Below are 72,089 nucleotides of genomic sequence, written 5' to 3' on the forward strand. Positions count from 1 at the left end.
TACTTCTTTCCCCCTGGATTGTTGGGGCTATGGGACTTCCAAGATCACTGGAACCCTTTCAGATTCGGCTTTTTTATGGAGTAAATGTTAAATATAAAGTAATAGCTCTGGATGTTAAAGGTGAATTTACCTCAAGACGAACAATATTAATACTGTGGATCATTGATTTTGGAAATTTTCTATGCATGTGGGATTTCGTCACATGGCATTTCACTTCCATTTGCCATAAAGAATTGAATTTGCCTTGAAGAAGTTCCTGTGTGGAACGAAACGCGTTGGCTGAGTCTTTTAAAGAAAATAAAAGGGAATACTAAAGATACCTGTTTGGATTTGGACTTCTTTTGACTGGTGCACCTTCCTCTTTTGTTCTCTCCTTCTTCATCTGACCCTCAGTGGAGTTGTCCTACGGCGCACTCCGGAAGAATTGTGCACAGGAATTGAATATTAACCATGAGACTTTGGGATTTTAAATGCTAAACTAGTAGTCAGTCGTAGTCCTTTTTTTTTGCGCAGTCAGCACTCTAGACTCGGAGCTATGGGCGGGGTGTGAGAGGTGTTGGAGAGGGACTTTGTGCCCAGACGAGATAGGGAGGAACGAGAAGGATCCAGACACAGTTTGGTGATTAGATTTCTGTTTTCTGGTTTATAGCTCAGGGCAGGGGGTCGGGGTAGTTTTTAGGGCTGGAGGCACATTTTAGGGCTCAGGGTGGGGGGCGATGTCAGGGTAGTATTTCAGGGCTGGGGACCAGGTTTTAGGGCTCAGTGCAGGGGGCTGGGGTGTAACCTTTACCACGCATGTGCCTTTGCCAATCAAGCCTTTACAACAAAATTAGTTCTAAAGGCATGTCTGGTAAAGCCACGGTCATGGTCAAGACCGCTTTGTGAAGGCATGCTTTTGTTTCAGGCCCCTTGAGTATGGCTGCCTTATTATAAACTGCTCCGATACAAAAAATGGGGCTTGCAGCAAACAGAGAATTGCCAACTACCCATGGTTACCACTGGGGAATTCCAACTGATCAGCCTTTATACAGCAATATAAACTGTGTGATATTTCAAAGGACCATAACTGTTAAAGACTCTCCATTGGTTAGTATTTTAACTTTGGTCTTCTGAGTAGTGTTAGTCAGGGCCGGACTGGGAACCAAAACCTGACCTGGCAAACTGCTTGGCCGCCGATATTTCCGACCCCCGGTAACAAAAACGGCACCCCGGGAGCCCAAAACCTGCCCCCACCAGAGCAGCCTACCGGGGAAACGCCCGGTGCCGGCTACGGCCAGTCTGGCCCTGGTGTTAGTAACTAATTGCAATTATGCCTTGGGGCTCCTAGAAAGTTACCTCCTTGTTGATTTCATAGCAGAAACTCGAATAATTTGCAGCAATTAATGGGAGGCTACTAGGCAATCGCAGATATTTTAATTTGGGTCAACATGAGGTAATGATTTGGATCTGCAAGAACCATTACCTATTCTCCCAATTTTGATACTCAGTCTGAGACATGACCTGCACAGTACTTTTAGCAATCAATTGGCATTCAAATATGTATTGCATTTGGCATTTTAAAATTCTTAGAACTTTAGCTCGTACCTCTGAGTATACTTGTATGTCAACTATGTAGCTGTATCAATGGCAATGCTAGGCCATTCATTTTTACTCAAAAAGATCTAAATCTCTGTAAATTGTCACCAAGATAAATATTGTAAACAGATTAGACCATTTTAGGACATACAAATTCCATGAGTCCGTCAAACTCTCTGATGCATATATCCATGCATTTAAGGCGTAAAGCCTGTTACTAGATTTTGTTGCAATCGAAATGCTTACAGTCCAAGGCACTAGCTTGTTGAAACGTAATATTATGTTCTGAGCTCACTTTATCTGATGCCTTAGACACATCAACTGCTCTGCACAACGTGTTGTTGTTTATTAACGCAAATTTCCCATAAACATTTTTTTTTATCCTTGTACATTCCTTTGTATTTTCCACTTGGCACTTTAATGGACTTGAATGTGGTATTTTAAAAGTCAAAAGCAAGGCATTCAAAGTAAATGCATGCGCGGTGCCGTCATACAAGAAATAAGGAACTTCTCATTCCTCCTGTTTCTCGTGGATGGAACCTGATCCATGGACTCACAGGAGATCTTGTAACCCCGATTTGACCTGTAGCTCCCTTTACCAGCTGGATGGGGATTGATGGGGACTTTGTAACGAGGTCCTGTATGTCTTTAGCCAGGTAGGAAATGTTCACTGCTCTATATTTAGAGAGTAATAGGGTACAGTCCCTCATTAAATAAAGAGGTTTAACATGTATTTAGTTACAAATGTTGTATTTAGACAAAAGGGGTATAACTGCATCAAGAGACGCAGTAACATCATTTCTTGGCAAAGAAAAGTAATGGCCACTAGCACTATGAAACAGCTGGTACTGACGCCATAATGCTTAATGATGAGAATCCAGCAGAAATCTCGTATGTTTGCGGTACTGTCAGGATTTCTGGTTTCAGTGACGCAATTACTATATTTGTCGTATTCTTGTGATTTGCTCGCCATGCTCTGCATGAGGGTCACAGTGTGCACGTGACCCATTCCATTTTAGTCTGCGCTGAGTCTGTCCGACCTCTGAAGCAGAGAGAGGAAGGGTAGAAATCAGGGTGTCTGTCTATGTTTGAGTGATGAACACAGCGCCTTGTAGCAATCCCAGAGAGCGACTTTGTCAGTCTTTCAATAACTGAAGTACAAATATGCACCCCTTAGTATCCGAATGTGCCCACCTAACTGCTCTGAAACACATTTTAATGCAACTTTTTGTTTTCTATTTTGTGAGGGTAAGTAAGGTTACATTTAGATGCCAAGGAACAAGTGCTTGGGAGATGGCCAAATCATTGCAGGTACGGAACACAGCGGCCAGACCCATCCTTGACCTCTCCAAAATGTCACACATCTCCACCCATCTGAAGGACCTCCACTGTCTCCCCATGCAGAAGAGATGCCAGTTCAAACTCCTCACCCATGCTTAAAAGGCACTACACAACATCGGACCAGACTACTTAAACCAATGTCTGACTTTCCACCAGCACACAAGAAACCTCTACACTGCACACCTCGTCCTTGCAGAAACACACCACTAATCTGTCGCACCCAAACCAGAGGACGCTGCTTCTCCTATCTCCTCGCCAGATCCTGGAACTACCTCCTCTTTACCTACATACCGGCCTGTCACTGACCACCTTCAGAAAGGAGCTCAAGACCTAGCTCTTCGATTGACATGGCAGAACCAGCGCCTGGATACCCTCCCACCCACCCGGGGTGATTAGCAGCACTTTAAACGTCCTGATTGATTTGTGAGCAGTGCAAAGGAGGAACTTGAAAATTAAAAACGGAAGAGAGAGAGAAAGAAGCATGAGGAGTTAGTTAAGGAAGGAAAAATCTCATAGATAAAATAACAATTTTAAACAAAGAAGCTGCCCTGTAACCTGCAAAAACAAGCTGTGCCCCCACCACATATTTTTACTCGAGGCCCACAAATGTCTGTCACATCCTGGTTGGGGTTCAAAGCCACATTGATAGGTGTTATACTTACATATCCATTGCATTGCTTTTAATGTATGATACTGTAGCATTTGTATAGCACTTACTACCCCTTTATGCGCCATTGAAGCACTTTCCCATGCGGGTGATAAGCTACATTGAATTGGAGTTTGTGGTTGGAAGCATGTTGTTGCCATTTTGAGCCTATGTTGGACATGTTTTCATCAGGGGCGGCTCCTCCATGTGGGCGGATGAGCATCGCCCAACTGCTTTCTAGCAGTGCGAGAAGCAGAAACATAAAATGGTATAAATACCATTTTATGTTTCTGCTTCTCGCACTGCAAGAAAGCACAAGAAGGGTTTGGTTGGGGGTGGGGAGGAGTGGCTAGCCCTGTGCTGTGGGCGCTGACCCCCCCCCCCCCCCCCAGGCCCAAACCAGTCATGCACACTCTCCCGTTTTCTCAGAGTAGGCTGTATGCAGCCTGCATGGAGAAAATGGCCTCCCCATAGATGCCTGTGCGGTCGGTGTCCCAGCCAATCACAAGACTGCCATTGCAGCATTGTGATTGGCTTAGGGGAGGGAGGCTGCCTGCAACTGCTTCCTACGAGGGCGACGTGGGACTGGAATGCCGAAGGTCAGTTTTCTTTTTTCTTTTTATTTAAAATTAACACCCCCCATGTGACCACCTTCCCCGCGCGACCCCTGCCTCCCCCCCGCTCTTCCCCGAGTCATACCGGCCGTGACTGGTTTTCATGTAGTGAGTGATAACCACAGAGGTGCGGTTATTGTGTTAGGGACACAGGGACTGGCAGCGTTATGGGTAAAGTATGTGAGAAACATGCCCACATTATAATTGTGATAAGGACTAAAACATATCTGCAGCTACACAGCTCCAGCCTAAACAAAGGACAGCAGGATTCTGGTGTGTGTGTGCATACGTGTGTGTTCGTGTGTGTGTGTGTGAGTGTGTGTGCACATATACACAAAAATGGGGGGACCGAGGAGGCCTAATAATGCACATAATATCCTGCGCCAGGCAGAGACTGAGATAAATGAATAAATGAATGCCAATAGGGTGAAAATTGGAATTAATGACATGAGCAGTAACTAACCATGACCTTTGACATTTGAACTTACAGCAAAAGATGTTGGATATGCATGGAGGAATTCTTCTGGAACTATGGGAAGAATGTGTACACTGGAGAAGGAAGAAAGAGATGAAGTATTTGCTCTTTATGAAATTACGGCCAAATGTGAATTTTCAACTTAGTTTACTAAATGAGCTTAAATTATGTTAGTTCAGATATGGAGTGATAAAATATTTGAATGAAATTTGAAATGGGCATTTTGACCATTTGTATTTTATGTTTATTTTTTGCATATTGTGCTAATACTGAGTACAAGGAGTGGGTGAGTCTAAATAAAATACTGCTAGTAGTACTTATTATTATGTGCTAAATAGGCGAAAGAGATGGTCACAAAAACAACCTCATAAAAACAAAATACTGGAAACTGGATTCGTACTGCTGTTTGCTATTTATGCGAGAAAAGATTAACTATGCTAATTGTGACTTAAACACAGTCCACCCCCTTTTTTAATAATTTTAACGTCAACATAGTTTGCTCGGGAAAGAAAATAGATTTGCCTTGTTTTTTGAACTGTGCAAAGTTTCCGGAAGAGGGTCTGCAATCACATTCTGGTTGGTGCTTGGTTTAGAGTCTAGACTTGGAAACCTAACTACAATCGTTCTCCAGTACTGGTGCCTCAAAGTGGTACCAACTTCAGGGCTTCATTTGTCAGGCATCTTTGATAGGGTTACTACCCACGCAAATATTCTTTTTAATCATATGATTAATAATAATCCACATTTGTAAAGCGCGAACAATCACCCGTAAGCCCTGAAGGCCGTCAGGAAGATTAAGCAAACTGTTGCCCAGAGTCACATGGTGCTGGGCTAATCTGCCACCGGTGCCGGGGATCGAACCGTGCTCCCCAGATTCTAGAGTCAGTGCCCTACACCTCCTATGGTTACACTGACCGATTATTGGAAAATCGAAACTTCAAACAAAAATGTGTTGATTAAATTATTTTAGGAAGAATGCACGTGTTTAATTTGTATTCTGTGGCGTGAAGAAGAAATGACACGTTTAATTACTCAGACTTGTACTATAAAATAATATTGTTTTGTACCAGCAGCATTTAACTTTGGTTTCTCTCGTGCCATATTATTTATGGCCAGCAGATGGCGAAATCGTCTATTGTCGGATTTTATTGTGGCTCCCTGATTAATGCATCAAAACCTGAGCGATTGAGTGAAGCTTCTGTTTAGCGGTTTAAGAGATCCACTATACTATGGCCTACGACTAAGTGCACCCGATTAATAAAAAACAGTCAGATATACTGGAAACACATGTATACAAATAATGCGTATCATCAGATGTTCATTTTAGCCTGCTTCAATTATGTATGAATTACAATTCTGTGTTCTCAATATTCGCTTTTTGAAAAACAAGACAAGCACTTTTTTTGCTGAACATTATAAGATTTGCTAAAAAAAACTTTGTACGCTATCCTATGGATGTGTTAGTATAATGCAATCACATTTTACTGTAAAATAATTCATATTGACACATTTATTTGAATAATATTTTACTTTAAAAAAGAGTTCACCAATATTCCTAATGTAGTACAGTACACATCACCCGTTCAATCACTTTGTTAAAACCTCCAGGGCCTGGTTAACAAAGATAAACTTACACTTTTGTGTAAATGTACTTTTTTTGTATTTACAAACTACGAGTTAATAGTAAGTTTACGATTCCAGAGTCTCCGGTCTCCGCAGCTGTAAACTTACTATTAACTCGTAGTTTGGGAATACCAAAAAAGTACATTTACTCAAAAGTGTAAGTTTACCTTTGTGAATCAGGTTCATAGAATATATGTAAAGTTATTTCGAAATGTCCTCTCAGTACGAAAGTTTAAAACAAACACTTGCGCATTCTTGAAGAGTCACTGCAAGGGACCTTTCTTGCAAGTTGCAACAATGTTCTACAACCACATTTGGATAAACTTCACAGGTTCGTCAAATGTCCCTTAACTCTCCTTTTTTTTTCGAGTTAGTTGTTTACACACACTCCTTCATTGTGATCATTGTTTCAACTCTCTGAGTAACCAACAAGAAATTGATCAGCCTGCGTGCACCTAAGCAGTTAATGCGTACCCTAGCAAGCAGTGCGTGAAGGCAGTTGATGCCCGTCCATACGGGCGGTGGGTCCATGCCCAGTTACCTTTTTCTAGACAAAAAGAGTGTCTGTCAGGCTGAGCAAAGGTCGGCCTGATAGACTCTCTTCTTGTTCAGTTCAAGCGTCCAGGTGCTAGACATATACTACACGCGTAGGCGCCTGGCTATCTCAGCAGAACTTTGCCAGGCTTGCGATTTCACCGCCCTGAGGGCGTGACCTCCTCAGCCTGGCACAAGTGTCTTGAGACCCTCCCCCTCGTAACGAGAGGAAGAGTTACTGATTGCCTTGGACCGGGGCACTTCAGTTTTATGCCCTGTAGTGCCCAGGTGGAGTGTCAGTCAGTGTCACGAAGTGGGGTGGGATGGGGTCAGCAGTCTCATTGACCTTACACCACTCTGTGACGAGTGATGGACTGCTGCCTCTTCTCTTTGGCTGACTCTAGGTCAGCCAATGAGAAGAGGCAGCATTCCCAACCCTCCTGGGACCTCAGAGACTTCCCTCGCGTGAAGCAGCAGCGCAGGTAAGTTTTATGTTTTTGAATGTTTGGTGCGTGCGTACATGTATCAGTTAGGGGTTTGCATAGCGCAGCTACTCACCCGTGAGGGTCTCAAGGTGCTGAGTGGCCGCTGATCCGTCTGGGCGCTGGGGTTCAGTCAAAGAGCCAGGTCTTGAGATCCTTCCTGAATTGGGTCAGTGACAGGGATTGCCTGAGATGGAGAGGCAGGGTGTTCCAGCTCTTGGAGGTGAGGTAGGAGAAGGAGCTTCCTCCTGTTCGGGACTTGCAGATCTGTGGAATGGTGGCCAGGGCCAGTTGGGTGGAGCGGAGGTGTCTGGTGGGTATGTGGAGTGAGAGGCGGTGGTTCAGATATGCTGGTCCTTCGTCTTAGAGTGTTTTGAAGGGGTGTGTGAGGAGCTTGAAAGGGATTCTTTTGTTGACTGGAAGCCAGTGGAGTTCTCTAAGGAGTTCCGTGATGTGGCTGCGGCAGGGGGTGTTGAGGACAGTCTGAATGCAGCATTTTGAATGTTCAGTTGTTTCCCGAGGGGCTTCTGGGGGACACCGGTGTAGAGTGCGATGCCGTAGTCGAGTTTGCTGCTGATGAGTACGTGGGTGATTGTCTTTCTGGATTTGGGGGGAGCTATCTGAATGTCTTTTGAAGCAGGGGATGTGTGTGGAAGCATGATGAGGATAATGCTTTGATCTGGCGGTTCATTGTGAGTGAGGAGTTCAGTATGATGCCAAGGTTTCGTGCGTGGTCTGTTGGGGTGGGGGAGTTCCGAGTGCGGTGGGCCACCAGGAGTCATCCCAAGCTGAGGGGGTGGGTCCCAGGATGATGACTTCTGTCTTGTCCGAGTTGAATTTGAGGCAACTGTCTTTCATCCAGGTGGCGACGGCCTTCATCCTGCTGTGGAATTTGTTTCTGGCAGCGGTGAGTTCGTTGGTGAGGAAGAGGATCAGCTGGGTGTCTTCGGCATAGGAGACGATGTTGAGTCTGTGGTGCCTGATGATGGCTACGAGTGGGGCCATGTAGATGTTGAAGAGGGTGGCATTCAGGAAGGAGCCCTGGGGCACTCCGCAGCTCATCTCTGTGGGTTCTGAGAGGATCAGAGGTAGTCTGATTTGCTGTGTTCAACCGATGAGGAAGGAGAGGATCCAGTCCAAGGCCTTGTCGTGGATTCCGGCTTCATGGAGTCTCGTGATTAGGGAGAGGTGGGAGACGGTGTTGAAGGCTACCACGAGGTCCAGAAGGATGAGGGCTGCTGTTTCACCCCGGTCGAGGAGGGAGCGGATGTTGTTGGTGGCGGCGAGGAGTGCAGTCTTGGTGCTGTGGTTGCTTCGGAAGCTAGATTGGGAGATGTCCAGGATGTGGTTCGCTTCAATGAACTCGGAGAGTTAGGCGTTGATGTCCTTCTCGATGACCTTGACTGGGAAGGGGAGCAGGGAGATGGGTGTGAAGTTCTTGAAGTCTGTCGGGTTGGCGAATGACTTCTTAAGCAGGGGGTTGATCTCAGCATGTTTCCAGTTGTCGGGGAAGCTGGCGGTCTCGATGGAGCAGTTGATGGTGCGGCGTAGCTCTGGGGTGATGGAGGTGGCTGCTCTATGGAAAATGTGGTGCGGGCATGGGTGCGAGGGGGCTCCCGAGTGGATGCTCTTCATGTTCCTGAATGGGTTGTCTGTGGTGAGCGGGGTCTAGTTGAGTAGGATCTGTTGGGGTGCAGTGTGGTTGGGTGTGGTGGTGGCGGGCATGGTAGGAGGGTCTTGGGTGTTGAAGCTGTCATAGATCTCCCTGATCTTTTGGTGGAAGTAGGTGGCAAGTTTGTTGCAGAGGTCTTGGGAGGGTGGGACACCTGTGGTCTCGCTGTTGGGCCTGGCCAAACTCCTTGATGATGCTGAAGAGTTCTTTGCTGTTGTGTACGTTGGCATTGATTCTGTCTTGGAGGGCTGTTTTTATTGTGGTTTTGAGGAGGAGATGGTGTGCAGTGACAGCGGCTTTGAAGGTTGCGTGGGCTACCTGGTTTTGTTGTTTCTCTATCTCTTCTCAAATCATCTACTGGTGTGTCTGGACTCATGGAGGGCGGGAGTGAACTAGCTGGCTTCCTTTGAGTGCTGCTTGCAAGGTGCCTTCTTGAGGGGTGCCAGAGTGTCGGAGCAGTTGGAGATCCATCGGTGGAGATTTCCTGCTGAGGTATTAGCGTCAGCGTTGGTCAGCAGTGTGGTAGTGCTGAGGGAGGCAGTGAGATGTTCTTCAGTGACCTTGTCCCAACTATGGTGAGGTGGGCGGTGAGAGCAGTGGTATACTGTGGGTTTGGTGACGGCAAAGGGCCCGCAGTGGTGGTCGGTTCAGAGGAGTTCGGAGGGGTGGCTGTAGGTGATGTTTTTGCTGGTGGATGGGTTTGAGTGTGTGTCCTGCTGTGTGGGTTGGAGAGGTGACTAGCTGCTTGAGTCCTATGTTGACGAGGTTCTTTGGAAGGAATGTGGTGTTCTAGTCATTGGGGTTGTCAAGGTGAAAGTTGAGGTTGCCGAGTAGGATATCATCGGTGGATGTGAGAGCCTAGGGTACGATGAAGTCGGTGATGGCATCAGTGAAGGGCGGGTGGGGGCCAGGATGTCTGTAGACGAGGGCACCACAGAGGGTGGTGTTGGGGTTGGTCAGGATCTGGAAGTGGAGGTGTTCCATGGTTGTTGTTGGGTTGTCCGAGTGGGTGGTCAGGCAGAGGGTGTTTTTGTGTACAATGGCAATGCCTCCTCCTGTTCGGTTGGTTCGGTCTTTGTAGGTGATTTTGTAGCTGTTGGGGATGGCAGTGGCGATGTCTAAGTCAGAGCTGTGATTTGTCTAGGTTTCTGTGAGGAAGGCGATGTAGGCAGAAACAGAGTCGAGGAGGTCCCAGATTTCTGTGACATGTTTGTGGCGGGAGCGCGTGTTGATGAGGATAGAGCTGAGCCGGTCCGGTGCGCTGTTGGTCGGTTTGGCGGTGGGAGGCGCTGTAGTGTGGAAGTGGCATCTGGTGGTAAGGGCGAGGAGGGTGCTGGCGTGGTATCATTGGAAGGTACAAGGACTAGGGACCATGGTGCTGAGCGCAGACGGGCGCATCCGGGTGTGCCTTTGACGCACCCTCACCGAGTAGCAGCTGCCATTAAGTAGGGTGGGGGGGCTGGACAGCTGGGAGGTGGGAAACACGGGGAACGGAAATGTGGCACTGGAGGGGGGTGGGGCCACGGGGGATCACAGGGGCAAAAAGCGGCAAAAGGTGCAAAAGGAGAAAAAAATGAAAGCGTGCAAAAAGGGTGAACGGTGCAGAAAAGAATCAGAGAAAAGGGCAGAAAAAGAGAGACAGAGGACCGCCCTGCAGCAGAGACACTCTACCACTAGTCCACCAGGGATGAGGTGTAGGCAGTGGACAGCTGGAAGGTGGGAAATGCGGGGAGCGGGAAAGTGGCACTGGAGGGGGCTGGACAATGGGGGATCGCAGGGGCAAAAAGCGGCAAAAGATGCAAAAGGAGAAAAAAATTAAAAAGTGCATACAGGGTGAAAAGTACAGAAAATAATCAGAGAAAAATGCAGAAGAAGAGAGACAGAGGGCAGCCCAGTACCAGAGCAGAGACGCTCTACCACTAGACCACCAGGGAAGGTGGTAGGGAACCCTGAGCTAATGGCTCGCCACTACGGGTAACACCATACCTTACCTCACCCCTTGGGCCCTCTTACACTTGCTCTTACCCCCGAGAAGGCACAGAGCACTCCTGCAAGCATCTTCCCCTCCACCACCGCCCTGCTATGGCTGATACAGCTAGACCTCCAGGCTACACCGTCCCTGGAATGTGCCATTGGCTGCACACAGGGGGAATGCCGAGAACTGCAGGCCCCTACACCCCCACCAGCACACTGGGTACCTCTATCCTCTTTCTGCCCTGGCCCCCCTGGTGTGACCTACCTCGGCATGCTGGTGCCGCAAGCCTAGACACACGGCCTACAGACTCCAGCCCTTGAGGCCTGAACTTGGCTTAGTGCGGGCAAGTTAACTACTCCTCGCACTAGTTCTGAAGCGCCCACCCACTCCCCTCCTCTTTTCTGCGCATTTAGCAACCCGCTCTGGGACTTGTTTGAGGGGCCTGTGTGCCTGACTGCTGCCTCACCCTTTCTTGCACCCTCTCACTCCTCTTCCCCTCCCCCCTCCTCTTCTCATTCTTTTCTCCTACCCCTCTCTCTCTACCTCCCCCCAGGACCCCCGCTAGGTCACACCCCACCTTCTTGGCCCCACCTCTTGGACCTTTGACATGCAAGCCGCCGCCTGACCCGCACCCTGCTACTATGGCTGCATCCACACCTGCCACCGGCCCCCCTGCACGTCATCTTCTGGAACATCAACGGGCTAACAGACTATATAAAGCACAAGAAGGTGTTGCCATATCTACAAACAAAATGGGCGGATGTAGCCCTGTTATAGGAGACACACCTTGCCAGTCTAGAGTCCGAAAAGCTGAGCCTGGATTGGGTGGGGAGAGTGGTACACAGCAGTTGCCCGGCGCTGGTGGAGATGGGGAATGGACCACCCAGGATATGCATAGTTGTGACTCTCCTCTGTAGGTTGCTACCCATCACTGTTATTAAGTCCTTATCTTACCCGAATGGCCAGTATATTTTCACCAATCTGAAGCTTGGGGAAAGGACACTAATGCTGGGCTCGGAGTATGCCCCTAGGTGGGCTAAGCACCTTAACTGCTCCAACTCAATCGCCTCCTTACCAAGATTAGGGCCTCCCATTACCTAATAGGGCGCAATTGGAACCTAGCGCAGGATGTGGTGGTGGACTGAAAAGGCCCGCTGGAAGGTGGCAACAATGCAGACAGGGCTCTCCTTGGGAACATGCTGTCTGACCACGGTCTGTTGGAACACTGGTGTCTCTCCCACCCAGCGGACTGGGAGTATAACTCCCTCTCGCTGGTACACGGCACCCAATCCAGATTAGACTACTTCCTGGTCTCCCATCGGGTTGTAGATATCACATGGAAATCTTGGATTCTGGAAGCAGTGCTCTCCGATCTTGCTATCACTGGACCTAGGCCTGGCCTCTCTGGGTCGAAAGCCATGGCGATTGAATATACAGTGCGACTGCACCCTTCGGGGTAAAGCCCAAATGCCTGTGCACATCTCCACATACTTAGAGGACAACAGGGACTTAGTATCCTCCCACAGGATCCAGAGGGCAGCTGCAAAGATGACCATCCGCGGCCACCTCATGAGAGATGCAGATTTGGCAAACATGCATGGAGCAACTCGCCAGAGAGAAATGGAGGGCGAGATTACAAACCTCACAAGCTGTTACACCGCATACCCCTCACATCCCACGTGCCAGTGGCTAGAGAAGGCTCGCATGGACCTAAACGCGTTATGCACATCCAAAGCCGAATAGTTTTTAGAGTGGCTTAACGGCTGCCACTATGAACAAGGAGAAAAGGCAGGTACGCTCTTGGCTGCTCAACTGCACCAACTAGAGGCTGCTTTGGCCATACCCGCCATTCGCTCTGTGGGTAATGAGGTCCTCACCCACCCACAAGACATAGGTAATGAGTTTGCAACCTTCTACCAGACTCTGTACACTCCAGAGACGATGACCTGTGCTGATAGAATATAGGCCTTCTTCGAGGGTGTGTATCTTCCCAGTCTAACAAAGGAGGGTTGGGCCCTACTGCATGGGGCAACCAGTAAGATTGAGCTAGCACAAGCCATCTCTGAGCTTCCCAAGCATAAGGCTCCTGGGGCGGACTACATTCCTGAGGAGGTTTACAAATGGGAGGGAGGGGATGCCATTGATGCACTCCATTCCACCTGCCAGGAGGTTCTCTGGGCCCAACCTCAAATAAGGCAGTGATAGCAGTCCTCCCCAAACCGGGTAAAGATTTCCTCCTGTGCGGCAGCTATAGGCCCACCTCCTTACTCAATGGCGATATAAAAATTCTTGCAAGCTGTTCGCCTTTGAAAAGTGATCCTGCCCCTGATACATCATACACAAGTAGGGTTTGTCCCAATCTGTTCTTCCAGGAACCACCTTAGCACCCTTGTGCATGCCCTATGGGAGGCCAAAGACCTATCGGCCTAAAGTAACCTTTTTAGAGCTACTTGCTTCTAAGCGCTTCTTCAAAAAATCAATACATGCTGGATGTTTGTTGTTTTGATCTTATTTTACTCTAATTCTATGAACTGTTGTGGAGTCTTTTTGTGGTTGAGTTACTGTGATGTTGTATGAGCTATTGCACAAATATTTTACACATTACCTTCTATGTTAAGCCTGCCTGCTCTGTGCCAAGCTACTAGATGGTGAAAACAGGAAAATATAGGATAGTATTGTGATTTACCCTGACTAGGATTGGTGTCCCTGCTTGGACACAGTTCATACCTCTGCCAACTAGAGACCAATAGAACATGGACTTCTATTGGAATTCTCAAGGGCATATTATCAAACCCATTATCGCTGCTTTAGCGGCAGTTTTCTGCCGCTAAACCAGCGATCATTTTTAATGCCATCCTTGGTAATATGCCCCCACATTTCTAACACTCAGATATAGCAAGTTCATTTATTTTATTGGAGACATTTATAAATAGGGCTCCTAGTTTGGTGATATATGTTATTTGACATTTCAGTATGAATATATCCATCGTTATGTTTTGCTCTTCTTATCTTTATTTATCTTTATTTATTTCATGTTAATGTAAAAATAAAGCCATAACGAATATATTTCCACTTTTGTGTAACAAATGAATGTACACTCATACTTAAATTTAGGTCTATAAACAGCACTATATAATTCAGTACACTCATATGAAAAACATTAACTTAAATATCTGCACGATTGCAGCTATTTCAATGTCATTGATATTACTGAATATCATTTAAAAGAATATGTTGGAATGAAAATGCTTTAGCTAAGCTGTTTATGTACTGTGCCTCTTTAAGTTAGCATTCGTGGCACCATTTTATGTTTGAGTTGAGTCATGATTGAAACTAGATTCTCTCTCTGCCCCTGCTGTAAGCAGCTGTGATAGTTTTCGTTTCTCCAAGGTTGAGTCTTGCTGCACTAATGAATACACTGTTCTTATTAGCGCATACCTTTCCCACTAGATAAGCCTCCTCCCACCTTTAGAGTGGCGGGCACAGATAGAACAACCTTGTCATTAAGATAGCGTGTGCCCAGTCCCAGGACGAAACTCATCCTTCTGTACCTCATTTGTTCAAACTGCCTCCAACTGGAAATTTCCAGCCGGGGCGTGTCTACATTGGTTCTGAATTGTAAATAATGTATTGTCATGCTTACTGAAGTCAGTCTCTCTGCAGCAATCCTAGGAGGTTGGTCCGACAGGACTCAGCTCGAGTGTACCTGAATAAACATATACTTGGTTTGTATTCTCTACTGTCTAATCGACTCTACATTTGTGTGGAAGCCTGTGAGGTGGTCGCGAGTGACCCAGGAGGACCTAATAGGGTCACTTCTTTCAGTTGGTGCCCGAATAGGGACCCCATCGGGTGACCCATCCTCGCCCACTGACAGGTGTGGAGCCATCGTCGGGTCAGGCAGGCAGACCAGGGATCTCTGTATGAGAGAATCCTGAACTCACAGCTGCCTCGCCCAGCGGTCATCCTGAGTGGGGTCCTGAACAGCGAAACCCTTGGATCTGACTGTTTGGCCAAAAGAGTCGGCAGTGGAGAATAAATTCATTTGACCTGTGTGCACCAGGTGAGTTTGTTTTGGTTTTTTGTGGATATGGTACCATTTTTGTTTGTATTTAGTACGGTCTGAGGATCAATTTGGATACAAAGTGTCTGCGAACACTTTGCCAGGCAGCGTAACAAATTTGACTTACTTTTGAAAATGCCTGGGATGAGCCGGCTTTTGGTTTCTTGTTGTTGTTGTTGCTCTGCTGCTCGACTGGAAGAGAGTCAGCCAGCACCTCCGGAAGGCACTCCGAACTTTGATATGTATGTGAAGCATAGCCTTGGCCCTCTTATGTTTAGTACATTATGGCACAAATATACGAGGGAAAAAGACGAGTTGCAGTGGCCTTTGATGGGCACCTTTGATGAACAAAAAATTGCTTTCTTACAGGAGAAGTTGTTTGCAAGAAGAAGTAGGCAGTCTATGTTTGATTCCCTCAGAAAATCGCAAAAGGAGGTTAAGCAGAAGCAAATGAAGGCAGAGAAAGGGGCACGGAAAGGGAGAATGCAAACACTGACTCAGAAAGCTGTAGCACATGATAGGGAGAAGCAAGAGATAGGGATTGAAAGTGAAGATAGGAGATTCCGGTTGCAGATTGATAAAACGTATGTAGCCTAAGAAAAAAATGATACGTTTGTGGAACAGCTGTTAGATACTCGACCCCCACCCCATAATGCCCCACAGAGGGTATATCCCGTTCTTCTCTCTCAGGCCCAGCTGCCTGATCCTTCTGCATCCACTGTTTCCAGCTCTATTATTTTTGACCAGACTGCTGTGGCCATGGAACCTCCCGTCCTTTATTTGCCCTCGCCGTCTGTGGCAACTGTGACTGTTAGTACTCCTGCAATGCCTGTTGCTTCAGTTTCTCTCTCTCTCTAGCTCTTACTTCCAGGACGCAGCCGACAATGACGTTAATGCCCGCTCCCTCTGTTGTTACCCCCACGGTATTCCTCCATTCCCTGATGTTACTGAGTAGTGGGACACCGGTTCGAGGCCTTGAGGATAGAGACTGGATGAAATATAAGGAGCGTATGGTCCGATCTGATATGGGAGATGCAGAGAAACAGGTTGTGGCTAATCAGGCTGCGCAGTGGCCTCGTAACTCCATTTACTGTGTGGCAGATGTGTGGAGTGTGAGCCTTTTGTACAGCAACATACCTTTCAGCATATGTCAGCTACTTTCATCGGTCTTTGGTAACAGTATTTCAGGAGTTCAACACCACAGACTATATACGATGTTAGAGATCATGTGTATGTTACTGATATGGAGCCTGCTCGTGTTTTTGTCAATGTTGCGGCATTGGTTGCTTATCGGGAAAGGCTGCTGAGAACAGCCCCACCCCGATAACTTAGTTTCCGATGCGAGAGGTTCATCACATCTACTATCCTGAGATACCGGAGCTAAGGGATCAGCATGATTGTGTCACTAGACCAAGGGTAGAGGCCCGTTTCCAAGAACAATGGGTCTATACTCCGTGGAAAAGGAGTGAAGTTTTGTCTCTTAAGACTCAGTTACCTGACCCTAGGAAAAATCCAACCGCTTATTATAAGGAGCTGACTGAGGCTGCCTCCTCGACGGTGATGACGCTTGCTGTTATTGAAATGTTCTTCGGTTTATTAGTTCCAGTAGATATTTGGAGACAGGCACACAGACAGGATCATGTTGAAGAATTGGGTGGTACCTGGCATCAAATTAAAGCATGGGATCAGGAATGGAATTTCATATATGCATTCTCTTATCCCTCCGAGAAAGGTTGATTGGGACAAATTATCAGCTTGTCGTCAGAAGAAAGATGAAAGTGTGTCAGATTTTGAAGGTGTGTTTCTGGATTACAGTGGACAGGACTTGTTGATCAAAGGTGGTGTGCGACTATTTGTTAATAGGTTTGTCTCCAATTTACTTGCGACCCGATTGCAGGCTTCCGAAAGCACATGGTCGACCTCTTCCCGATCCGTTATTCTGAATATGGTGCAGTATTATGAGCATAGGGAAAATGAGGATAAGGACAGGTCAGAAAAGAAGCATAAGGAGTTGAAGACAAAGGTGTTGTTATAGCAGGCTTCTAAAGGGAAATGGTAGAGGACGTGGTGGCTCGGCCCGACAGCTTCCACGCACTAGCAGTCCCGCGAGCACCACACCTTTAGGGCCAAATCAGTGCGTGTAAAGAGGAGAGACACCGGTGTAGTGAGTGTCCGGTGCTGTTGCAGAAGGTCGCGGCTCCTGGAGGTCAAGGTTCTTGTGGATGGAGTCATGGACAGGGACGGACTGGGAACCGAAACTGACCCTGGCAAACTGCTCGGCCAGCGCCCCTTGGGGTGAGGGGGTGCAGCCGAGCAGTTTGCGAGGGCTGGTTTCGGACGATTTTGTTACAGGTAGGCCATATTGCCGACCCCTGGTAACAAAAACGGCCTCCCAGGGGCCCAACACCGGCCCCCACCCTAGCGGCCTACTGGGGAAACGCCCGGTGCCCGCTACGGCCAGTCCAGCCCTGGTCGTGGAGCTAAAGGTCAGGACAGGGTTCAGAATATTGAGGCCTCGCGGGGTCGCTCCGACCAAAATTTGTCAGGTCCCCACAACGCTTACCGTTTGTTTGTGGCGCAATCCCGCAGAGGCGACATGGACAACCCCCTCCAGCTCCCTCCGTCTCCCAGATAGGGCTGATACTACCTAGGCTGAAAAGGGGACCGGGGGAGGCAACCAAAGAAGGGTGTAAACAGCGTGGAAGAATGCTGGGAGTGATCTGCCCTCGGATCCGCTTGGGGTCTTGTGGTGGACACTACCTAAGGGATGGAACAGATGGGTAGCGTACACACCAGATACAGGCAACAAAGATAAGTGTAAAAAAACAGAAGAAGAAAATGTAGTCACCTGAGACGCAGCGCTCCTAGAGTGGAGAAGACCAGCAGCAGTGTTCTGATCCCAAAGGAAGCAAATGTCACGAACAGAAACCAGGGAAAGCGCTCCTGCGCTGGTTGCCAAAGAAAACTGTGCATTTATAAGGAACACAAAAGCACCTCTGCTCTTTCTGGCGCTGTTGTGCAAGGAATATCTCCTTGCCTTGCACGAGTCGAGGAAAAGCAAAATAAACGCATCCCCGTGTCACCCACGGGACGCGTGGACCAGGGAAAGCGCTCCTGCGCTGGTCGGTAAATCAATGTTTATGTATGCGTGACTCCGTGCCCTTGCACAAGTCGTGAGTGCCCCCGAAAGCGCTCCTGCACTTTAAAATCAAAAGTAAGTGCGGCTCTGTGCCTTTCCACGAGCCGCGAGTGCCCCTGAAAGCGCTCTTGCACTTTAAATGCGAAAGTAAGTGGGGCTCCATGCCCTTGCACGAGCCGCGAGTTTCAGGGTTTCGTTGGCACCCTTGCGGGGTCCGGAGGGAGTCCGGTTGTGGGTGGAGCTACGCTCCTGCGTAGCTCAGGTTGGCAATACGAAGCGCCAAATACGGGGGGTTCGCTTCGGATATAGGTCCTCCCCCGGAAGTGCTGGTCAGCTGCTGATGGGAGGCAGGCCCCGTCTAGGAAGACTAGACGGCCGACCTGCTCAGTTGAATCCAGCAAAGAGAGCTGGCACGCGCGTGCACACACACACACCTCGCGCGCCAGCCATAGCGGAACGGGGAACATGACAAAATTATTTTGATGACCCTGAAAATGAAAACAGTATTACCATGATGATTATGATACGGATGAGGTGACAGGGATGTCTTACAGCTAGGACAACCAGGGACAGAGTGAGGGAATAGTTCTGATACCTGTAGATCAACGTTGTCACTATGTTATGGCAGATGTGCATGGTTAGATTAAGGAATTTTTGGTGTATACAGGTGCAACTAACAGTTCTATTTCTAGCAACTGTCCCTAGGACTTCTCTGTCTGGCCATAATAATGTTTTGGTATGTTTTTCGGGTGTACCGGTTGTGAGCCCCATTTCCAAACCCCTTGTGCTGACTATTGGTCCTTTTACTGTGAACTTGCCATTCTTGTTGATGTCTAACTGTGGAGAAAATGTGATGGGTTCAGAATTATTGAAGAAATTGCATGCCACAATTTACTGCTCCCCAGAAGGTGTCTATATAACAATGGGTCAGAACGTTGTGCACATTATGCTGTGTCTGTCCAAGCATGCCCTTTTTCCTGCGGAGTTTAAAGATGTGCCACCCACACTGTGGGCAACGGGCGACACAGATGTGGGCTTATTGCAGATATCGCCCGTTTCGATACGTGTCAAGGAAGGTGATATTTGACCCCTATTCCTCTGTATAAAATACCACAGGCAGGTGAGCGAGCATTTTTTGCAAATTGTGCGAGATTTGATTGAGGAAGGTGAGGTTCTGTAATTCTCGAGTCTGACTCCATTTTGTTCTGTGTCACCATTTCGTGTTGCCCTCACGTAGGCCTGTGAAGGTAGCCTGGCGAATAAAGTGGCCTGGCCTTCTTAGTTCATGTATACATTAACTAGCTTTCTTTTGACTCTGAAATGAACTGTAAGAAACTGACCTCTGCACCTGAAACTGACCCCGCAAAGCCAATTTCCCTGATCGATCTTTGTCTGAGATTGCCAATCAATGTTCAGGACATCGTTAACTTTTAGTTTCCTTGCACATGCCTTATCTTGTTCAGCATCTGTTACTGTTTCTTTTTTATGTTTCTTCATTACATGGGTTATGCTTTCAATTATAGGTTTGTCCGGCTTGTGGAGATTGAATTTGGGACATTCCTAATAATTAACTTTTGGGTTGGGATACTGTAAATTGAGTTTTTGTTATGTGACACTTTGTTTGAAAATGTACTTCATTGGCTAGAATTTTGTGCAGTGGGTGTACATTTATAATGTGAATATTGGGTATAAAAGGAGACGTCTCGCCTTAGTAAAATGAGCACTCTCCTGAGAATTTACACCGTGATGTATTTCTAGGATCACTGTTACTAGCTGCAGCTAATAAACTTGGTCTCTGATGCCATCCAGAAGTATTCCGTGTCTCTGTATAACAAGACAGGTGAACTCGAAGATCTTAGGCGTGCCCCTGACGCCGCTGCGTTAAACCCCGGTTCTTCAACTGGCGCCCAACGTTGGGCGACTTCAGCGGTACTGGTCCAAGCCCGAAGATTGTGAGGAGCCCCGTGAGGAAATTCTGGAGGACGGCCGCCACTTCATCGACCCCTGCATGTCGACGTGGACCGAAGGTTTTTTCTGCGAGGCTTCCCCTTTCCGATGGCTGCGAAGGACTGCTGCCCTGACAGTCGCCCTGTCTTGAACCCTCTTGTGATGATTTGTAAGGCGAGATGTTAGACGGTCTTCTGGTGGCGTGACAGATATTTTGGTTAAGTATAAGTGGTTCGCTCCCATGACTTTGTTTTGTTTCTTGGTTTTGATTCGGCCCTTGCAATAGTCGAAGCCGGGGGGTTTGTTTATTTGCGAGTGTATCATTTTTGATAACCCCTTGAAGTTTGAAGCAAGACTAGTGAGCTAAAAGATGCCTGGTTTTAGCAAATTTAGGAAATGGTTTTGTTGTAGTTGTAATAGGGATTCCCGATTGGAGGATTCGTGTCCGATACCTCCGGTTGGAACTCCAACTTATGAGCTCTATTCAAAGCATGGTGTAGGTCCCATTACCTTTAATGAAGTATGAATCCGTTATACAAGGAAAGATGGTGTTTTACGATGGCCCCAACATGGTAGTTTTGAATCAGATGTTTAAGATAACCTAGTAGTTGCGCTATTTAAGAAGATAGCCCGGCCGGCGATGTTTGACTCTTTCCGCCTTTGGCGTAAGGAAGCCAAACAGCGAGATATTAAGCAAGCTAAGAGAGATAGGAAGGAAAGGAATATATCGGTAATGCAAGCTGCTAGGCAGTTTAAGGAAGATGAAGAAGATCGTGCGATTGAAGTGTCAGATAGACAACATTGCATGGCCATTGACAAATGTTACCCGGCTTTGCCACCTCCCCTTTCAAATGTGACTGTAGACCCTGAAAAGGATCCTTTGATGTCACATTTACTGAGATTACCACCCCCTTATGTGCAGGGTGCTACTGCACCTCCGTTACCTCCAGTTGTTGCACCCCTTGTTGTCGTTCAACCCCCTGTTGTTGTTCAGCCATCCGTTGCTTCACAGGTGGTTCTTCCTCCCCCGGCGCAGCCCCCTCCAGAGCCACCAGCCTTGCCGCCAGCCTTGCCTCAAACTCCTTTGCCTTACACTCCTTTATCTTCGACTTCTCTTATTTCTGTCCCTACGTCTCTGTCACCTCAAAACACTTTGTCTCCTGTCCTCATGTCAACTTCTTCTCCTTCTGCTCGGCAACGAATGACTGAGACTGTCACTAGTCTTTTGTCTCCTTTCTTTGGGTCACTGAATATGACCCCTGTTTCTGAACGTAAGCAGAGACGTAGTTAGCTCCCTGGTCCCGAAGAGCGGGCAGTGTTAGATCTCCTTGCTCGTAGATGGGTTTCGCATACCGCCAAGTACAGTCCACAAGTGGTTATGGATATCTTCCCACAGTGGGAGGCGCCAAAACAAAGGTATGTTTTTGATGTCATGTGTACCTTCCTTCGTCAGGAGTGGGAAGATAATGAGTTGGGTTCAATTCCATTGGAGTTGCTTAATGTTCAGTCTGAATTTGCTAAAGGGACGATAGTGGGTTCCGATGTTGAGGAAGCAGTAGAGACACTACTCACTTTTAGGTCTAGACTTCCACCTCAGTCATTGTTCGAACCTGACCCTTCTATTAGGAGAAAAGTGAAGCAGTATCCTATGAGAGAGGTTCCCCCTGTATGGAGAGAGGCAGTTGTGGCTGATGCTGCTCATGGTATTGCGGCTGCACCGGCTCATTTTCAGCGAGTGTGGGTGCATGTCCCTTGGAAGAGAGCTGAGGTCCTGGCTCTTAAGCAGACTTTGCCTGACCCCCGTAAAAATCCTGCTGGTTATTATAAGGAGTTGTCTCAGACAGTTGATGCGTGTGTTATGAATTTAGCTGACATAGATATGTTGATGGGTAATGTAGTTCCTCAACCCTTGTGGGCGAAGATCCGTCACGAGGATCACGCGCTAGAGTTAGGAGATACGTGGGTTAATATTACTGCTGCAGATGGTCGGCAGGTAGGAGGTGCCAAACCTGAACCCTTAGTTGCAGAACTCTCTGGTAGGATTATTAATTTAATGAAAACTATGATGCCTCCTCTGCGGGTGAATTGGGAAAAGTTAGCAGCATGCAAACAAAAGAAAGACGAGAGCGTGTCTGATTTCTTCACTAGGTCTGAGGAAACATTCATTGTTCATAGTGGTCAGGATATGGGTACAGAAGGTGGTCAGAGCTTGTTTGTAGATAAGTTTGTTTTTAATTTACTTCCTGAACTTTCTAATAAGTTAAAGGAGTCTGAGAGTTCATGGGCTGTTTCTTCTTCGGCTCAGATATTGGCTACTGCACAATAGTATGAGAATAGAGATAAAGATGAGAAGGATAAAGTAGAGAAGAAGACTAGAGAATTAAAAACGAAAGTTCTTCTGCAGCAGGCTTATCCGCCTCGCCCTAATCAGCGTCAGTTTCAGCAACCTTCCCAGTTTCAGCAACCCCCACAGTTTCAGAAACTGTTGCAGAAGCCTGAGTCTTTTGCTTCGCGACTCCCGCTAGACCCTAATCAGAGTGCTTATTGTAAAGAAGAAGGTCACTTGAAGAATAGTTGCCCGATCTTGCTACAGCGTGCGAATGGTATGTCTGGTCTGAGAGGTCGTGGTGGTTTCCAACAAGTACCTAGGGGTAGGGGACGTGGTACGTTTCCCCAGAATGAACGTTCCTTTTCCCCTCAGAATTCTATGAATTATTTTGACCAACAGAATGTTACGACCGTCCAGTCCGCTCAGTACTACACTGACGATTATTATGTTGGAAGTGAGAGTGCTGGTTTTAATGATAGTTAGGACAGCCATGGACAAAGGGAGGGAGTAGTGTCAGTTCCAGTAGACCAAAGTGGACCTTATGTTGAAGTGATTACATCAGGTGTGGCAGAACCTTTTCTTTTGGATACTGGTGCAGCAAAGAGTTCTATCATGCAATCTAAACTCCCCGGCGCACCTTTGTCTGGCTTGACCAATGTTTCAGTAGGATTTTCTGGCGCCCCAGTTCGTAATCCGGTTTCTTGTCCTTTGCCCCTTTCTATTGGTCCCTGTAAATTGGAGGCTCCCCTTATTCTAACGATGGGCTGTGGCGAGAATCTGTTGGGTTTGGACTTGTTGAAAAGATTGCATGCGACATTACATTGTTCTCCTTCGGGAGTACATCTTACGGTGGGTAAGAAAGTGATTTCCCCGATGTATCTGTCTAAGGATCGCCTTCCACTGGAACTGCGTTCTCTCCCTGATACACTTTGGGCTACAGGTCCCAATGATGTTGGTCTCTTGCAGATTCCACACTACGTTGTTACCCTTAAGTTGAATGCTAAATTACCTCGCATTCCCCAGTACAAAATTTCCAGTGATGGCGAAAGAGCTCTTTTAGCGATTATCTATGATTTGGTTGAGAAAGGTGTGGTTGAAGAAACGAGAGGTAATGTGTGTAACAGTCCTGTACTGCCTGTCCTTAAGCGTACTGACTCTTCTCAGCCACCTGTGTATCAGTTTGTGATCGACCTTCGAGAGGTCAATAAGATCGTTGTGCCACAGTTTCCTGTTCTCCCGGACATTACTGCTTTATTGACTATGATCCCTGCCTCAGCTGCTTGGTTTTCTGATATTGATCTGAAGAACGCTTTCTTCAGTATTCCGATTGCTGAGGAAAGTAGGGATATTTTTGGCTTCTCTTTAGGAGGCCGCAGTTTCCGGTTTAAGCGCGCTCCTCAAGGTTATTGTGAGAGTCCCTCCATTTACAGTCAGGCTTTGAAAACTCAGCTTGATACTCTTGCATTGCCTTCTGGTGTTACTCTTATCCAGTATGTTGATGATCTGTTGGTTGCTGCTGATGATGAAGAGATTTGTAAAGAAGTTACTCTTATTTTGTTGCGACACCTGTCTGACCTTCATCATACAGTGTCACCTTCGAAGTTGCAGTATTGCCGCCAAGAAGTGACCTACGTAGGTCACCTCTTGTCGAAGGAGGGAAGGCGATTGACCCCAGAGCGTATTCAAGCGATTGCCCAAATGACTGTGCCATGCACACAGAGAGAGGTGCGTTCCTTCTTAGGTATCACCTCGTATTGTAGACAGTGGATTCCGAATTTTTCTTTGCTAGCGAAACCTTTGTTGGCACTTACTCTTAAGGACACACCACACCCTCTTCCTTGGTCTGACAAATGTCAGAAGAGATTTTCCGAATTGCGTGATGCATTGTGTTCTGCTCCGGTGCTGGGTACCCCCGACTACAGTAAACCTTTTACACTTTATGTACACAAGAGAGAAGGTTGTGCGTTGTCAGTGTTGACGCAACAATTTGGAGACAAACAGCGCCCATGTGCGTATTTTTCAGCTACTTTAGACCCGGTAGCTAGGGCATTGCCTAGTTCTCTAAGAGCTACAGCAGCAGCGGCTGTTTCTATCCGACAGTCTGCTGGTTTGGTATTGGATAATACATTGATTGTGATGGTCCCACATGCAATGGATACCCTATTGAATAGAACGAAGACTCAACATCTTACCAGTGCACGTTTGTCAGGTTATGAGTTGACGCTTTTGGCTAGCCATGTGCACATCAAGTGGTTCAACACATTGAATCCAGCTACATTGTTGCCGATTTTTGTAGAGACAGATGCTCAGGAACAGCATGACTGTTTTCTCCGGACAGAGGAGGAAACGAAGGGTAGAGTTGATCTGAAAGATACTCCTCTTTCGAATCCTGATGGTACCCTATGGGTAGATGGTTCGTGCTTTAAGCTTCCGAATGGAGAGACGACTGCAGCATGTGCTGTCACAACTTTGCACACGATTGTTGAAACAGCACGTATTGCACAGAATTCAGCGCAAGCAGCGGAGTTGATAGCATTGACTAGAGCGTGTGTGTTGTCAAAAGGAAAGAGAGTGAATGTTTACACTGATAGCCAATACGCATTTGGCGTGGCTCACAGTTTTGGTCGCTTGTGGAAAGAGAGAGGATTTCTTACTTCCCATGGTACGAAAATTCAGCATGGACAATTAGTGAGTGAACTTCTTGAATCACTTACTATGCCGACCCAAATTGCGATAGTGAAATGTAGTGCACATAAGAAGGTTACGGATGATGTGGGTCAAGGGAATGCGTTTGCAGATGAAGTAGCGAGAGAAACGGCGAAAGATGTGACGAGTCGGATGTATGTTGCAGGTCCTGCCAGATGGGTTGTGGAAGGAGGAATGTGTGAAGATACAACAGAAAGTGTGAAGATGATTCAGGCAGAAGCTACTGAGAAAGAATTGAGTATGTGGAGATAGAGTACGGGAATGTTGGATTCAACAGGCTGTTGGGTTGAGTTGTCAGAGCACCAGCGATGGTTGTTGCCGGATGCATATGTGCTTCCGGTGGTTACTATGGCTCATGGGTTGGCTCACATTAGTTCAAAAGGGATATGTAAGTTGTTGGCTCCGGTATGGCAGAATGGTGGAATTCCTAAGTGTGCTGAGGATTTGGTTAAACACTGCATGATTTGCTTGATGCATAATCCTGGAAAGGGAACCCCAACTCCAGCGGGTCATTTTGCTCCTCCAACGTATCCGTTCGAGGTGCTGCAGATAGACTATATTCATATGGAAAGATGCAATAACTTGAAGTATGTCCTTGTGGTTGTTTGTGCCTTTTCTAGATGGATGGAGGCCTACCCCCTAAAGGATAATACTGCCTTGTCTACAGCCAAGGTTTTGCTTAAAGAATTCTTTCCCAGATATGGCTTGCCGAGGATGGTATGGAGTGATAATGGAAGTGAATTCGTGGGTCAGATTATGAAGAATGTATGTGCGGGTCTGGGTATTAAACAGAAATTTCACGCTGCGAATCACCCCCAGTCAGCAGGCCTGGTCGAGTGCTATAATGGCACTCTGAAGCTGAAGTTCGCCAAGGTGCAAGCGAGCTCTGGTCTTACATGGCCCGATGCCTTACCATTGGCACTTTTATCCACGAGAACGACAGTAGATTCTCACGTGGGACTTAGCCCATACGAGATTGTTTTTGGACGCCCGGCGAATGTCTGGGGTGTGCCGAGGCCTAAGAAGTACAGTGATATCGAGTGCCCTATGTTGGTTGACTACTTACATGATTTGACTGCTAAATTGCGTTTTCTTCACCAACAGGTCCATGACACTTTGCCTTCAGTTTCTGTAGACGCAGGCCACACGATTCAACCTGGCGACTGGGTTCTAACCAAGAATTTCCAGAGGTCAAATAACTTGGAACCAAGATGGACCGGTCCATACCAAGTCCTGTTACCAACTCGGACTGCTATTAAGGTGTTCGGCAAGAAAAACTGGGTACATGGTACGCATTGTAAGAAGATACCTTTGCCCTTACCGTATGATAAGTGGGTCCGGGAAGGTGTTGCCGATTCCGAGAGTGAAAGGGTTCCGAGATTTGTACCTTTTAACGATGCACATCTGGAATGGACTCAGTCAGAATGTGCAGATGATAAAGTCTTGCAAGAAGCTGTGTCGCTGTGTTTGAGACTTGATACTACGTACCCAGAGACACTCTTTCAGGATCAAACTGTGCCTGGTAAAGAACGCTACAATTTAAGGTCTAAAAAGGACAAATAACATTTGAATTTTTTTGTGAATTACACTCTTTCAGACAAGAGACTATTTTTCTTTTTCGAACTACCATCGGGTTCAGCTGCAGGGTCGCGGTATAAGAACTTAAGGCAGAGGTCTTCAATCTGTGGAGCGCGACCCCCAGGGGGGCCGTGGAGTCATGGGAAGGGGGTCGCGCTCTTCCTTTGCTAAAAGGAAACGTTCCAGACAGGGTCGTTAAAATGCCTTCCCTGGAGCGATATTCAGGGACTCTGCCATGCTGGGAAACAGAAACCAGGCAGACCGTTAAACTCACCTTTCTGCCAGTGTACTGCTGGCCTGAAAGAAATGCAAATGTGCACAATGAGTTAATCTGCAAATCCTTTACATTTGCAGATTAACTCGTTGTGCACATTTGCATTTCTTTCAGGCCAGCAGTACACTGGCAGAAAGGTGTGTTTAACTGTCTGCCTGGCTTTGATTTCTCAGGAAAGGAGAGTGCTGTTGAAGTTCATTTATTGAATCACGTGAAACTTTTTGAGTGGTGGTGCACAGAGTTAACTGAGCTGTGAAGTGCTTGCTTTTAATTGTCATTGTATTTAGATTGCTTTTACTATCCCTGAGAATGTGTTGAAGGGACAGTTATGTTAAAAAAAAATGCATTACATAGGGTCTAGATGTTACTAAAATCTATGGGCCTCATTTACAATGAAATGGTGTAGGGCAGCTCCGCAAGTATTTTTGCTGCGCTGCCCTATGCCAATTCAAAAGGGCAGGATTGGACTGTATTTATAAAATACAGTGCATTCCTTTCCATTCTGGCTGCACAAAATTTGGTGCCTAGCGCCAACGCAGGCAGCCTTGCACCATGGTGCAAGGGTGTCTGCATTGTTTGCAGTATTGTTTTTGCCTTTCTGCGCCAAAAAAAACTCATGGAGGCTTTTTCCTCTTTCGATGTGTGCCACACAAAGAAAGAGGAAACAATTGAGGAGAAATAGATATTTCTCCTCATTACGCATCTTCGGGGGCAGCGTACAGTTTTAATGCATCCTCAGGTGTACAGATGCTTGTAAATCTGGGAATGTGTCAAAACCCATGGGAAAACCCACCGCAACGCCCATGGAACGCCCCCACCCCCCTGACGCAGTGTAAGGCAACACATCAACTTGCGCAGCGTTGCCTTACACCATATGTAGGAGTCCATGAAATACCACACAAAATGACTTTGCGTGGCCTCATAGATATGGGTCTGCGAAACCAGAGCGTCATAAAAAATTATTAATCGCAAGGGGCTTATAAATAAGCCCCTATATTTTGAAAGCAGCCCATATATTTTGGAAGCACCATTTCATCATAAAACATTTTGCGCATTTTGTAGCAGTGTATCTTATACTGTGTGCAATGCAAGTATAAAATAAAGGCATTTCCCACTGAGTAACAATTTTTTTAAATGTATCTATTGTTCATTGAAGCTGCCTGTTATTTTATATGTAGCTACCGGATGGTGAAAGACCTAAAAAATATATGTATGTTTTAAATATGATGAATGATGTTCAGCCACCTCCAGTTACATGCAGCTGTAAATGCCAAGCTGTCAGCATCCCATGAAATATAATATGCTTTTCCTCTAATGCCGTGCAATAAAGTTGCAGCCCATGCATTACAGCCATTATACAAAGGGCCACTGGAATTATGTGATTGTGAGGCCGCAGAGATTTTAGCATGATTATAGATTTGTCGCATTTGCCATATAATCCATCATCTGCCACATAATATGCTGATTTTAACCAAAAAAAAACGTATTTATTCAAAAGGTTCAAAAGTTATTAACAAGCAGCAACAGGTGTTGACGCTTAGTAGAAGGCCATTTGTAGAGCTGTGCTGGTCACCTTTTTGTTGCTTATTGCTATATTTGGGTGATAAACTGGTACTAAGGAGGTGCAACCACAGATTGACCGTTTCTCTGGTAAACATTTATGGTTGTCAATGATACAGAGTACCAGGTTTTAGAAATTTTTGTTGGGTCCTTATGCCTAAAAAATGTTGATGGGGGGTCTCGGCATCAAAAAGTTTGAAGACCACTGACTTAAGGGGTGGCCCGCGTAGTGACGAAAGGTCTGCGGTTCTAGGGACGTCTAGGACGTCTGGACGCACACTGAGTGAAGAAGGAAAATTGCCGCGAGCAGCACGTTAGAGGATGGAGTCTGTTGTAACTGAAAGAGATGTTGAGAGAATAGATCTTAAGACAAGATTTTGTACATTGATACATAGCAAATGTTTTATAATATTGTGCTTTTTGATGTTTTTAAGTATCACATTAGCTTGTGTGGGTTGGACTGTCTATGCTACACAACAGACATCTGCACCCACCTCCCAACCTATGCTTTCTTTCACTTCTGTTTCTTTTGCACCAGTTTTATACGTTGCCTGAACATGAACAGACAAGGAGATCAGAATTTGTCAACAACTCGTTTATACAGTTGTTGCATCAGCATCAGTTAGTAGTAAATACCACTAATTGTTGGGTTTGTGGTCTTATGCCTCATACGACAGATAAAGGTATGCCATATTTGGTTTTGCCGTTTTCTTTTAATGGGTCTGTGTGGGCTTTTCAGACCATGTTTATCTATGCAAATGAGGTACGCCCCTTACGTTCCCTTAAAGATAACTCGAGCAATAGTGCCTTAATAAGTGGAATAGTAGCTATGATCCGAGATATTGATGCATATAATGCTATCCCTAAGGATGAGGTGCAGGCTTACGTTGGTTGGAACGTGACTGGATATAGTACCAGTTTGACAGAGAAGGAGAGACGAAAAAAGTCTCCCCCTATTTGGATTGTACCCCACCGAGGCCACTTTTGTTTTCAAGGTAATGGTCGGAATCCGAAAGCTCAGCTAGGTAAGAGTGTGTGTGCTCAAACCTATGTCTATTCATCTCGGACTTCTCCACCGTTTGTGCCAGCTAAAGGCACATATTTTGTTTGTCATGACAGAGCCTACACATGGTTGCCACCTGAAGTTTCAGGAACGTGTTATGTGGCGTTTCTTTTTTTTGATAAACAAATTTTTATTTTCACATAGGCATCAAAATCAAGAAGGACACACATCAATGTGAGTAACTTGGCATCAACGAGACCTGTCACATAATCAGATATAAGCAGTCGCATGATCTTACCCCCCCATTCCCTCCCTTCCGTTCCCACCCAATGGATACTCTTACCTAAACTAAACCCCCCAGCCATTTTCCCCATATTTTGCGAAACTTTTTGGGGCAACCCCGGGCAGTGTACAGAGTCCGTTCTTGTGCAGCACACCAATCCACCCCTCTCCTCCATTTAGCCCCACTGGGCGGGTCCGCCTGCTTCCAGGCAGCCGCGATATCCCGCTTGGCCACCACCAGGGCCGTAGTTAGGAAGTATATCTCATTACGGGAACCATCCAGCCCATCCGTGATACCCAACAACACCAATCGCGGGTCATGGGGAACCTCCCACCCCAGGACTTCAGTTAGTTCAGTTTCAATCTCGGCCCAGAAGCTCTCCAGGCGGGGGCAAGACCAGACCATATGAAAGAAATCTGCCGGCTCTCCCCCGCACCGAGCGCATGAAGCCACTTGGCACAGGCCCGCTCGAAATAGACGCTCCGGGGTCAGGTGTGCCGTGTGGAGATAAGAAAACTGAATAAGCCGCAATCTAGCTGATGTGGTGATTGTCCTGGGAGCCATAAGGGCATCCCTCCAATCATTTTCGTCCAGGGAACCCACCCAGACCTCCCATCGCTGCCTCAGTCCGTTCCAATCCACCGGGGTGTTATTGACCAGGGACCGATAAATACGGGATATGCCCCCCCTCCCTAGACATCCCAGCATCACCTGAGCTTCAGGCGGGCTATGGTCAGGGAGTCTGGAGTCCAGAGGAACATGGGACTGGAGCGCGTGGCGCAGCTTCAGATACCTATAGAATTGTGAGGGATGTAAAGAAAACCGGCTCCGGAGCTCCTGGAAGGAACACATGTGTCTCCCCCGCCAGACATCGCCCAGGCAGGAGATCCCCAGAAGATCCCAGGCGCGGAATCCATCGAGCCCCAACACCTCCCGCATCCAAGTGCCATGCCAGAGCAGTGTAACCCGGGTCAGCACCTTTGACCAACGGGTGTGGCGTAGGGCGGCACGCCATGCCAGAAAGGGAGCCTGCACGACCTCCGGCAACGCCCGAGGGACCGTCGCTCCATAGAGCATGCTTTGAATAGAGGGGAACCCGGTGAACCGCACCTCCAGTCTATAGGCCGGATCATCCCAACCACCCGAAAACCAGTCATGGACCACCGGCAGCCGCGTCGCGAGATAGTACAGGTAGAGATTTGTCATACTCAGGCCACCGTCATAGGAAGGAACCCGGCAGCGGTCTAAAGCCAACCGGGGCCTACCGCCACCCCAGAGAAATTTAGTTGCGGTCTTATCTAGGTCTCGAAACCAAGAACGGGGAAAGGAGCAGGGCGTGTTTTGCAGCATGTAAAAAAACCTAGGGAGGATCATCATCTTATAAAGAGCAATCCTCCCCAGCGGGTTCAACTGGAGTGATTGCCATTTTGCCATGTCAGATCTGGCCTTAGTAACCACAGGGGCTACGTTAAGAGCCCAGCAAAGTTCCGGGAGAAGGGTGACCCAGATCCCCAGGTATTTAAAGGACAGTCTCCGGATGGGAATGTCAGACTGCCAATCAAAACACTCCCGCGAGGGGTGTAGCGGAACCAATACAGATTTCCCGGAGATCAGACGGAGACCAGACGCCAGCCCGAACCGGTGGAGAGTTCGGCGCACCCGCGGCCCCGAGACAGCCGGGTCCGAGAGATAGAGAAGGACATCATCTGCGTATAAAGCAATTTTATCTGGGACCATACCCGGCCAGCTCCAGCCATGGAGAGCATGGTCCGACCGGATTAGCACAGCCAGGGGCTCCATCGCCAGGGCGAAGAGGAGGGGCGAGAGTGGGCAGCCCTGCCGAGTCCCCCGTCCTATGGAGAACGCGCGGGACAGAGTCCCATTAACCAGCACCCGAGCCCGTGGGTCCGCGTATAGAACCCGAACCATGGCGCGGAACTGGGGGCCGAACCCCATTCGCTCCAAGGTTGCTCCAAGGTAATCCCAGCCCACCGAGTCGAAAGCCTTTTCAAAGTCAACCAGTAGAAGGGCCAGATAAGGAGAAAGGCACTCTCGGTGAGCCAGGGCAAGGTGCAAGCGCCGCAGGCAGTGTCTAGTTCCTCGGTTCGGCATAAATCCGCATTGGTCTGGATGGACCAGCGAAACAAGAAGCGGGCGCAGCCGTTGTGCAAGAATGGTAGCGTACACTTTAAGCTCGGTGTTAATGAGAGATATTGGCCTATACTCAGAGCAGGACTGCGATGGGGGCTGCGTTTTCGGAAGGAAGACTATAGTGGCAATATCTGTTTCCCGCGGGAATAAGCCCTTCTTCACCACCTCTGCAAAGAGATCCAGAAGCCGCAGTGCCAGGGCCTCACGGAAATGGGCATAGTATTCCCGTGGGAAACCGTCCGGTCCCGGGGTTTTCCCAGGCGCCAAGTGGCCAATTGCCATTACAACCTCCTGCAGGGTAATGGGCAGGTCCAAGGTCTCACAGGCTTCGCGCCCCAGTCGCTCAAGGGCCGCCCCGCTCTCCCCCATCAACTCCGCAAGGGAGATCCCCGGCGGCCGCGCCCGGTATAGTTGGGAGTAGTAATCAGCAAAGGTTTGAGCTATTTCCACCGAAACCGTGTGGGTCCCACCCTTGGGGTCTTTGATGGCAGGAATAACCCGGCCTGCACGAGGATAGGTGGCCAGCCGGTGTAAAAGTGTACCGTTCTTATCCCCCACCCGTAAACCCGGGCCACCGAGGAACGCCAAAGAGTTCTCGCCGCCTCCAGAGAATGCGTATGTATCTCCTCTTGGAGAAAGGCAGCCGTCGCGCCCGGGTGGCGGCCCCCAACGTGCCCTGGTCTCGTTTGAGCTCCAGGGCCTGCGCTTCACACGCTGTGAGCTGCTGGAGTTGACGTCGGCGCTGCTGGCGGAGATGTCCCTTAGCCGCCCCTCTGATAGTCGCCTTGCCGGCCTACCAGAGGACCGCTGAGGATGAGACGGAGCCTACGTTGTGAAAGTAGTATTCCCCAATCTCACGTTCCACCACCTTCCGAAAGGCTTTGTCTTGAAGGAACCAGGCATTCAATCGCCACGTCGGACGGGCAGAGAAGGGAGGCGGACCAAGAGCGAGAAGAACTGGCGAGTGATCCGAGAGGCCCCTCGGCAGAATGCGGACGTCGTGAACCCCTGCACACTCGGTAGAGGGGACAAAGAGTAGGTCAATCCGGGCGTGAGAATTGTGCGCCGCCGAAGTATGGGTATACTGGCGATCGCGTGGGTGCCAAACCCTCCAGACGTCGCACAGGCCTTGGGTCTCAGCCCAACACGATAGTAGCTTCGCGCGAGCGGCTCTGGTAAGGGAAACCGGGCCCGTCGAGTCCAGGTGGGGTGCATAGACAGCGTTAAAGTCTCCCCCGAGGACAAGCGATCCTGCCGGAAGTCTGGAGAGAAGATCTGCGGTGTAAGAGAGGGCGGTGTGTAACAGGGACGGAGCAGCATAGAGGGACAACAGAGTGAGCGGCCGGCCACAAACCGCGGCGGCCATTCCCTGGGGGTCTAGGTGGACCTGAGCCAGCACAAAGGGAAAGGATCGCAGAATAGCCACCCCCCGGGAGCCCCTAGCAAAGCCCGAGTGCCAGACCCTATCGTAGCCGTAACGGGCGAGAAAGAGACATTTGTTACCTAAAAGGTGGGTCTCCTGAAGGAGGAGCACATCAATCTCTGCACGCTGCGCGTATTTGAGGACTGCCATACGTTTGAAACGATCCAATAGACCATTACGTTCCAGGACAGCACGCGCACGGCGGCCTTAGGCACAGGTGCGTCTGCCATATGGGCAATCGAGGGCATGTATGACAGGAGGTGGAGGAGGTAGCATGTCTGGAGCCTCCACCCAGTGGGACCCGCTCCCACACCAGGGCCGAAGGGCGTGTGGGCACGTGAGCTCTCTGAAAGGAGGAACCTGAAGAGATCGGACAGGAAATCAGGTCAAATGTTACATGATGCCTCAGAATTACAACAGCGAGGAATGATCCCTCTCTAGGAGGAAAAAACAACCCCAAACCAACCCCAACCCCACATCCCCCACCCTATACTTCGAAAACAGAAGCATCTGTCGCCCTAACAGTTCGTAACAACAACCAAGCTGAAACGCTCAGGCTTGGATGCCAGTGGACCCCTTGAAAATCAAAACAAACCCAATTCGTCCGCCCTGGCCGAGAGCAGTATGTTGGCGCACTGAGGCCTGACCTCCAGTTCCTTCAGCTAGGAATCACGCCCCAGCCCCTCCCCCCCGACAGCCCACCAAGAACCGATGATGGAAATCAGATGGTGAGGCTACGGGAAAGGTCTGAAGTGTCCACTTGAGGGGCGGGTCGGGTCGCCGAAGCCGTCCTCTGGGGGGACACGGCCCGCCGCCCGGTGGCAGCAGAACTGGCAGGCGCCGCCGACGAGGCCGAGGACCCCCCGGATGCTCGGCGCTGCCGCCCCCTGGAGCGCGTGGCAATCTCCTCCTCCCCGGTGCGCCTCCGGGGCAGCGTGCGGCGCCGTAGTCGAGATCCTGAAGAACGGGGCACCTCCCGCCCACCCCCGCCCACCCACCGGCGATCTCTGACCAGGACAGGGCAGGGGACACTCATCTGTTAGCCAGGTCCAGGCCGCTCGTGACATGTCAAAGAAGAAAGTCTTGTGGTGGAAAATGACTTGGAGGCGGGCCGGGAATTGCAGCTGGTATTGGAGGCCCATGGATTGCATCTTCTGCTTTACCTCCGTGTAGGAGCGCCGCAGCTCTTGTACCTCTCGGGTGTAGTCCGGGAATATCATGATAGTGTGATTTTGGTACTTGAGAGTCTCGGAGCATCTGGCCTCCCGTAGGATCGCATCTCTGTCTCTGAAGTTAAGGATCTTCAGGATAAAGGGGCGGGGGGGCGCCCCCGGGGTCTGGGAGCCAGGGAACGATGGGCCCTTTCCACTACAAAACACGCCGAGAGACTGTCCGCCGGCACCCAGGATTTAAACCAGCGCTCCAAGAAGTCGTCCGCCCGACCCGCCTCGCACCCCTCCAGGAAACCCACCAGGCGGAGGTTACAGCGACGGGCACGGTTTTCGGCATCCTCAACTCGGCGGTGCAGTTCCTTAGAATGGGTGGTCAGTTCACGTACCTGGTCATGCAGCTGGCGGACATCGTCTTCAGCTGTCGAAATTCGAGATTCAGCTTCAGAGATGCGGGCGGTGGCATTGCGCAGGTCCTGCCGAATGAGGGCCACGTCAACCTTTACCTCTCCCACCATACCCTCCAGGGATGAGCGGGACGCCGTGATGGCCTGCAGGATGGCAGCAAGGTCCGTGCCAGGGGTTTGGGCCACCTCCCTGGCTGGGCTCAGCCCCCTCTCAGAGGTCGTGAATTTGTCCATCTTGGTCTGGGTGGCCGCGGGCGTTGGTCTGGATGCCCTGTCTTTACCCATGGCGGCAGCCCCCAGGGCCACCGGGGCACCGCACCCAGCCGAAGAACCACGGGGCCAGCCTCCACACCTCCGCCAGGTTTCGGGAAGCGAACGGCGGGAGGGAAAAACGCAAGTGGGACACGTCGCTTAGTCAGAAGGCTACTGCCCGCCAGTCCCGCAGGGCACCGTTTCGCCGTCTGCCCGATCTGGCAGCCGATGAACTCCCGGGAGCCGCCGCTAGCCTCTAGCCCCAAATCCCTCCCGGAGGAGCGCCACTCTCTGCCACGCGCCACAGCCAGGGCCAGGCCTCATCATACCAGCCGAAGTCGCAGGGCGTCCATCCGCGCCACAGATCTCTCCTCGGAGGTTCCAATGCCACCACAACCCGCACTCAGCCCAGAACCTCGATACAGTATGCCTATGTAGATGTATTGTCAGGCAGCTCTGACGGTATCAGGTGCTCGGGCGCTGACCAAACTCTTCTGGTCTTGCTGGCCCAGGGGGATGCGATGCGTCTCCTGGCACTGCAAATGGGGCCACACGCCAAGGCTGCCAACGCAGAGGCCCCAACCTACGTCGAATCTAGTAAAGCACCAGCAGGGTCCAGCAGTTTCAGGGCCAGGGCACCCCTGTGTGGGGGGTGAGGGGTTGATGTAGTATACAGGCCAGGCTAAATCCTTTGTATTAAATGGCAGTCAATCAACTTGTGGTTATATATCTCAGCTCTGCACACGATGCTCTGGAGTCGAGCTTGGGGCGAGGGCGAGATTAGGAAGAAGAGGGACGGCCAGCCCCCCCCGACCGCCGATCTGCGGCCCGATCCCCCAAGGCGGTGCCTCCTCCACTACCACGTCGCGGCAGGCCACGGCGCACCAAGGCAAATCCGGCAAGGTAGGCGGGGGGGAGGAAGGGAGCCGTCCCCTGACCGCCGACACCCGGCCCGATAGGGAGGGCCCCCCCACCACCTCCAGCTCCCACAGCTTCTCAGGTCCTCCCGCCGGGGGCTCCAGCTAGCATCGGAGGCACTGCTGGGCCCCTAAATGGCTCCGCTGCCCGGGAAGCGCCCCCACACCTCCTCACCTCCAGCTGGTGGGCATCAGCCAGGAGCCCTGCCTGTCACCTCAAAAGGGGGGGGCCCCGCAGGATCTGCCGAGGCGATTCTTCCCAGCCGCCGGGGCTCCCAGGCCTAAACACCTCGTGGGCCCCGCGGGCTCGAGTAGCCGCGCACCCGTGTCCGGGGACCAGGACAATAGCCTCTTCGTGCCGGGCACACACAGAAATGCCGGCTGCAGCTCCGAGGTGGCAGGCGCGCCCCAAACCCAGGCCAGGGGGAGCCGGGCGACTCAGGGCACCAGAACAGTCAGAAGGAGCCGGCCAGGGCAGGTTAGGATGGTTGAAGGAGGATTGGTGGGGTCCGGCGGCCGGAGCTTCACCGCGAAGCGGCCATGCTGGTCCGGCGCCACCTAGTGCTCGTTATGTGGCGTTTCTACTTCCCCCTACATACACTACTGCTTCAGACTATCATAGAACGAGATATGGTAGAGGTGTCTTCAATAAGGAAGATACCGCAGCACACGAAGTAGGAGATTTCTTCAAGGGCTTCTTGCCCTTTTGGGGTCCTATGATCAATAGTAGGCATATTCGACAGCTTGTCCGCGTTGTTGAAGCTACTATTAATGAGACAGCAGGTGCTCTTAGTAATGTTACAGCTGAGCTTCAAGCGGACCGCCTTATGACTTTGCAGAACCGTATGGTATTAGACATCCTACTTGCAGATCGAGGAGGAGTATGTAAATTGATTGGATCCAGTTGCTGTGTTTACATACCAGATAATGCCCCTACAGTGTACCAAGCCATCTCTAGGATGAATAAAATCTCTGAGTCTATCCATGTAGACGAAGGAGACTGGTCATTGACGGGATGGTTTTGGGGACTGCTGTCCAAATGGGGATGGAAGATTTTGACATTCCTTGGTATGGTTTTAACCATCCTTTTTTCTTGTTGTCTTTGCATCCAGTGTGGTCCCGCCATTTGTAGTCTTTGTGCTACTATGTGTGTTCGGAGACCTGTTCCGAGAGAAGCAGAGAATAATAAGATGATACTACAGCAACACCTTGATGACCTAATGAATATCGACATAGACCTAGATTCAGATTAACATGAGTCTTAGGTTATTGCCTACGTAATGGCAAAAGGAGGGTCTGAGGTTCTGTAATTCTCGAGTCTGACTCCATTTTGTTCTGTGCCACCATTTCGTGTTGCCCTTACGTAGGCCTGTGAAGGTAGCCTGGTGAATAAAGCGGCCTGGCCTTCTTAGTTCATGTATACATTAACTAGGTTTCTTTTCACTCTGAAATGAACTGTAAGAAACTGACCTCTGCACCTGAAACTGACCCCGCAAAGCCAATTTCTCTGATCGATCTTTGTCTGAGATTGCCAATCAATGTTCAGGACATCGTTAACTTTTAGTTTCCTTGCACATGCCTTATCTTGTTCAGCATCTGTTACCATTTCTTTTTTTATGTTTCTTCATTACATGGGTTATGCTTTCAATTATAGGTTTGTCCGGCTTGTGGAGCTTGAATTTGGGACATTCCTAATAATTAACTTTTGGGTTGGGATACTGTAAATTGAGTTTTTGTTATGTGACACTTTGTTTGAAAATGTACCTTATTTGCTAGAATTTTGTGCAGTGGGTGTACATTTATAATGTGAATATGGGTATAAAAGGAGACGTCTCGCCTTAGTAAAATGAGCAGTCGCCTGAGAATTTACACCGTGATGTATTTCTAGGATCACTGTTACTAGCTGCAGCTAATAAACTTGGTCTCTGATGCCATCCAGAAGTATTCCGTGTCTCTGTATACCAAGACAGGTGAACTCGAAGATCTTAGGCGTGCCCCTGACGGCGCTGGGTTAAACCCCGGTTCTTCAAAGGAGTGGTTGAGGAGATGACTGCAAATGTTTGTAATTGCCCTATTCTTCCCATTCTCAAAAAAGGACTTCTTTGAATTCGTCCGATGATCATGCAGAGATCTATCGCTTTGTGATTGACTTGTGTGAAGTTAATACGATAGTGATTCCCCAGTTTGAGGTGGTCCCTGACATTACAACTCTCTTGACAATGATTCCTTCTTCTGAGAAATTTTTTCTGTCATCGACCTGAAAAATGCATTCTTCAGTATTCCCATTAATCCTGAAAGTAGATATCTGCTCGAGTTCACCCTAGCTGGTAGAAGCTTTAGATTCTGGTGCGCTCCTCTAGAGTCTGAGTAGCTATAGTCAGGCATTGAAAGGTCAGCTGGATTCCTTGTTGCTTCCCACAGGTAATGTATTGCTCCAATATATTGACGACTTGCTCATTGCCTCGGTCACAGAACAAGGTTGCAGAGACAGAAAGGTTAAATTGTTGCTACATTTAGCTCAGCATGGCCATAAAGTTTTCCTTTCCAAATTTCAGTATTGTCGACAGGAGGTCACCTATTTAGGTCACCTACTGTTGAAGGAGGGTAGGAGATTGACTCCAGAGTACATAAGTATCATTGTTAAAATGTCCATTCCGAAAACTCAAAAAGATGTGCGTGCTTTCATAGGTATCACTTCCTACTACAGGCAGTGGATACCTGGCTATTTGTTGCTTATTAAGCCCCTGCTTGCCTTAACACTAAAGGATGTGCATGAACCCCTGCCTTGAACTCCTGAGTGTCAACAGTCTTTTGAGCTATTGAAAACTGCGCTTTGCTCGGCTCCGGTGCTTGGTACCCCTAGTTATGCTAAATGCGTGCTTCGTGTTGTACGTCCTTGAGCTGGGTAGTTGTGCGCTTTCTGTTTTAACACAAACATTCGGAGATGAACAACGACCATGTGTTTATTTCTCTGCTGTGCTTGACCCTGTTACACGAGCCCTCCCGAGCTGTCTAAGAGCGGTCACGGCCGTGGCTGTCTCAATACGACAATCGGCGGGACTCATACTTGATACTGACCTCACAGTTATGGTACCTCATGCTGTAGACACACTTTTGAATAAGACAAAGACGCAGCACCTCACCAGTGCGTGTCTGACAGGTTATGAGCTAACGCTCTTTGCAAAGCACACCACAATCAAATGCTGTACCCCTCCCTTCTGAGAATGAGGAAATTGACATACATGATTGTATCTTCTGGACGGAATAGGAGACGAAAGGACGGGTAGACCTGACTGATGTTCCCTTATGTAACGCCCAAGGGGAACTATATAGCGATGGCTCTTTTTTCAAGTTACCAGATGGCACCACCACTGCAGCATACACAATAACTACGCTGCATACGGTAGTTGAGACATCACAAGTTCCCTATCAGTCTGCCCAAGCAGCTGAGTAAGTAGCCCTTATTCGAGCCTGTGAATTGAGCGAGGGACTGGTTGTTAATATTTATACTGACAGCCAGTACGCCTTCAGGGTCGCCCATAATTTTGAGCGGCTCTGGGAAAAGAGAGGGTTCCTTACTTCCCACGGAATACGCATTCAGCATGGTTCTCTTATATATAGGCTTCTGTCCACTTTGACACTTCCTAACAAATTGGCCATAATGAAGTGCAGCGCCCATAAGAAAGTTACAGACGATATGGGTAAGGAGAACACTTTTGCAGATCAGACAGCTAAGGAAACAGCCCGGACCAAGATGAAAAGAATGTTTGTAGCAGGTCCCGCTAGGTGGGTGCCTGAGGTCACCATGTTTAAGGATACGCTTGAAAACGTGAAAGAGATTCAGAGTGAGGCCACACTGGAGGAATTGGGGGAGTGGCAAGAACGTACAGCAAGCTAGAATGATGAGGGGTGCTAGATTGACAAGTCAGGGAAGCAGAGATGGATGTTGCCAGATACATATGTTCTCCCTGTAGTTACGATGGCCCATGGCCCAGCCCACATCAGTGCTAAGGGTATTTAAGTTGGTAGACCCTGTATGGCAAAATGACAATATTTCAAAGACAGCTGCACATTTGGTGAAATGCTGCATGGTGTGTATGATGCACAATCCTGGGAAGGGTACCCCTAGACCAACCGGTAATTTTGCACCTCCCACTTTCCCCTTTGAGGTCCTTCAGATGGATTTCATTGAGACGGACAGGGTCAATATTTTGAAGTATGTGTTGGTGGTTGTTTGTGCGTTCAGTAAATGGGTTGAGGCTTACCCCACTAAAGAAAATACAGCCATTGTGACTGCAAAGATACTCCTGAAGGAGTTCTTTCCTCATTTGGGCTTGCCCCGTTTGATCTGGAGTGATAATGGAAGTCATTTCAATGCCAAAGTTATTCAGTTAGTTTGTGAAGGACTACACATCAGACAGAAGTTTCATGCTGCGAATCACCCCCAGTCAGCAGGTTTGGTTGAGAAGTACAATGGTACTCTCAAACTGAAATTGGCAAAGATTCAGGAAAGTACAGGAGGCAGTGGCCAGATGCTTTACCATTAGCTCTTTTGTCAACGAGAACAACAGCACATTCTAGGACAGGATTGTCACCCTACAATGTCATGTTTGGACGCCCAGAAAATGTCTGGGGCATCCCGTGGCCCCGTAGGTTTTCAGAGAATGAGTACCTATTATTGATAGATTATCTGTATCAGTTAACTGAAAATTCGAGTTCTATTCACCAACAGATTTGCGACTCACTCTCACCCATACCAGAGGGGGCCGTTCATAACATCCAGCCGGGGGACTGGGTGTTGCAGAGGAACTTCCAGTGGAAGAAGAGTTTGGAGACCCGCTGGAAGGGTCCTGGCCAGGTCCTCCTTGTTACAGAACAGCTGTGAAAGTCGCCGGCCGGAGGAATTGGATACATTCTAGCCACTGTTGCAGAATACCCTTACCCTCACCCTACGACAACTGGGTACGGGATGGAATAGGGGACGAGGAGAGTGAAAATGTCCCTCGGTTTGTTCCTTTTAGCGAAGCACAGCTTACATGCACCCAGACGGTTCCCGAAAATTATGACTTACTAAATGCAGCGGTCCCTCCAGAGATTAGAGCCATTGTTCACTAACCCCTCTGTGCCTGAAGTTGCCAGGTACAATTTGCGCCCTCAACTGCGGAATAGTGCACCAAAGGAGAAGTCAGATTAGTCAGGGATGGACTGTGCAAGGTTGGGTGCACTTTGCTATAGTGCCAACGGTGTTAGTTTAGGGTGAGGCGAGATTGGTGCACTGTTCTGACATTGGACAGGATAAGTTGAATGTGCTCCCTCGGAGGGGAGTACATTATCCTGATCAACGTGGGATTCATCGAGAGCTAGGACTGAGCAAGCTCCACCGCCGGTGCTCAAGAGCACGAGCGTTGATGAACAATAGGAGCCTGTACCAGTGAGGCTCAGACGGACACTGGGAACGATTGTCTTTGATATCAGTTTTATTGCATTCCCTTTCTTTCTTCATAATGCATCTGTTTGGTCGACCTATTGAGGAGGAGGAACAGCCATTTGCAGCATCGTGACTAGCGCAGGGCTGGTTTACAAAGAGTAAAATCATTTTTGCATCGATTTTTGCGATTGCATTAATAACAATACTTGAAATAGTTAGTTTCTGGGGGAAAAGTATCCTGTGCGTTCCTTGGTTGGTACAACGCCCACTTCTCCTGAGCATATGTTCGTTACTTTGGCCCCTCATAAAGGGGAGCACAGAAAGACTTACACCAACAATGTATTTCTACAAATGTTGCATCAAGCCCATGATGTGTCCAATGCAACTAATTACTGGGTTTGTGGAATACTCCCATCAGTTACTCACAAGACATCTGCTGACTCCTGCACTGTGACAGATTATATTGTTTTCACAACAGATTTACCCCTATAGGAAAGTCAGGGAATGGGACATCTAGCACATTGTCCCCAAAGTCTTGTATGAGAATAGATGAGAAAATGAAGAACAATACATGGCTTAAGATGGAAATGGCTGATTTCCAAAGGTTCAACACATCTGAATATTTCCAAGCTTTCCAAGATCGTAATGTCACTAAGGACAAACTGATGCCAGTAAACGTGGTCAGCACAACAGCTTGTTTCTGTGTCCAGGGGACATGGCAGGTAAAGGTGGGGGAAAGTAAGTGCAATTTCACTTACAGGTTGAGCACGCTTAACAGTCTGCCCTTGATCCTACCCCGGAATGTCTATTTTGTCTGTGGATCCCAAGCTCATGTCTGGCTTCCACGGGGATGGTCTTAGAGATGTTATCACTCTTTCCTTCTTCCCACCATATAAGGATCATCATTTGCAACAAATGAGTAGGTACTTACCCTGAGTGCAAAGGGTTGTTGACAATGAGGACTTAGATCGGTCAGATACCACTTGGCAACAGTTTGATGATGCTGCAAGGGGTCTTCTACCCTTCTGGGTCCCCATGGATAATAGCCTCCAGCTTCGTTGGCTCACAAGAGTAGCAGAAGGGGTCATTAATACAACAGCTGGGATATTGACAAACATTACTGCTCAATCAAGCAATCAATCAGGGAATGGCAAGCGTGCTACTCACCTGTGAGGGTCTCAAGGTGCTGAAGGGGGGGTCCGCAGATCTGTTTAGCTGAAGAGCCAGGTCTTGAGGGTCTTCCTGAAGGTGTTCAGGGAGGGGGCGCGTCTGATGTCTGCCGGTAGCTCGTTCCAGGTCTTGGCTGCAATGTGAGAGAAGGATCTTCCGCCTGCTCTGGCTTTGTGGATGCACGAGGTTTCAGCCAGTGCGAGGTTGGAAGATCGGAGATTTCTTTTGGGTACGTGGAAATTGATTCTGTCATTGAGGTATTTGGGTCCATTGTTGTGTAGGCATTTGTAGGCGTGAGTGAGGATTTTGAAAGTGACTCTTTTCTCCATGGGGAGCCAGTGGAGACTTTGTAGGTGTTGACTGATGTGTTCGTGTCAGGGGATGCCGAGGACGAGTCTGGCGGCAGTGTTCTGTAATGTCTGGAGTTTGCGGAGTAGGGACTTGTTGATGCCGGCCTAGAGTGCGTTTCAATAGTCCAGTCTGCTGGTGATGAGTGCGTGGGTGACTGTCTTCCTTGACTCAGGGGAGATCCACTTGAAGGTCTTGTGGAGGATGCAGAGGGTTTTGAAGCAGCTGGAGGTGATGGCGTTGACCTGTCGGTTCATGGTGAGTGATGAGTTGAGTACGCTGCCGAGGTTCTTGGCGTGGCCTGGGGGTGTAGGTGGGCTTCCGAGGGCGGTCGGCCACCAGGTGCTGTCCCATGCAGAAGGGGTGGTACAGAGGACGAGGACTTCTGTCTTCTCGGTGTTGAGCTGCAGGCAGCTGTTGGTCATCCAGACTGCGATGTCTTGCATTCCATTCTGGAAGTTGAGTTTGGCAGTGGTGGGGTCTTTGGTGAGGGAGAGGATGAGCTGGGTGTCGTCGGCGTAGGATACGATGTTGAGGCCGTGTTGTCGGACGATGGCTGCAAGGGGGGCCATGTAGATGTTGAAGAGGGTGGGGCTCAGGGATGAATCCTGTGGGACTCCGCAGGTGATTTTCGTGGGGTCGGAGAGGAAGGGTGGGAGTCTGATCCTTTGGCTTCTTCGGGTGAGGAATGATTGCATCCAGTCTATGGCTGTTCCTTGTATGCCTGTGTTGTGTAGTCTGGCGACTAGTGTGCGGTGGGAGATGGTGTCGAAGGCCGCTGATAGGTCAAGTAGGATGAGGGCTGCGGAGTGGCCTTGGTCCGGGGGGGTGCGGATGTCATCTGTGGCAGCGAGTAGGGCGGTCTCTGTGCTGTGGTTGCTTCGGAATCCAGATTGGGACAGGTCGAGGATGGCGTTCTCTTCAATGAATCGTGTCAGTTTCCTGTTGACTGTTTTCTCTGCAACTTTGGCTGCGAAGGGGAGAAGCAAGATAGGCCGTTAGTTCTTGAGGTCGGTGTGATCAGCTGTGGGCTTCTTGAGCAGAGGTCTGACTTCTGCACGCTTCCAGTCGTCTGGGAAGGTGCCTGTTTTTAAGGTGATGTTGATGGTGCGTTGTAGTTCAGGTGTGATGGCAGCCGCGACTCTGTGGTAGATGTGAGGGGGCAGGGGTCGGTGGGGGCCCCGGAGTGGATGCTTTTCATGGTCGAGGCGGTGTCTTCGGCTGTGATTGGTGTCCATTTGGAGATGGTGGGCTGGCTGGTGTTTCTGGGGGGCGGGGGGCCGTCTGTGGCACCTGGTGGATGGTCGATGAAGTTGTTGTAGAGGTTTTTGATCTTGAGGTGGAAATAGGTTCCAAGCTTGTCACAGAGGTCTTGGGATGGGCTATTGTCTGTGGCTTAGCTGCATGGGTTGGTGAATTCTTGAATGACACTGGAAAGTTCCTTGGAGTTGGTGGAGTTGGCCAGGGTTTTGTTGTGGATGAAGTTCCTCTTGGTGGCTCTGATCTGATTGTTGTAGTCCGTCATGGCATCCTTGTAGGTGGTGTGGTTTTCGGTTGTCTTGGTGTTTCTCCAGTTTTTCTCCAGGCGTCTGCAGGTGCGTATGGTTTCTTGGAGAGCGGTGGTGAACCAGGCGGCTTTCCTGGGGCATTGTCTGTTGGGGTTGCATAGCGGGCGAGCTCGCCTGCGCAGTCAGAGATCCAGGTGTGGAGTACTCTGGCTGCGTCGTTTGCATCGGGTGCCTAGGTGTGGTTGTCTCAGGTGAGGGTGGAGTTAAGTTTCTCGTCGGTACCCTTGCTCTAGTTCCTTCGTGGTGGGCATGGGGCTGGTTTGGGTGCCTTGGGTTTGTTGATGGCAAAGTGTACGCAGTGGTGGTTGGGCCATGGCGGCTGCATTGTGTGGCTGAATTGGATGCTGTTTCCTGCCGCGAAGATGGGGTCGAGGGTGTGTCCTGCTCTGTGGGTCGGTGTGTTGACGAGTTAAGTCTGATGCTAGCGTGGTTGTCAAGAAGGATAGTGAAGTTGGAGTCGCTGGGGTTGTCGAGGTGGAAGTTCAGGTCTCCAATGAGTATGTAGTTTGTTGAGGTGATGGCGTGGGGTGCAATGAAGCCGGTGATGGTGGTGGCGAAGGGTGTTTGGGGGCTGGGGGCTCTGTAGACGAGGGTTCCTTGTAGTGTGGCTTTGGGGGTGGTCTGGATCTGGAAGTGCAGGTGTTCGGCAGAGGGGAATGTTTCATTGGAGGTGGTGAGGCAGAGGGTGCTCTTGTGGGCGATGGCAAGGCCCCCTCCTGGGTGGTTGGGTCGGTCTTCCCTCTGGATCTTGTATCCGTCTGGGATGGTGGTGCTGGTGTCGGGGCGGAGGTTGCATTGGTCCAGGTCTCTGTGAAGAAGGCGATGTCGGGCGAGAGAGAGTCAAGTAGGTTCCAGATTTCCATGGTGTGTTTGTGTACGGAGCGTACATTGAGGAGGATGCATTTTAGGGTGTCGCCAGTGCAGACGTCGGCAGTGTTGGAGGACGGGGTGGCGGTGAGGGTCTGATGGCAGTGGAGGCAGGAGAACTGGCCATGGGTCTTGTTCGGCGAGGCCTGTTGGCATTCTCTAAGTCTTCCAGGGTTGAGAGCGCGGAGGGTGGTGGTGTCATAGCGATGGGTAGTGGGAGGTCCAGGGTTCCTGGCGCTGGCCGAGGTCGGGTCGCGGACAGGTGTAGGCAGGCTTGCCTTCAGCGTGCCTGTGGCGCGACCGCGCAGCAGCCGCCATTAAGTAGGGGAGGTGGGAGGGAGGAGAGGCTGGGAGGTGGGGGCGGGGGAATTCCAGGGGGGGATAATTCCGGGGGGAGGTGCCGCAGGGGAAGCAGCAGCGAAAGGAACAGGCAGGCACGAGAAAATAAAAACGATGGTGGAATTAGAGCAAGATACAGATGGGCACAATAACAGTGGCAGAACAGGGCAAAATTAAGAAAATAAACGGCTGAGAAATGTTACGGTGGTTGCAGGCAGTCTGGTCCCAGTTGGAGCGGGCAGCAGGCGCAGGAGCGGACAGCAGCCTCACACCTCCCAAGGAGGAAGTCGGGGTCTGGAGGCAAGAGACGGCACCGCAGAGCTGCAGGGAGAGTGGACCTAGATCGAGGGTCGGAGGTCTTACTCCTCGTAGCCTGCTGCTGAGCTCCAGGCTACAAGGCTTCTTACCTTACAGAACAGGATGGTGTTAGACGTCATCCTTGCTGATCGGGTTGGGGCCTGTCGCATCATTGGCAGTAGCTGTTGTGTTTACTTTGCAGACCACTCCCCCAGTGTGTATACAGCTATACAAAAACTGCATAGGCTTTCATCAGATAAATATGAGGAGACAGGTACTTTGTCATTATCAGGGTGGTTTTGGAATATGCTAACAACATGAGGTTGGAAGATACTAATGTTTTTAGTTGGGGTTGCTGGTATTATTTTTACATGTTGCCTCTGTATACACTGTCTCCCAGCTTGCTGCTCTTGTTGTGTACAAGGTCTCGCATCTAAGCCAAAGATACAAGTTCATGACAAAAGTACTGCAATAATGTTGCAGAAGGTAGCTCAGGAAATGATGAGGATTGACGAGGGCATCTTTGAGTCCACATCTTCCCTTGCAGTTTCTCTTCCCAATGATGAGTATATGGATTGCTCCGGGTATTGATGTCTTAATAATAAGCACATTTATAGAGCGCATGGTTACACTCGGCCAGTGTGTCCCTGCGCTGCGGTGCAAGCTGCCCTGAAATGCTACAACCTAACCCAGCCAGACCTAGTTATCCCGGGGGAAATAGATGAGTTTTCAAATTTTTTCTAAAGGTGCCCTCAAAGGGAGTTTGTTCCAATGTTGTGCAGCCAGAAAATGAAAGGACCGCCCACCCATCCTAGCTCTCTTAACAGCAGGAACGCACACCAGGCCTCTCTCACCTGATCTGAGTTGGCGTGTTGGAACATAGGGAGTGAGTAGATCAGACAAATAGGATGGGGCTGTCCCCTGAATAATACGGTGGCAGACGCACAGCGCCTTGAACAGGATTCGCTCTCTTATCGGCAGCCAGTGGAGGGAAGCAAGTGCCACCTTCGAGGGGGCCCACCTCGGGCGCATAAGAACCAGACGAGCCGCTGCGTTCTGCACACCCTGGAGTCTTTGCCTACATTTCACCGTTGCACCCAGATACAAGATGTTACCATAATCAAGGCGCTAAGTCACCAGGGCATGGACCATGGTCTTCCTGGCTGCAGTTGGCAGCATATCCAGCGTTTTACGGAGGCCCCTCAGAACTCCAAAACAGGTGCCTGCCACCCACCTGGTATGGTACTCAAAGGAGAGCCTTGTGTCCAGCCACACCCCAGGTTTTTCGCCTGGGCGCAAGGCGTCGGGGTGGATCCCAAACTCTGCGGCCACCAAGCCGATGACCACACCGACGGGGCTCTCCCCACCACAATGTCTTCTTGCTTATATGAAAAGTTATGTGTTTCCCACTCACTGTACCAAAATGGTCTTAGCGAATACTAATAGGAGGGTCTGTTGGAGTGAAAATGCTTTAGCTATGCTGTTTATGTATTGTGCCTCTTTAAGTTAGCATTCACTGCATCATTTTATGTTTGGCCGCAAAATGACCTAAACTAGATTCTCTCTCTGCCCCTGCTGAAAGCAGCTGTGATAGTTTTAGTTTCTCCAAGGTTGAGCCTTGCTGCACTATTTAATACACTGTTCTTATTAGCGCATACCTTTCCCACTAGAAAAGCCTGCTCCCACCTTCAGAGCGACAGGCACAGACAGAATGATCTTGGCATTAAGATAGCGTGTGCCCAGTCTCAGGGTCGAAACTCATCCCTCTGTACCTCCTTTGTTTAAACTGCCTCCAACTGGAAATTTCCAGCCGGGGCTTGTCTACATTGGTTCTGAATTGTACATAATGTATTGTCATGCTTACTGAGGTCAGTCCCTCTGCAGCAATCCCAGGAGGTTGGTCAGACTGGACTCCCCTTGAGTGTACCTGAATAAACATATACTTGGTTTGTATTCTCTACTGTCTGACCGAATCTTCATTTGTGTGGAAGGCTTAGAGGTGGTTGCGAGTGACATGGGTGGCCCTAATCGGGTCACTTCCTTCAATATGTTGCATTTTTTCTATATTTAACAATAAATGCAATTCTCTGTCTACATTTATCCCTAAAAACCAGTAAAAATAGAAAATTGAGAGCCTTGTTTATCAATTGCAAACCTATCCTCAGAGGGCAGCATAGTAGCAATGTGAGGACACGAGGACATGTGAGGGTGCTGAGACATGCAGGTGTATTCACATGAGAAACCAAAACAGTCAATGCATACAGTGATCAGAAACACAGCATCAGAGTGGGGTGTGGCAGGATGGGAAGGGATACCGTTTTAGGAGATTAGGAAGATTGTCAATATGTGGGTTTTGTCATCATTTGTGAATTGCACTAACATAAGAGCAAGCCTGAAGCCTCAATAATGCCATTCTAAAGTCTCGGTCCAGATAATGAAGTGTAGCATGTTGGGGTCGTGGGGGAGGGGTTAGGAGTCTTTTGCATTTCCCTCCTGCTCCGGAATGTGTACCCCTATTGGCGTAGGTGAGCCACTCGTCGAGATTCCTAAGTTTTGCCTTACATCACACAACAGACTTTAGAGTGGATTCTGGCAGGGAGAGGGAGCCAATGCAGTGTGTTCAAGAGACAGAAGATGTGCTTGAACTTTCATTGATTGGTGATTAGTCGAAGAACTGCTATGATTGTTGTCAATGATGACACTAGGAGACCTCAAAAGTAAGTTAAAATAAAGCAATACACCAAATTTAATAACACAATAAAGGTATGAGAAGATGCCTCATGCCTCATAAAGAGAAAAAAGTTTAGCAACCTTAACCAATTACAAAGAGTAACTGTTTCTTAAACTTTTTATATATTTTTCTTCCACTGTTGTGAATCCAAGAGACACACTGGATGTTCAAATGGAAGCAAAGGGAATAGGGTGATGGTGAACATTTAGCTCTAAGAGCTCGATTGGAAAACGATATGATGATAAAGTCGGAAATGTGCTTCTGTAGGATAACTCGTACGTTTGAAGGAAATCTCCAACATTCTTATAATTCACAAATAATTCCAAAATTATTCCTGGGGATATTAAAGATTTGCAGTTTTTCACAAATAGTCACGTGTATGAACGTATCAGCATAAGGAAGTGTGGAATGTCTGTATTGTAGCATGCACACAGGTAACACATTACTGCGTTTATACTACTTTGTTTACTTCTCCATGGGTAAAATATTTTTCGAATTGAGAATCCCCTTCCTTTCCTTCCACCCCCATCAATCTCAGGGGGTGTCCCCTCTCCTATATAAATATGAAAACAGATTTAATCTGAACCCTTTTTGGTTCAGACTCTACCTACCAAGTATCCACAGTAATGCAAGCTTCCGGTTTGTCGCTACATTTTGCTTTTGCAGGAGTTCCTTCCTCGGATGCCCCCCACCTCCCCCCTGAGCAGTGTTACTTGTATTAACAATTCTGGCGAGGTGTCAACATTGCAAGTGTTTGCGCTCGTTGGTGAAGCTCTATGCACAGACATTTTAAACATGGGAGCACTGCTAGCTTTTTGCATCGGGTCCTAAGACATCATGTTACAAAACAGTACAATACAGTAATAGGTACTTAATGACTACATTCACGCAGATCTAGAAAATGAGTCTAAATCCTTCTTAATCCTTCCAGTGTACTGGTTGCCTCTTTACAGCAAGGTTGCACCGGAACTACAACCAGTCTTCAGGATTTGCTGTTCGTTTGCACACATGGCCGGCTCTGGGGTGGTGCGACTGGTGCCACTGCACTGGGCGCTGTCTTGGGGTGGGGGCGCCATATATTATGGTTTTAAAAGCATCTGCTGCTACATTCTTTGCCACCAGCAATTTTAAGGCAACTATAAAAATTCTGGTGATTAACGTTCTTTCTGGACAGAGAGAAAGAGAGGGATAGGGGTTTTGTCTAGTGGAAGTTTTGACTCATGGTAAGGTAGCACAGAGGGTTAACATGTCTGCTGCAAAGAACGCTACATGCAGATCAGAAAAAGCATATAATGTGAATAAGTCAGTAGGTTATTGCTTTTGTCTGACAGAGCCTATTGTCACTTGCAGTTTTTAAGTTAAAATCCTAATGTGGAACAGTGGGCAATTCACTTTCATCAAAGAGATGCACGTAAACTGCACGGTATAGGTTAGAGCTTTATGATTTTTTCCCCCAGTCTTTCATTATCCTAATGTTGCAAAGGGTAGAAATCAATTCTTAGTATTAAAGAGAACCGCCAACCATGGTGTTAAGTTTTATATTCTAAGTTTGTGCTTCGGCAGACCAAGCTCTCTTAAACTATACTGCTTACAAGTATGGATGATATGACTTCTAGTGTAGTCCTCTGTCTTATGTAATGTTTCTTATATACTGATTACACATGTATGATTGTTGTCTCTGTGTAATATGTGTGTGATGTCAAGTGCTCGGACACCCTTCACTGGTGTGAGTGGCGCTATATAACTAGTTAAATGCATCTGAGAGAGAGAGTGGTTATGAGACTTGAAGAGCACTGTTGAAGGGTGGTAGTGAGAGAATCTATGACAGAGGTGGTCATGGGGGTGCCAACAAACAGTGTCGCACCGGGCGCCACCAGCGCTAAAGCCAGCCCTGTTTACACATGATTTTGTCGCCCATCAGAAAGGTTCTGTAAAACAAATCCCATTGCTTCTTTTTGTATTGTGTCTTTAGCCAAGTCTACTATATATTGTCATGATACTGTCATAAAAAGTTAATAAAAATACAATATAAAATAAAAAAAGCGAATTCTAACATATACTAGAGAATGTTCCTACTTCAGTAATGCAGGCACAGAATATTGTAAATAATCTTTCACCATTTTTGCATGTGTTTAGTATTTGTAAAACATGTTTTACATAGTCTAAAGTAAAAGCAGAGCCACTGGAATTATGTGATTCTGCAGCGGCAGCTTTTTTTTGCATAATTATGGATTTGACGCATTTTCTACACAATCATCTGCTGCATTATTTGCAGATTTTAACAACAAAAAATCTTCCTAGCTCAAACGGATCAAAAGTTACTAAAAATGAGGTGATGTGTGTTCCAAGCCCAGTGGAAGACTCTTAACAAAAGGGTAACTAGTCTTCTTTTAAGTTGTCTGTTTCTGTAGTTGGTAGTTTAGATGTTATTAACGAGGTAAAATCTTTGCCCAGGAAGTAATACCATGTGTAAAAATCACAAAATAATTAAGTAATGCTATCAAAAAGTTCTGCATTATATGTTTAATCTGCCTTTTCTTGCCATATAATTTAGTCAGCCCTGCCACATAATTTTGTGCTCCCCAACCACATAATTCCATGGGCGCTGAGTATAAGTCCAGGAGACCATCAATACTCTAGTATGCAATGTTATTGTATTTCATATGATGACACAATTATGAGCTTTTGAGACCTTTAACTGAGCAAGTATTCGTTTCCAATAAGTATCTTTATCAGTAGCATTATTTAACTGAGTGTGGTGACGCAGTGGACTAATTAATTTACTCTAGAGATATGTGCTTAAATCCTTGGTCACATATATTAAACCCGACCGGGTCACTCATCCTTTCATCCTCCTGAGGTTGATAACATGAGTACCATCGAGTTTTGCAGCAATAAACATGCTCTACCCTATAACTAGCGCCAAGAGACCTGCTTAATGAACACTTTACAGTTTCGCTTGTTATTCTATGTAATATTTACAGCGTATTCTGTTGAAACAGGATACCTCTCAGCATTATGATCACGGATTTGATTAGCGAAAGATGGGCCAGCTGAGCACTGATGGGAGATTACAAGTTCTTAAACTGCTAATGCCTGTCGCGTTCCTTGTCAAACAGCTTAACTTCGTATCTGAAAAATCAAGTTAATTACTGTGCCAACTGTTCACACCTCATTTCCATATTTTAATAAAGCTTCTATTCAAGATTTCTAGTAAAGGACTTTTACTTCATAAGTAAATATTTGATTACACCAAAGAGAAGGGTGGTAAAATAGGAGGCATGTTAGATCAGGGTAAACAAGTACCCTCTTCCAAGCATGTAGAGTGAAACAGCAGTATTTGAAAGCCCTCAGGTTTTCCATTTTCCATGTAGAGTTAATCCTTGTTTTAATTCTAAGCCCCCTTAATTACCCTTCACAGCATATCATGTCACTTGTAGGAATTAGCCATCTGGACATGTTAACCAGGTTCATTGTTGCTAGCAAGTGTCCAGTTCTGGAAAGCCAAATCTTCTAGACTTGACAGCAGATTTGAGAAGGATCCAGGAAAATGTGACCCACTTTCCCAAACACAAACGTGAAAGAAGCATGACTTTCCGCACAAGTGTCTTGGGGCAGTCATCTCCCGCTCCCCTCTAGTCCATATTAACACTTTTATTTACCATGATTATTTTTGTTTGCCAGTGCATGTTAAAAGGATTGTTGGTGTCTGCAGTGCCTTCTGCTTTAGTGATATTTGTCTTCAGTCTCCTTTTCCCCTCTGAGGTCACATGATTTCTCCCTCTCCACCCACCACGCAACTCCCAGGACACCCGGCTTGGGTGCCCAGGTGAAGGGTGAACTGGTTTGGTGGAGCTTCCTATTCCGAATTCCCTGTTAGGCCCAGATCTTATGTCTGCCTTTCCTTTCCATGCAACCCTACTTGTTCTAATAGCGACCAACCCCCTTAGCCCTCTACCCTCTCCCACACTGTTAGATCTCCTCACCTTCCGCCCTCCAGTACTATTTGCCTACTCCACACACACCTGTCACAATTTCTTACATCTTCAAAGGATTACCTTTACATCACTCCTAGGTTGCCTCGTAGCCCCTGTTATCTTCTTTTTTAGGATGTTGTGTGTTGCATTCACCACTCTAGGGTGAATGCAGTGATTGTGTCTCATTAACTCGGATGGCTTTTCAGAACCTTCTTAAATTATACCTCTATCACTCCTGGGACGACCTTTGAACTTCACAGCCTCTTAAATTTCATAGATTTCGTTAGTTTTAGGAGACTGTCTCTTCCACAGTTTGAACAACATTGTTCTGGGATGGTCCACATTGCCTCTCTGATAAACTCTTTCAAAGCTGACTCTTCCACTTTATTTCCGCGACGACAGTCGCCGCGACGCGTGGATTTCGATCCCGCCTCGTCGCCAGTTGTCGCGTCGCTTCTGCTGCAAGGATCACCACAACACCGAGTAAGTAGGTATTTCTTTATTGTGCATTATCTGCAGCCAGCATGCTGCTCGTCCTATCTCATTCCCGGCTTCCTGTGTTCTGCCCCCTGGCTTCCCCTGACCGGAACTGGTGTCCGGTGACCTGTCCTGCCCCTCGCCCTCTCACAGGTCCTAGTGTCCATTCCTCAGGACACTACACCTCTCTCTTACTCCTAAGTGGATCTCATAGCCCTTTGGAACACTCCCACAACCAGTCTGGATCCAGACCCCTTTGCAGGAAACAGCATCAATTGAGGCACTGTTTCAAGGATTGGACTTGATGTTCAGTTTTCTTATTGATTGCCCAAGAAAAGGGTGTCCGAGCAGAGCATCACATATGTAAATAGGGTGTCAGGTGTTTCCTTAGGAGGGTCCTTATTAGAAGGAAAAAATATTAGGGTCAACAGTCCTGGCAAACTCACACTGCATTCATCACGAATCTGAGCACGTATATAGATCCTCGCTCGGAGCAAGGCGATGTGCGGGTTGAAGTTTATTGTGCTCAAGCTTGACGATGCATTTCGACCATGGCAGCCTTCTTCACATGACCAGTGTGTCCCCAACTCTCACCATTTAGTGTAACAACATGAAAGAGGCACACAATCTGCCACATTGGAATGGTAATTTGGCATTCTCAATAAAAAAAGCATATGGAATGGTATTCCAGCAAAGAAAAAAAAAGAAAAATTGGGGCATCACAGTACAGCAACCTTGGTGATTAAATTCCATTATTAAACAATGCCAATGTATCTCACCCAAATGGACACAGTAGCTAAATTCTCAAGTTACAATGTAGCGAGGGCCATATTGGAATAGTAATGAAGCATTCTCATGCAAATTATAATGAAAAGAAAATGATTTATGCGATATTCAAGCAGTGATACTAATGCAATATTCCAATTTTTCAAATTTAGTGACTGGATTCGATATTTCAACACTGTCAGTGCATCATCACGCCCAAGTGGGCACAGTTCGTACTGTAACAGCTTCCATATAAGGTATCATTTGATGTCATGTGTAACTCTGCGAACTAAGGTGAGAAAACATATGATTTATGGTGCAAACCTATGATACCAAAAGCTCAGCTTCATAAATGAAATAGCACTACCAATCCATTCCGGGAGTCTGAATTAATTGGAGGCATTCCCTAGCATTGCAGAGCGCCTGTGGGCTACAAATGCCCGAGTCGCAAAGTCCAATCATGCCACCCTCAATGACAATGAAAACCTGGGTGTACAAACGCCATCCCAAAATATCAATAACTGTAATCGCTCAAACTAAGTCCCACAGGTAGAACAAGAATTATATGGTGTGAATAAAATTAAATTGTTCTTTTCTGTCTGGATATTCCATCAGCAAAGTGTAAAGACCAGAAGAAAGGGTAGGGCGCACCACTATCTCCACAATGGTGTTTCATTGATCCCCTTCCTTTCCTCCTTCGAATTAAAGCAATATATCACTGAAAACAAGGAAAGTTAAGTAGAACCAGGTCATGATCCATGACTATTCAACAGTGAATCAATTAAAAATCACTATATACAAAAATCGAATTCACAATAACCCCCACCAAGTCAATCCTCCTCAAGGTACACCCAAAGTTCCTCTCCCATGTTCAAGCCTGGAGGATTCTGAATCTCAAACTCAATGATGTATCTGGATTCACTTTTTCCGAGGCTCAAGCTCCTATTTGCTCGTCTGATTCTTTTGGGTACCTGCTCACCTGGGATAAATGAGAGACATTGTCACTTGCTATAATGCTTTTCTTGGCAATGCCTGTTCAGGAGGTAATGAACATCATTGTTGTCAATGATTCTCATGTGTTCAAGCACCCTTTTCTTAGCCTGGAGGATAGTGCTGCTCACATATTCCTTGTTGGATTCACATTCCTAGGTGTATACCACGTGAACAGTACTGCACTTAAGAAATTGGTTGATCAACTTGGTGCCACTGCCAAATGAAATTGGATACTCTTTCTTACCTCTACTGTTCTTACATGCCTTGCATTGGTCACGTGGATAGAATCCTTTCAAATTGCCCAGCATACTCTCCAAGATATCAGTGATGTCACTGTGTACCAGCCTGTTTTTTAGAGAGAAATCCTTCCTTGGGTAATGCTAGGTTTGTCACCAAGCACTCCCCCAGGATGGAGTCACGGCTGAGAAAATTACAGTGTCTGCACATTGTATTACTGATGTTTCTGGAATCACCACTGAATGTTATCATCATCCTAACGGTCTCTCTCCCCTCATTATCCTTCTTAATGTGGTTTTGAAAAAGGATGGTCTGTCTACTCTTTGTTTTAATTCTTTCTTCTGGTGTCTCCGAAACCCACGCAGGATATGCCCTCTCTTGAAATCTCTTAACCATATTTTTCTGTTCCTTGAGAAAGGCTTCCTCAAAGCTGCAGTTTCTCCTCAACCTCAGTAATTCCCCATAGGGGATACTTCACTTAAGAGTATCTGGGTGGCTACTGAGAGAATGGAGAAGACTGTTGTCTGCAGTGAGCTTTCTGTAGAGATTAGTATGCAATTTCCCATCAACTACCTCGATTACCACAATCCAAAAAATCGATACGATTTTTATTGGTGTTGCATGTGAAGTCTAGATTAATCAAATTCTTCCTCTTATTTTGGACAAATATAAGAGCTGATCCTTCTGTGCCTTGCTATATGAATAAAAGTTCATCGCTATAGTGGAGTCACAGTATGGCCTGTTCCATGTCTTCTTCCATGTTTGGTGCAGTGGACACTTATTCCTCCAACCAACCCTTGAATAGGCTCACAAAGCTGGGAGAAAAACAAGTGCTCATCGCACGGCCTTTGAGTTGTCTATAGAGCATCCCATTAAACAGGGAAATATTGTTTTTCAAACAATGACGAAACATTTCCAATACCATCTTCACATGTGATAACAAGTGTATCTGTCTTGCTCTCATTAAGTGTTGGCAGGCCTTTATGTCATGTTTGTGTTCAATACACGTATACAGTGAACATACAACCACATCTGCAGGCCTCTATGCCATGTTGGTGTTTAATACAGGTATACAGTGAACATACATCAAATGTCATAAGCACATAATCATCAAACCATTCCACTCTTCAATCTTGGCCAGAAAGTCTTTTGTGTCCCTGAGATATGAGGGGAGGACAGAGACAAAATCCCTGAGGAAGAAATCAATCGAACAAGATGTGGTTTCTAGAGCTCTGCTTCTAGATAGTAAATACAGGACTGGTATAAAAGGATGACTGCATCTGACATATTGGTACTCTTCCTGCTCAAAGAGACCTCTGTCTCTCCAGCTCTCTAACGTATGCCAGTACCCCATAACTGTCATTATATTCATATTTAGTGATGTTTTCATAGAAATCGGTTTGTGATAGTTGTCTCATAGCCTCCCTGATATACATTTCCTTACGCATCACAACAATATTGCATATAATATTGTGAAAGAGTTCTCCAACTCCTCAACTGCCATGAACGAGATCACCCCTCCCAAGAGCTGTGTGACACCCTGGCGGACTTCTTCCACGACAAGAGCTCAGTCATCTCCAAAAACTGCAAACCCCAACCCTTCAATCGGCGACAGCATTAGCCTCCGCACACCCATGAACACAAACCCCAAATACCTGCTCACCGATCTGGAACATCTCACAAAGCGAGCCACAATCTCCATTATGAACTTTCGTGCACTTAGAAGCACCCACTGACCCCTGTTCTCACCACATTTTCAACTTCGAGATGAATTTGCGACCAGCTCAAGAAAGTCCTGAACACCTCCATCACCTCAGCCTCCTTCCCTGAACACTGAAAACACACTTAAGTAAGGCCCCTCGTGAAGAAACCATCTCCCGAGCAGGCAGAACTGAAGAACTACCAGCCCATCTCCCTGCTTCCCTTTCCAGTGAAGATTCTCGAAAAGGCAATTCACCAGCAACTCACCAAACACCTGGAACACAACAAACTCCTGGGTCCCTCGCTATCTGGATTCGGAGGAAACCACAGCACCGAGACAGCCCATATCACAGCCACCGGCAACATCAGGGTGCTCGGGAACTGCAGCTAAACGGCAGCCCTCATTCTCCTGGATCCGTCAGCCACCTTCAACACCATCTCCCATCACATTTTGATCAACAAACTCCACCACATCGAAATCCAGGGAGACACCCTAAAATGGGCTGCCTCATATCTCACTGGAAGAGCACGAAGAATCCGTCTCCCACCTTTCACCTCGGAACCCAAGAAGATAATCTGTGGCGTTCCCCAAGGATCATCCCTCAGTCCCACCCTCTTCAACACCTACATGACCCCCCTGTCCAACAGCATCAGATCACACAAATGTAACATCATCTCCTACGCCGACAACACCTAACGTATCCTCTCCCTGACGTAAGACCCCTCCACCATCAGAGCCAACATCCATAGATGTACAATGAAAGTCGCTGAATGTATAAAGGGCAACTGTCTCAATGTCAACACGGACAAGATTGAAGTCCTCATCTTTGGTAACAACACCTCACCATGGAACAATGCATGGTGACCCGCTTGACGCAGTCCATCCCCCTCCCCGACCCGCAACCTCAGCATCATCTTGGACGGTAAGCTATCTATGGAAAAACAGGTAGAAACAGTCTCACCTGCCTGCTTCAAAAGCCTATGCATGCTACATAAGATCTTCCGGTGGCTCCCAATCACATCAAGAAGGACCGTCACACAGGTCCTCATCACCAGCAGGTAGGACTAGAGGAAAGCACTCTACATAGGAATCAATACATGCCTCCTGAAGCGACTACATACAATTAAAAACTCAGCAGCAAAACTCATATTCGACCTCCCCAGACAGACCCACATCACACCCCACCTCAAGAAGCTACACTGGCCCCCTTTTCAGAAGAGATGCTAGTTCAAGATGTTGACCAACGTATACAAAACCCTGCACATTGAAGGACCAGCATATATCAACAAACGCATGAACTTCCACCAACCGACTAGACACCTACAATCCACCTCCCTCTTCCTTGCAGACACCCCACGGACCACCTGTGCGAACAGCAGAGGCCGATCCTTCTCACACCTGGCAGCCAAAGCTTGGAACGACCTCCCCCTGCACCTCAGGACTGCCTCATTGCTCCGGCAATCCAGGAAAGGGCTCAAGACCTGGCTGATCACCAGAAAGCAGCTAGCATCTCCAGCGCCTTGAGACATCACGAGTGATGTGCCTAGCTTTATAAATTCTTGATTGATTTATTGATTGATGCTGTTCAATCACACACAAGAGAGGGCCAGAGGAGATTTAAAGACCACCCCAACCATAAATACTGAACACAACAAACATGCCCAGGTCTTAAGAGAATCAAAAAATTACATGAAACCTAAGATGCCAAGGAGTTTTGCTTTAATCGGACAAAAACTCTCATTGAAGGTGGCATGCTTTATCATAGGGTTTCTACTCACAATGCAACGGCAAGTCACGGTGTGGGCTACAACTCCCATATTAATTTAGAGGAGCTCTTCGTATGTTTTAGTATGTCATAGTATGACCCTATGGAGTACGTTGTGTGGCAGATAATGTGGTAGAGTGTGATAAGTGCTATAGTGCAACAAAATACAAAAGGTGTGGTTAAAACTGACTTCAAAATAGATGTTTCACTTTATCATTGTCTGTCTAGGTCAGGTTTAAAAAATAACTTGATTGTGTTCTCTATGTTAGTCGACATGTTTCTTCCCTGACAATGACCCTTGTCTAAGGTGTAGTGGCATTCATCAGGATCAGGATCTCTATTAGTTCACTTCTGCTAATCTCATATGAGATGCCAAATAGGCCACAGACAAGATGATAAAACAAAGTGGTCACCAAAAACTCATCATGAGATCAACTTCTCCAGGACCTGTAGGCAAACAAGATAAAAAACACGTGGTCAAATTGACTTCTAGGTTTCATGAAAAAGTTGACTGCTAGCAAAGCATAACAATTGTCAATGCCGCCTTCAAAAAATGTGGGAAAACAGCTGTTTCCTCCTGTGAGATGTCAGCATGCAATTCAGTGATCACCCTCATACACAACCAATGGGCTTACCCGCAAAAGTCGGGTCTCACGTCTCAACTCATAGTGTTCCTGGCAAAATGGGTGCACACTATCACAAGAATGAAGACGGAGTATAGGTAATGTGATATAAAAACAGATTTCAGCAGACTCTCAGTTGCACCCATTGACCAAGGATCACGGTCTGGGCTAAGACTACAGACCAAATAAAAACAAACACGTACAAGCAATATAATCTTCTCATTTAGAGTCTAAGTAAACAAACAAACTTGGATACGTACTGCAAATATTATATCGAATTCATGCGACATACCCGTGGTAGTAAACCAGTCATGCAAGAATGAAAAACAGCTAACTACCAGTAAAATATAATAAATCTCATCAAAACCTACACAAGCTTCAGTTAGTTAGAGCACGAGGGAAACTTGTCCCCGGCATGCCACTTACCCATGTTATGGCCTCTGCAATAGTCTGTGACTCACGGACGCTGACCGCAGTAGCATCCCTCGATATAAAGGGGTGGGGAGGCATGCTTAGCGTGAATGATGTGCCCATGCCAGGGGAAGACAGAAAATGAGGTCCGCCATTTGCTATAGTGCCTCTGACACTTTGTTATCTAAAGTGCAAATTATAGTTTAGGTGTATGATAGCATCATTATGTAAACAAAACTTTGTATTCTGTATGGGCGATGTTACTTAACATGTTAGGGCTGGCATGAACACAATATATAAACTCGATCTAAAGGGACAGGGAGGTGCACTTGATGTGAATGATATATGCCAGCAAGGGTAGGATGGGAAATGTGGTCCACCACCCACTCCAGTGCATTTGACAATTTCTTCTCCAACGTGAGAGCAATGTCTCGTGCTTTGATAGTTTATTTGTATGATAGCGTCATCATGTAGACAAAATTTGTATCCTGTGTGGGTGATGTTACTTGTCATTATAGGGCTGTCATGTACCCTGGAAGAAATTACAAGTATTGTTTCATATTTCTAATGTATGATGGCATCATCATGTATACAAAATTGATGTGTCCTTTGTGATACACAGAGTTTCTAAATAGTATAGGGAGCGGGAACCTAACAGAAGGGACAACCATAGTGTCAGCAAAAAAATTGCAGTAAGAATAATTGATACTTGAGGCATCTCAGACGTTTACTTGTGCTCCTGTTAAGTGAAATGGCCCGTATTCCTTTATTTATGTATAAGGACCACTAAACTACTCTAAGGTAATGATGTCCATGGGATATTGTCATTCAAACCTCTTTCGTGACTCTGTACCCTGAACACCCAGCGTTGTTCCTTGACAAATAATAACTGTACTATATCTTGAATAGTCGGAGATACTGTTGGTTTGTCAAGCCCCGTCCAGTGGAGATCATTCACTGTATGCCCTTTCTCTAACAAATGTTTAGTCAACTTAGTCGAGGACTTTTTACATTTAATAGTACTATGGTGTTTTATAATGCATACTTGGATCTTACGGGTCATCATCCTCACATACCGGAGACCTCACGGACAAGTAATGAGATAAATGAGTTTATCACTATTTCAGTTAGTGTGTTGAGGGAGTTCCCACAGGGTGTGGAATTCTATGTCTACATGGGTTGTTTGTTTAATGTAAGCACAAACCCCACATGACCCACTGGAAAAATAACCCTTAACAGATGGTAAGCCCCATGGTGTTTCCTGCCTGGGAATCGTAGAGGGGGAGAATGGTCTCGTATGTACCAGTTGATCGTTGAGATTCTGGCTCCTTTTATAGGCAAAATGAGGTTGCTGAATAGTTTGGTTGCCTGTGTTCAGGATGTGCCAGTTTTTACACACCACCCGTCTGAGTCTGTTAAAAGTGTTCCCATACACTAACCTATCTGTAGTGGATGCTTTAGGTCTTGTCTCTAGTAGGGTGGCACAGGCGGCTTCCTATACAGTTCTGTTTCGAGAGGGCCCACAGTAGAGTAGATCAATTGGTCAAGAAAGGGTAAACTTTTTTACTATATTCACAGGTGAATTTCAAGAATCGATTCCTAGAGTTAAGCCAAACATGGAAAATCATGGCTGACTGGTGGGACTCCACCTGAGTATCTTCTGCCGTCATCTCCCAGCTCGAGTTCCGGGGCCTCCGACGATTCCCTGAATTGGAGTTGTGTTGTGGCGGCCTCTGTAAATCCTCAGGTTTCCAAAAATCCTTGTTGTTCTTCCCACAGCGTGTCTCTCACTTCAAACTCTGTCTTTCGGTTCAAATAGTGTTCTGCCTCCAAGACCAAGGGTCAAGAGTCACCTCCTTTGGCTCCTTTCTGGATGGCTCAAAGAGAGGGGTCCGGAGTATTATGTAGACACAGATAAAGCATGTCTCCTGAGTTTGAGTCAACATGGAAGGGGCAAAGTAGGGGATCATCAGATCATTCCACCTCATCACACACTGTAGAGGGTGGCGGACCACATTTCTCGTCCACTACTGGCTGGCGCTCCTCAATCATGTCAAGCGTGCCTCCACACCCCTTTATATCGAGTGACATTCGGCGGTTAGCATCCTTGAAACTGGCAAGTCATGAACTTTACAGGGGCCATGACACAGGTAAGTGGCATGCTGGGGACAAGGTTCTTTGTCCTCTCATGTCCACGCTGGCTGAAGCTTGTGTAGCTTTGTATGAGATTTATCACATTTCGCAGGTAGTTACCCAGCTTTCATTTCTGGTTTACTACCACGGTTTGTCCCGTGAAAGCAATATACTATGTGCAGTATTTATCCATGTTTGTTTGTTTCTTTGTTTACCTAGACTCTAACCAAGTATATTATATTGCTACACTGAAAAGGCTTTCGATTCCCTGGAATGGCCCTTTTTTATTTCCATAATAAATCGAATGAGCATGCCTACTGATTCTGTTGCTACCACTGCGTTACTCTATAATAGCCCCACAGCTCACCTCCGTCTAAACGGGTCACTCTCTGAGCCATTCATGTTATCTCGCGGCACGAGACAGGGCTGTCCGCTTTCTCCATTGTTAATTATTTTGGCAATGGACCCCCTGATTCGCCACTTTCAAGAAAAACACCTACACAGAGGCCTACAATTCAACACTGGTTTTCTCTTAGTATCGTTATTCGCTGACGACACCATTCTTTACGTCAGACACACACAGGTGAACCTGGACCCCCTCATTCATGAAATTACTCGTTTCAGCTTATACTCTGGCCTATGCATCAACTGGCACAAATCCATGATCCTTCCCCTTACTGCCAGCACGAAACGGTGGGAACTCGAGTTTCCTCTGGAGTGGTGTGCAGACTCCGTTAAATATTTAGGTATTCACATCCACCTTGATACTGTACAGATCATCCACCTCAATTATGGACGGGCTGTTCACAACCTGGAAGCACAAATCGACAAATGGCTCCGACTTCCGCTTTCCATGGCGGGTCGAGTCGCCCTCATCAAGAGGATTGTGCTTCCCAAATTTTTATATCTCTTCCACAACATCCCCATTCCCCTTCCAAACAGATTTTTTTTGACACTCCGTTCCCATTTGATCCGATTGGTATGGGGCGACAAGCGTGCCAGGGTGCGCTGGCGAGTTTTGACTCTCCCTTATGACAGAGGGAGTTATGGAGTTCCTGACCTACAACTCTATTATTTAGTTGCCCAATGCAGCTACGCCTACGCGTGGTTTCACCCTGATGCCAGAATCCCTTACCTTCGTCCGGAATCAGATCTGGTCCTCCCTGAGACACTAGCCTCCATTCTACCCAAGGGTCTCCCTCGAGACCCTAAAGACATTCAAACGGTCTCCACCACTAGCTGGGCATGGGAAAAACAGACGAGTCATGCACACGTCTGCCCTCTATTCCTCCTCCCTGCCACTCCCAAATGCCAGACTTCTGCTGATCACAGAGGAGCGACTCCTACAACGCATGTTTGCTAAGTTTAACATCACTAAACTGGGCGACCTCTTCCCTGACGGGCACATCTTTGACATTACTGATACATCCCGTTTCCCTGACATCACCTACATGGATAAATGTGTGCTACTGCGGGTGTGCTCCGCCCTGCGAGCCACCTTTCCAGACTTCTCCCTGGAACCTCAATCCTTTGTCCCGCTATCACTTGTCATTGACAACATCAAAGGTGTCCATCTTATCTCCAAACTCTATAAATCTTGTGCTGCTCTCCTCCCATTAAATGATGACAAATTCCGCAGGGATTGGGAGGTAGATCTAGGCAGTCCTATCACGGATGAGCTGTGGATGGCATGCTGTGCAGCCACAAAAAACGTATCGCTTAACAGCTGACAAAAACTGATCCATTTTAAATTCCTTCGCAGGATGTACATCACTCCAGCCAGACTCCAACCGGATAGACCCCTCTAAACCACACACGTGCCATAAATGTGATGCAGCACACGCTGACTTTGCCCACGTTGCATGGACTTGCCCACGTATCTACTCATTTTGGACAAATGTACACAAAATTCTGAGCAACATAGTCCACATTCCCATAAACCCACTGCCCGAGATGGCCCAATTTCACCCAAAAGCTCAGAATTTTAGGGCCATAGGTCCGCTATTGGCCAAAAGAGAAGTAGCCATTCACTGGGGTAACAAAGCCGCTCCCAAGGTCAAGCACTGGAGGGAAAGTTTAGCCTCCTGTTCCATGCAAAGCGAAATATATGCGGGCACAACTCCCTCTGCCTCGAGACCTAAAGACGTATGGTGCCCATACAGAACCTACCTGTCATCACTGCAGCGCAACCCACCCTCGCAAATGGAACAGGGTCTGGTTCCCACCGGGGTGGGTTAGATGCGCCTTCATTGCTACATCGTTGCATTTATCTCCTGCTTCAACTCTCAATGTTTTTATAACGAACCTTTGGAGAGACTATAACTGTGTAACTAGGCCAACTTGCACCCTCTGAGGGTTCTCACGAGAGATAATGGATAATATATTGACTCCAATGCAATTGAGTGGTGTGTTTGTCCTAACTTATCAAACGTAACATGCACCGCCTTTGCTATTACTCTTCCTTAACTGTGTATAATCAAATGTATCATGATACTTAATGCGAAATTCCTAAATAAAGTAAAAAAAAAAAGTATATTATATTGCTTGTACAAGTTTGTTTTTGTTTGGTCTGTAGTCTTAGCCCAGACCGGGATCCTTGCTCTATGTGTGCAATTGAGAGTCTGCTGAAGTCTGTATTTATATGACATTACCTATACTCTGTCTTTATTCTTGTGATATGGTGTACCCTGAGCCTCTCCCCAGGGACACCTCGTACTGAGATGCGAGACCCGACTTTTGCAGGTAAGCTCATTGGTTGTGCTTGAGTGTGATCACTGGATAGCACACTGACTCTTCAGAGGAGAAAATTGTTGTTTTTCCATCATTGGTTGATGGTGGCATTGACAATTGGTATGCTTTGCTAGCAATCAACTATTTTATGAAAACTAGATGTCCATTTGACAATTTTAATCATATTTCCCTACAGGTCCTGGAGAAGTGGATCTCATGATGAGTTTTGGGTGACCACTTTTGTGTTATCGTTTTCTGTATGCACTATTTGGCATCTCTTATGAGATTAGCAGAAGTGAAATAATAGAGGTCCTGTTGAATGCCCCAACACCTGAGACAAGGGTCATTAGTGCACATGCATCAACATTGTGAAAAGCGATTCCTTAATAGCGATAAATAAGGAATCGGTATTAAGGAATCGCATTTCAGAATGCATCAACAGATTCGGTAAAAATGAGCGAATCCTTAAAAATCGCTAATATTTACCGAATCCACATTAGCGAGTTTTTCAAACACCGATTAGCAAAAAGCGACTTCGGTATTAGCGAAATCGGTAATAGCGATTTCGGTAATACCGAAATCTGTATTAGCGAAATCGGTAATTGCGGATTCGCAAAAAACGTGTCGCTCTGGGAACGGGCTTATGACATCACTACCAGGAAGTACAGCTGCCCCACCCTCATTCACTCGCCTGAGGAGCTCACAGGAGGAGGAACAGGACACAGCCTGAGGCTACAGAATCCTCACTGACAAGACTTCCATCCTACCCTCACCAGGATGGACAAGGATTCGCCAGGCAGCGCTGAAACAGCCAGGAAGAGGAAGCGAAAGTTCTCAGACCGGGAACTGGAGCACCTTATCGAGGGGGTGAGCAGCAAACATGATAGGCTGTTCGGAAAGCTGTCTCTCAAGGTGCCAGAGGCAGAAAAACGACGCATATGGCTGCGTATCAGGGAGAGGGTCAATGCCGTGGGAGTGACGCCCCGCAGCCTAGACGAACTAAAGAAGAGGTGGTACGACCTCAGGAAGAGGGCCAAGGAGAGGATCGCAGAAAGGGTCAGGGAGGCAGCTGGCACAGGAGGGGGACTATCCACAGTGCCTGCAAACACTGCCCTGGAGGAGCTAGTCGAGAGGACCATCGAGCCAGAGGCAGTCGTGGGAGTCACGCAGATGGACACCTCCGGCGCAGCCACAACTGAACAAGGTAAGATGCATGCCTGCGCCCATACTCTACATATCGTATACCCATTCCATCCCCCCAGCTCGATCACAGTGTGCAGGCAGAAGTGCACCACACATCTTCCCTCATATCAGTTGTGCATCATGGGAGTCGTAGTCATGTCATCCCGGTGTGCAAGTATAGTCATAAAAGCAGAAATATTTCCCAACAGCAATAGAAGCCAAACATAGACTCAAATATTGTAATTAATAGAACGACATGTATGACAATTTACAAACTGATGTCGTAATAATCCCACTAACCATGCACTGTTTCACACACAGATGCATCTCCTGGCGATTCAGATGACAGCGGCCGCCTCGTCCTCTCGGAGACACCAGCTGATTCTGATGGCGACACTCCGCAGGAGGGTCAATCCCCACCTCCACCAGCAACCATACCACCACCACCACCACCTGCTGCGCCAACTGCAACCAAACCGCGGAGACGCAGGGCACAAGTCCCCTCCATGCATTTGATGGATGCATGCCAGAGTCCTGCAACACCATCTCCCCAAAGTCCAACAGTTGTCACACCGCCAGCACCACCACCAGCACGTGGCAGAGTCACGCAGCGGTGCAGGTCCCTGCGCAGTACTTCGGATGTAGCCGACCAGTCAAGCTCCCCATATGGTGGCATCGAGGCACAGATGCTGCGTGTCCAGCGCCTGCAGGGGAGACACATGGGGAACATTAGCATACACATGTCACGCCTTGCAAAGCAAATGTGTACCCTGACAGAAGCAGTGCGGGACATGACCACTGTAGTGGCAGAGGGGAACGGAAAACTGAGTGAGGACCTCCAGGAACTCACCCGTGCCATCAGAGCAGGGCATCACAGTGAGCGACGGAGGCACAGACTGAACTTGCTCCGTTCCACTGCATCAACCAAGGCTATCACTAGGCTGTGCAACAGCACTGCTGTATTGTTCCGACGCTCCGTGTCACTGCAGGTGGACCTGGGACATTATTGTGGTGACGTCGCAAAGGCCCTAGGCCAGGTGACCACTGCAGTGGAACACTTGCAGAGCGGAACTTTCAGTGGCAGCACCTTGGGAGGGGAGGACGGCAGTGAGGCTGCCTCAAGTGTCAGCAGCTTGTCCGTGGTGGAGACCAGCACCAGGAGGCGCAGTTCGCGCTGCTCCACAGCCACAGGGACAGGCCGTGGAGAGGTGGAGGAGACAGGTGATAGGAGGCTGGGCATTCGTGGCAAGCGCCACTAGACATACAGTACGCCATCCCTGACCATGGTGGGGTAACCATGGTCCTCTCCAATTGTACAATTGCACACCCGTGACTACAACAGGCATGTTTAGTTCCTCATTGTGTGTGGGCGCTCTAAATCGCATTCATGTGTGCCCGCACATACATCAGTGCTCCTGTGCATTAAACAGTAGCACCACAAATGATTTCGTCATGGATCATTCTTACCTAGATCAGAAATGATGTTGCGTGATGTATGTCCGCCTCCTTTGGCCCTCAGCTGTGTTGGGAACGTGTGCCTGTCGGTGTTGTGCGGGTGGTTGGTCATCCCGGTAGTCGTCATTCCTGTCCACCTCTATGGGTATCCCCTTTCTGGTTGCGATGTTGTGCAGCATTGCACATACTGCTACAATCCTGCAGCAGGTGTCTGGTTTGTATTGCAAGGCACCACCAGTCTTATGTAAGATTCTGAAGCAACACTTCAGAATCCCAAAGGTCCTCTCAATCACATTTCTGGTGCTTATGTGGGCCGCGTTGTAGCGTTGCTCCTGTGGTGTTGCTGGATTGATGTAGGGGGTGAGGATATATTCACGCAGGGCGTATGCACTGTCACCTACAAGATGGCTTAGCAACAGTTATGAATATACATGTGTGATGCTCATGTTTTGAAGAGGTATGTGTACGTACCAAGCAGGAGTCCCTCTCCAAATTCTCCATTGAGTAGGCGCCTGTGGATGCCACTGTGTCTGAATATGTAGGAGTCGTGTGTGCTCCCTGGAAATTGGGCCACTAGGTCCGTGATGATGTGCTTGGCATCGCACACGACCTGCACGTTGATGGAGTGGTAGGACTTCCGGTTGCGGAAAATGTACTCATTGGCTGTGGGGGACATGCGTGCAGTCGATGCATCCTATGACATGGGGGAATTGGGCCACCTGGTAGAATGCCTGTTTGGTGTGGTCCAACTGCTGTGGGGTTGTGGGGAAGCTGATGTGGGTATGTATCATTGTCAGCATGGCATCAATGAATTTGTGGAAGAAGCGTGAAAGTGCGCTTTGGGATACGCCTCCCGCTACGGCGATGACCCCCTGGAAACTTCCAGAGGCCAGTAGGTGCAGGCTGCATAGGACCTGGACGTGCACAGGAATTGCATTGGTCCGACATGTCTGGTGCTGCAGTAGTGGTTCAAGGTCTGCAATTCGGCACATGATCATGGCACGATTGAGGCGATACTTGTCGTAAACCTCATCTTCATTTTGTCCTAGCAATGTGATGCGCACTCTGAAGACTCTCTCCTGGACCCTTCTCCTGCGCTGTCCTGCTGCATTAATTCGCATCCTCCTTGCAAGCACGTAGAGGGCTGCCATTTTGTGCAAGGAAACAGGGTCTCCTGGCCCTATTTGAATGGCTTACTGATTGGTAGCATCTGTGGCACATGTAGTATTTTTTTTGTAAAATATTTTTTTTTAAATAAAATTTACCTCCAGGTTCTGATTCCCCTTAATCTGCTCATGCTAAATAGCGATTTTTGGGATTTTCGGTATTTGCGATTTTCGATGCATTCATTAGCGATTAGTCATTTGCGATTGGCACTTGCCGGGCGCTATTAGTGATTTCGGTATTTGCGATTTTTGTGTTTTGCGATTCGTTATTTTGACGGGGCTTCTTTTAGCGATTCTTTATTTTAGCGGGGAATTATTTTGTGATTCTTTATTTTTTACCGATTTGTGTTGATGCATTGGGATTCATCCTTTGCCACTCACTAACGGGTGATTTTAGCGATTTGGTATTTTTGCGACTTCATTTTTGGTTGATGCATGTGCCAGATTGTGAGGGCAGAAATATGATGACCAACATAGAGAACACCATCAGTGTTAGATAACCTATTCCTTGTATATTCAATTAAACATATTTTTCAATCCTGACCCAGACAGACAATAATGAAGTGTAACATCTGCTTTAACCACACATTTTGTATTTTGTTGTATAATAGCACTAATCACACTCTGCATTACACACCATACATCTTACTCCATAGGGTCATACTACGACATACTAAAACATCCGAAGAGCTCCTCCCAATTAGTGTAGGAGTTGTAGCCCACATTGTGACTTGCTGTTGCGGTGTGATGAGAAACCCTATGACGAAGTATGCCACCTGGGTGAGGGTTTTCGTCCTATTAAAGGAATACTCCTAGACATCTTAGGTTTCGTGTAATTCTTTTTATTCTCTTTAGACCCATGGATTATATGTTGCCGTCACTGGCTAGTGAGTCAAATACCTGCTTCTGTTCCCATGCAAGGTTCCAAGTCCTATCACTACCTCCCCTGAGTTTCTTAAGCTCTTTAGTTACAGTATCCTGGAACGTGTCAATAGCATCATTTGCCATTTAGGGTAAGAATGTGGATTGGGGCTTTACATTGCTCAGAGTAGACTTGTTGTATAAAAAACCCCCGATCGCCCAGAAAGCTTTCTGTGTCCATAACTGAGCTGCCTTTTGATTACAAAGAAACTTGGATTGATTTATTTAAACTGACTCACAAGCTGAAACTGAAGAAATGGCATATACTCAAACAAAGGATAGAATAAAATGTAATGCATTTAGTAACTGGAAAGGTAGTAGTGACCTGGCAGTAGGGAATATTGACCTCCTCATTGCCCTACATGAACTAGAACATAAAGAGTCAGAAGGGAGGTCAGTCGACTGTCTTTTCATAGGAAATGGCTTTTTTGGTTTGCTAATCACTTCGGAGCCGTTTGATGAATCTTCCCAAAACATTCCAAAATAGTGGTCTTTATTCATCTGCTCCTTCCTGCAAAGTTTATGAATGATCCATCAAATGGGGGCCGAGAAAAAGTGGGAGGTCCTAAAATGCAATTTTCCCACACAATTCACATAGGGATTCAATAAAAGGACTACAGCCAAAATAGCGGAACGAAATTACACAAAATTTGGCCAAAAGCTAGATCTTGGTCCAGAGAGAGTGCTTTTTGATGTTAATCAGTTAGGTCGTTTTTCAGAAATTAAGGCTGAAAACCTTTGGATATCAGGAAGTCTGAACTCGTGGGACTTGGGGCTCCTTTTGCAGCTCTCAATGAGGTGTTGATTATGGGTGCCCCGGGTGGCCACCGACAAACAGCAACACATGCTGAGATGCGGTAATAGATATACACACTGCTATTCCATCAATATTATTACCTAAATTAATCATTGCATGATCTACAAATTTCAGACACTTTTATTTTAACTTATCTAGTTGTATTCATCGATCCTGTTGTACAAAAGTATGTTACTGTATGGGGTTACATAATAAAACATTCAAATCAAACAATAAACAAAACTATACAACAAATACAAAAAAAGTCACTTTGAATTTACATAAAAAACTCTTCTTTCAATAGGTATAAAATATCAGCTGTGTTCTGAACTTAGCGACAATCACAGTAACAGACAGTCTCTTGTGTCTGTACACATACAAGAAGTATGGTTACTCGCTTCTGTTTTTTGATATTAATAGTGTGTACATGGTAACCAAATACACAGATGTTACACTTCAGGAAACCTCAAAAGAAGGATGCCGACGCATTTCGGCCCTAGACTTTAGGCCTCTTCAGGACAAAAGAAAGAAGGAGCACCTGTACAAAAATATATTTGAATCATAAACTAATATACACACCAAGCCTGGCCATACATGATAATTATTGGCCTTGTGTGTCACACAACACCAAAACAGAACGAGCCACCTAGGTGAGTAAAAATTACAGGCAATACTTTGGTTGTGCTCTCTCAATTGTGAGCCGTGCAAAAGAAAGTAAAATTAAAATTACACAGTGAAATATCAGAAATAAGAAACACCAGGGAACATTTTTTTAAAGAAATTCAGCTCCCACCAAGGGAGCTGAGGGGTTGCGGGGGCACTGGAGCTCCCCCTCCCTATAGCCCAGGTGGGCACTAGGACACCCCAGCTTTAAAAGTAAAATAAAGAAGCAATGGTCCTGGCTCTAGCGCAGCCCATGGAGCCACTTATGGATTCCCCAAAATGCTCCAAACAAAAACTGAAGATGTGGGTGCCCTTGGTGGGCACTAGGACTCCCCCCAAAAATTGAATATTTCATGTTTTGGGAGCCTGGTGGTGTCCCTAAAAGGGGTAGGGGCACCACCAAGCCTTTTTCAATGTTGTGGGGGCTGCAGCGAGTGCAGATGCCTCCCATCAACATTAAAAAAACATGTTAATTCATGACCTCAGGAGAGCTTACAGTATATTTTTACAGCACTCCTAGCTGGAGGTCTATGCGCTTCAGCTGGAGAGCAGAGCCCCCTTGTGGTTGGTTCTTTAGCTGGACTTTGTAGCTTGAATTTTTTTGAAAAAAGACATGATGAATTTTTAAATAAAACTTTATTACAATTTTTAAATGTCAATCAGTTTTTATTAAATATTGCATTGTGTGACTTAATGAAACATACATGCAATTGTAATTATTGGTGATTTTTTGACAAAGACAATAGGTGTGCTTTATATATGTTGATGTGCTAACCCCTTAATAAAGCTGATATGCCCACTTTTTATATTTTGGTGTTCTGACCTGTTGACAAAGTCAGTAGGTCTGCCTTACTTAAAATGATACCTATTATGTTGGTACATCACATAGTAAGCCACGCACATCGTGGGGTTTGCGCGGGTTTGAACACCAGACATTGCGCCCAACATCCCCACTAGCCCCAAACCCCACCAGAAACCAGGCCCTGCAGTCAACCCCATACCCTGCAGAGCTGAAGGCCATGTGCGGCTTGGGGTAGGGTGCCTGCGTGGGGTTGGATTTAGGGCCAGCCCAACTCCACATTGTGCAAGTCCTTTGGCGTTCGGTTGGCTTTATGTATGGTAATAAAATATTACTTTATGTTAAAATAAACTTGGAAATTCACTGAAAAAAAAGGCTCAAGGGACATTATAGTTAAGTGGAAACGTC

The sequence above is a fragment of the Triturus cristatus genome, chromosome 2_2 (assembly GCF_964204655.1).
Source record: "Triturus cristatus chromosome 2_2, aTriCri1.1, whole genome shotgun sequence".
Taxonomy (NCBI): domain Eukaryota; kingdom Metazoa; phylum Chordata; class Amphibia; order Caudata; family Salamandridae; genus Triturus; species Triturus cristatus.